Here is a 72089-nt window from a genome sequence, read left to right as displayed (position 1 = left end):
CGACAAAAGACTATTTAGAATAAATAATCTTAACCAAATTGTAGAATATGTCTCAAGGTTTCCGTACATATAAAGAACGCCGAAATCCGAGTTATAACGAAGAAGTTATGACCCGTCGAAGTTTTACGGCAAAACCGGCACGGCACCGGGAAGCGTAAATAGTGAATTTACGATAGAGCGACTTTTAGCCTTAGCGACCTAAACGAAAGTTGTAGAATACGTTAAACCGAGAGCGTCCATAAAAAGAACGCCCAAATCTGACTTCGTATGAGGAAGTTATGATTTTTCGAAGTTTCGGCTTAGCAGTGTACAACCCGAAGTTCGAATATTAGATCGAGCGGTTTTTAGCCGACACAACCTAAACGAGAATCGAATATCTTGTTAATAGTAGCATAACGATAAAAAGACAGACGAAAACGGACGTCGGAACTAGCCGACGGAGTCTAAACGAAAGTTGTAGAGTACGTTCTCGCCTACGCGTGGATATAAAGAGCGTCGAAAACGGAGCTCGTATGCGAAAGTTATGATTTTTAGAAGTCGGAAAGGAAAAATTGCGAAGTTGTTGCTAGATCGATGACGTGGCGCGATCCCAACCGTCCCTTGATGTTCACAGGCCTCGCTTCGGATGGAGACACCTGGCCTCGCTACGCAGCGCGTAGAAGGAACGCCCCGCGTTCGGATTGCTTGGTCTCGGAGCAGGCCACGTCGCACCATCAGGCTTCAGACACGTATCGTACGAACGCACCGCGTTGGAAATCTATGCCCTGCGTCCGAGGAACGCCCAACGTAGGTCCGAGGAGCGCCGCGCGTTCTCAGCAGCTCCGACCCTATACTGTACTAAATTCATAGCTACCAACGTACATCTATACTGTACTTTTATCTCTCATCCTTTATCTACCCATGTTTTACCCAACATATTTGAAGATAAAATATATATACATTTTAAATTATTTTAAACATGTATAAAACATCCATTCAACATCCATTTCAAATAAATAAACAACATATATACACATAACATGTATTTTATATAAAATACTTAATATCTATGTGTAAGATGAAAGTGACTACACACTCACCTGATTTAATGAAAATCGGGCAGCAATTCGTTTCCTAAAACGATCGTTTCTAATAAAACAAGGAATTTTATTGAGAAACCGGGCTCTGCGAGGGTCGGGCTTCGAAACCGAAAAGATAAATTTTCCGGGCCTCTCGGGCACTTCGTGGCGTATTCCGGGGCTTATAATCGATACCGGGGCTTTGGGGAATATTAAAATGAAGGAAATATGAAGAAAGGGGCTAAAAGTGGCAAATTTCGGAATTCTAACCGGGAGATCTCGCAGCCACCACTATATATAGCAGCGAGGGTTGGATCCGAAGCAAGGAGGGAGAGGCAGGTGTCTGCGAGGCTCGGACCAGCTGGCTGCTTCGGCGAGGCTCGGATGCGAGGAGGCTACGTGCCGGCTTCGGATTGGGCCAGCACCTCGGACACGGGGCAACAGCAGCGATGCACGTCGGAAGTCCATTGGACCGCACCCTCGGTCGAATCAGCATGCGACACGTGAGTCGGGCACGAGGCAAGCATGCGAGGATCATGTGGCCAGCACCATTCCTTGCAAATTTTCTCGAAAATTGTGCCCATTTTTGTAAAATCCATAACTTTCTCATACGGGCTCCGTTTTTGACGTTCTTTATATGCACGCGTAGGTAAAATTACGCTCTACAACTTTCGTTTAGACTTCATGGCTAATTTTGACTTTAATTTTTATATTATTATTTTTAACAGACCGGGACAGGAAATCCGTTAAAAATTCATAACTTCTTCATCCGACGTCCGTTTTCGTCTGTCTTTTTACCGTTGTACTACTATTTACGAGACCTTCGATTCTCATGTAGGTTGTGTCGGCTAAAAATCACTCGATCTAAAATTCGAGTTTTTAGCTATCTACTGCTAAGCTGAAACTTCGAAAAATCATAACTTCCTCATACGAAGTCAGATTTGGGCGTTCTTTTGATACCTACTCTCGGTTTAACGAACACTACGAGTTTCGTTTAGTTCACTAAGGATAAAAAGTAGTTTATCAAAAACTCACTTTTTACGACATTCGGCACCGTACCGGTTTTGTCGTGAATCTTTGACAGGTCATAACTTCTTCGTTATAACTCGGATTTCGGCATTCTTTATATATCCGTAATCCTTGTCACGACCACTACAACTTTATTAATAAATATCGGCTTTATCTAATATTTATTTTTGACGCTCATTTTTATTCTTAATTAATTAAATCCTAATAATTAAGCATAAAACACATAATTCACATAATAATCACATAATTACTCTTCATTTCTTCAAAATGAGTTGCAAAGGTTAACCTAGACTATCACATCAATATTATTGCTTAGCCTAGAAACACGGGCATTACAATTCTCTCCCCCTTAGGATGATTTCGTCCCCGGAATCACACCTCAGCAAACAAACGCGGGTAGCGACTCATCATGTCACTCTCCGTTTTCCCATGTGAGATTTTAGCCCATTCGTATGTTTCCAGCGCACAAGCACTAAATCGACCATCTTGCGTCGCAACTTCTTAGTCTTACAGTTAACGATTGCCTCCGGTTCTTCAATTAACCTCTTGTTTTCATCCAACCTTAATTCAGAAATTGGAATTATGTCGGGCACATCTCCCGTGAACTTCCTCAAATAACACACATGAAAGGTGTTATGAATACCCTCTAGTTCTTCTGGTAATTCTAGCTTGTAAGCTTGAATCCTGATCCTTTGAAGAACTTTAAACGGTCCAATAAACATTGGACTCAACTTTCCCGAACCACGTAACATACCTATCTTAGTCGGACTCAATTTGATATGACCTCTAGGGTCAGAATAACAATCATCTTCTTAATAATTACCGAAACGAAGGTAATGAAATACTCGAACAATAACGGAATCAATTACTAGCTTTTTGGTAACCTTGTGACTTTCCTTGATCCAAGTACGAGTCATGTGCTTCCGGTAGTATTGGCCTCTACTACCGGTAGTATAGGATGTATGATAGATCCAACGGTGGAAGCATATGGAACTCGACTCATTTCTACTATCTCTGCATCAGTACTCGGACTCTGAGTCTTACTCAGTTTGGTATTACTCTGGATAGGCAATTCTTCTTTCTTGGAATTCTCCATGCTAAAAGTTTTTAACACTTTATCCAAATACGTACTTTGAATAAGTCCAATTAGTCTTTTACTCCTGTTTCTCAAAATCCTTATCCCTAGAATATAGGCAGCTGTAACGCCCGTAGATCCGGGCTAATCAATTTAGAGATAGAAGGGGTCGAAAACGACTTTTCGACAAAATATTATTTAGAATAAATAATCTTAACCAAGTTGTAGAATATGTCTCAAGGTTTTCGTACATATAAAGAACGCCGAAATCCGAGTTATAACGAAGAAGTTATGACCCGTCGAAGTTTTACGGCAAAACCGGCACGGCACCGGGAAGCGTAAATAGTGAATTTATGATAGAGCGACTTTTAGCCTTAGCGACCTAAACGAAAGTCGTAGAATACGTTAAACCGAGAGCGTCCATAAAAAGAACGCCCAAATCTGACTTCGTATGAAGAAGTTATGATTTTTCGAAGTTTCGGCTTAGCATTGTACATCCCGAAGTTCGAATATTAGATCGAGCGGTTTTTAGCCGACACAACCTAAACGAGAATCGAAGATCTCGTTAATAGTAGCATCACGATAAAAAGACAGACGAAAACGGACGTCGGATAAAGAAGTTATGAATTTTTAACGGACCAATCCTGTCCCGGCCTGTTAAAAATATAAAATTTAAAATAAAGTCAAAATTAGCCAACGGAGTCTAAACGAAAGTTGTAGAGTACGTTCCCGCCTATGCGTGGATATAAAGAGCGTCGAAAATGGAGCTCGTATGTGAAAGTTATGATTTTTAGAAGTCGGAAAGGAAAAATTGTGAAGCTGTTGCTAGATCGATGACGTGGCGCGATCCCAACCGTCCCTTGATGTTCACAGGCCTCGCTTCGGATGGAGACACCTGGCCTCGCTACACAGCGCGTAGAAGGAACGCCCCGCGTTCGGATTGCTTGGTCTCGGAGTAGGCCACGACGCACCATCAGGCTTCGGACACGTATCGTACGAACGCACCGCGTTGGAAGTCTACGCCCTGCGTCCGAGGAACGCCCAACGTAGGTCCGAGGAGCGCAACGCGTTCCCAGCAGCTCCGGCCCTATATATACCATGCGATCCTTTCTGGATTTCTCACTCATTTCTTCATTCTCTCTCTAAGACCCCAAACCCCCCTAAAGTCTAGGTTAACCCCTAGCACCCGAAGGAAGCCCCGAGGCTCCCGGAGTCCCGAGAAAAAGGGTCTTTCGGTTCGGAAACGCTGCTCCGAGCAAAGCCCGATTTTCTTTAAAATCCGCTGTAAGTAAGCTACGCCTACACAATTTTTAATATAACTTTTAAATAATTATAGTAATGTTATTAGGTCCTTAAAATAATTATTTGGGCTATTATTATGAGTTATAGTGGGTGTTATTTAACGCTTATATAATAATAATAATAGCTAGACTATTAATTAGTCACGGTTATTGTTAAAACTAAACCCTAGTGGAATTGATACTAGGTTTTGGTCAAGGAAAAATTGTTTTGAGATAACGAAGCGCTGTTCAAGTACCGAGTCACCACCTAATCAAGTGAGTGCATAGTTACTTTCATCTTACACATAGATATGAAGTATTTTATATAAATTACGTGCTATGTGTGCATATTATCTGTATACTTGCTATCTATGATGGATGAACGATTTTATATAAGTTTTATATGATTTAAACTGTATATGTAATTATATCTACATAATATGTTGGGTAAAACATGGGTAGATGGAATATGAGTTGGATGATGAGTTGAGAGGTGTTATAGACCACGAGGTGAGTGTGAGAGGTGGACGATGTGAGAAGCCTTTCCCAAATGATGGCCCCGTCATCTAGCAGAGTATGGATGACAACCACAGACTATTCTAGACAGTCCAGTGGAACACTAGCAGGCTCGCAACCTGTAGGTGTTGTGAACGATGTGTTCGCCCGGTGTACTCTAAACCCTAGCGATCATGCAGACTTGGTGCCTAAACCTTGGCGATCATGCAGACTTGGTGCCAAAACCCTGGCGATTATGCGGACTTAGTGCCTGTTGTATAAACCCTGACGACTATGCAGACTTAGTGCCTAGAACCCTGGCGACTATGCGGACTTAGTGCCTGTTGTATAAATCCTGGCGACTATGCAGACTTAGTGCCTAAACTTCGGTGATGATGGACTTCGTGCCGATTCCTTAGGATGATCCTTAGGAATGAATGAACGAGAAATATTTGATTCTTAAGGTAGATCCTTAAGAGTAAAAGAAGATAATGGGGATGAGTAATTGGGTTGATTGTTTGATGATTAAACATAATAATTATATTATTGTGGGTTGAAAACCCTATGTACTCACCAGGTTTCCCAACCTGACCCGCTCAAGCTTATTTGTATCACATGTGTCGATATGAAGCTACTTTACACTGAGAGATTTAAAAGAGATGTAGATCACTAGTGTAAATGAATGTAAGTTCTGTTTATGCTTATGTTTATATATTGACGATGACATCCCAATGTTTTGAAAATGAATGAAATACATTTCTTTGGAAATGATTTGATAACGTATTTATCATGTTTTTATGGGAACAAATTCCGCAACATTTTTATTAAAAGAGGTACTCTGATTTTTATAAAGCATAAACAAAATCGGTCTTTTCTGGCCGTGAAAATGGGGATGTCACAGCAGCCTCTCCCAAATCCTTCATAGCGAAACACTTTCCAAGCCAAGACTTAACTTCTTGCAAAGTTGGAATGTTGTTTCCTATGAGAAGTATGTCATCAACATCCAATACTAGTAAGGTCATTATACTCCCACTAGCTTTGACATATACACAAGATTCATCTTCACTTCTAGAGAAGCCCAACTCTTTAAATTTCTCGTCAAAGCAAAGATTCCATCTGCGAGAAGCTTGTTTCAATCTATAGATTGATTTCTCAAGATTAAACACTCTATTGGGGTACTTTGCATCCACAAAACCCTCTGGATGACTCATGCAAACATCTTCATCCAACTTCCCATTAAGGAAAGCGGTTTTGACATCCATCTACCAAATTTCATAGTCATGAAACGCAGCTATGGCTAGCATTACCCTAATAGATTTAATCTTAGTTATTGGTGAGAAGGTCTCATCATAGTCAACCCATGGGGTTTGAGTAAAGCCCTTCGCAACCAGTTGAGCCTTGAAAGTGTGCACTTTTCCATCCATGTCGATCTTCTTCTTGAAGATCCATGTGCACCCAAATGTCTTACGACCCGACACATTGTCAACCAAATTCCAAACTTGGTTGTCATACATGGACTTGATCTCGCTGTCCATTGCCTCTTTCCACTTGGCAGACTCAGGGCCCGCCATAGATTCCTTGTAGTTAAAAGGTTCATCAAAATTTACCAGTGTATTATCACTGATAAACGTATCACCATATGTAGTAATATGGAAGCCATAAAACTCAGGTGGCATTCTAACTCTACTGGAACGTCTAAGAGGCAAGGACTCATCAATTGGTTCAACTGGAATTTCTTCCTTAAGTTGAGCCACAGCATTTCCAGAGGTTCCTTCATCTCTTGACTCTCGAATTTCTTCAAGATCAATTATACTCCTACTGTCCTCTTTGCATATGAGTTATCTCTCGCGAAAGACTACCCTTCATGCTACAAAGACCACGTTGTCACTAGGTTTGTAGAACAAATATCTAAAGGAATTTTGTAGGTAGCCGATGAAAATATATCTCTCACTTCGAGTTTCAAGCTTGTCGTGAGTTTCTCGTCTAACGAAAGCTTCACAACCCCAAACCTTGATATGTGTTAACGAGGGAATCTTCCCTGTCCACATCTCGTGAGGTGTTCTGACAACCTTCTTAGTTAGGACAATATTAAGAATGTGGGTGGCAATCTCTAAGGCATACCCCCAGAATGAGATTAGAAGTGAAACTCGACTCATCATGGAACGAACCATGTCTAACAAGGTCCGATTACGCCTCTCAGCCACACCATTAAGTTATGGTATCCTAGGAGGTGTGAATTGTGAAAGTATTCCACATTCCTTGAGGTAGTCGTGGAATTCGATACTAAGATACTCACCACCTCTATCGGATCAGAGCATCTTGATCTTCCTGCCTAATTGATTCTCGACTTCTTGTTTGAACTCTTTGAACTTTTCAAAGGTTTCTGACTTATGTTTGAGCAAGTAGATATAGCCATATCTACTATAATCATCCGTAAAAGTCACATAGAATCGATTTGTATCCCTTGTGGTGGATCTGAAGGGTCCACACACATCTGTCTATGAGATCCAACAATCCTTCACCGCTTTCATAAGAACCATTGAAAGATGATTTTGTCATCTTTCCAAGTAAACAAGATTCACACGTATCATCTGACCTTAAGTCAAACGATTCCAACACTCCATCCTTTTGGAGTTGGGCAGTGCGTTTCTTATTGACATGTCCAAGACGACAATTCCAGAAGCATGCTTTGTCTACGCCATTAGACGAATCAATTTGTAAACGTTATTACCTAAGTTGTCTACAACCATCATAGTTGAAGGGTTTTGAGCATTCTAACACTCCTTAGGTGTACATGCAACCCTAGAAACCTTGGATCTATGTTTTACTAAGATACATGCAAATTTGATTTTCCAAGGTTCTTAACCTAACTAGCATGGCATGGGGAACTTTGAAACATAAAAGCTAATAGAAAGAACATACCTTTTTGTTGCTTGGATTCCTTGAGAACTTTGTGAGCCTAGCACCTCAAGTGTGATGCCTCAAATGTTTCACACAACACCACAACACTTGGAATAACTTTGAGAGAAGTCCACACTCACTCAAAATCGGCTAGCCCTCTTGTTCTACACATAGTGCCGATTTTGGTAGCGGTCCTTTTATAGTTGTGTCACAAGTAGGGTTACACCATGTAAACCTAATTGACATGGCCTTTCATATTCCATGATCCATGGGTTTATAACCTCCATGGAGCATCCATGGAGCACCTTATGCATTTAGCCCAATCCAATAAACCATGGATCATTAGCCCACTATAAAAGAATGGATGATTTACACAATCAACCCCATATATTTAATTAGTCTCCTTTTTTATCACCAAATTAATTCTAAATTAATTCTTGATCAAAACTAATTAAATAATATTATTAATATATTAGAACTTATAATATATTAATAAACCATAAGTGTCATTTCTCTCATTTAGTCTATCCAAGTGTTGCAGTGCCATGCAACCCAAATGGACCATGCCAACCGGGCCAAGTACATCCCATAAATAGTTATGAACTTAGACACCTAATCCAACAGTCTCCCACTTGGATAAGTCTAATAACTATAACTGCAAGAATGACTTCAGTAAACCGATCAGCAATCGTAGCTCTTTCAAAGTCTCGCGGAACTGAGATGATGATGATACGCCATTTAAGATAAGTGATCATATAATCCTCTGTTGTAGATATCAGCCGGACAAATACATGGAACAATGTGTTACTTATTGTCCAGCAGTTTGTTTCCCGAATTCCGATTTGTTTGACATAGAACTTAATCGAACACATCAATTTAGTTCTGACCGGGCCCGATACATAGGTCACAACAAAATCATCAAGGGGCCCAGATATCGCTTCTCATCCAAGAAGGAACAGATAAACTTCGACTCATATGCTTGTTCTACTACTTGTTGAATTATACACAAAGGCACGTTTTATAACATCGAGTTACCAATGCGTTTTCGTACAATCAATGTATAACCAACTCATAGTCAACAACTTATATCTCTAGGTTTGAAGACTTATATGATATTACCGTCTCACGATCACTCGAGATAAATTCCATGAAGTGATACAAGTAAGCGTGGGTTGAATCCAATACTCAGAACTTATGAGCACTCATGAATGTTGTAGCAACTCTTGCTATGTCCAACACTTTACACATCTACAAGCCAGCTTCATGAAAGTCTTGATTCATATCTACTTCCAACATATAACCGACTGTGGAGAATTTGAATAATATGATATACCATAACATAATTATTCTGGAAGTCAAAACATGCAAAATGAAATGATAGTAAACGATTGACAGAAGATAGCAACACTTTACTTATAAGTAAACAACAACTTTTATTTATCATCAAATGTCAATTACACTTTACAAATTTCAAAGCTATCTAATTTCTAAAACTAATATCATCCTTTAGCCCTATGCGCCTCGCATGCTGAAGATGATTAACCCTACCCAGTCCCTTCGTGAGGGGATCTGCTGGGTTCTCATCCGATGATACCCTCTTTGCCACGAGGAGTCCTTCTTCTATTCGATGTCTGATGAAATGGTATTTTCTGTCGATGTGTCTGGATCTTCCGTGATCCCTTGGTTCCTTGGCTAAGGCAACTGCACTTTCACTATCACAGAAAATCTCCATAGGCTCCTTTATAGCTGGTACAACTCCAAGGTCACCAATGAAGTTCTTTAGCCATATAGCCTCCTTTGCTGCCTCGCTTGCCGCTATATACTCTGATTTGCAAGTTGAATCAGCCACTGTCTCCTGCTTGGAACTTTTACAAGTAATTGCTCCTCCGTATAAGGTAAAGACCCAGCCTGACTGAGAGCGGAAATTATCCCTATCAGTCTGAAAGCTAGCATCACTATACCCTACTACTCTCAAGTCATCACTCCCACCGAGGGTAAGGACCCAGTCCTTAGTCCTCCGCAGGTACTTGAGAATGTTCTTTACCGCAGTCCAGTGAGCCTTATCAGGGTTCCCCTGATATCTGCTGACCATGCTCAATGCAAATGCCACATCAAGACGAGTACAAGTCATAGCATACATGATCGAGCCTACAGCGGAAGCATACGGTACTCGACTCATCTCAACTATCTCAGCCTCTGTACTCGGGCTCTGGGTCTTACTCAGTATGGCGTTACTCTGGATCGGTAACTCTCATTTCTTGGAATTCTGCATGCTGAACGTATTTAGCACCTTATCCAAGTAGGTACTATGGCTAAGTCTAATTAGTCTCTTACTCATGTCTCTCAAAATCCTTATCCTTAGGATATAGGCAGCTTCTCCAAGGTCCTTCATAGCGAAACACTTCCCAATCCAGGACTTCACTTCCTGCAGAGTAGGGATGTCATTTCCTATGAGTAGTATGTCATCCACATACAATACCAAAAAGATAACTATACTCCCACTAGCCTTGACATATACACAAGATTCATCTTCGCTCCTCGCAAATCCAAACTCTTTGACTTTCTCATCGAAACAGAGATTCCATCTGCGAGGTGCTTGTTTCAATCCATAGATGGATTTCTCAAGCTTACACACTCTATTAGGGTACTCTGTACTGACAAAACGCTCTGGCTGACTCATGTAAACATCCTCAGCCAACTTTCCATTAAGAAAAGCGGTTTTGACATCCATTTTCCATATTTCATAATCATGAAATGCAGCAATGGCTAACATAACCCTAATAGACTTAATATTTGCTACTGGTGAAAAGGTCTCATCATAATCACCTCCCGGAGTTTGAGAAAAGCCCTTTGCAACCAGTCACACCTTATAAGTGTGTACATTACCATCCATGTATGTCTTCTTCTTGAAGATCCATTTGCACCCGACTGTCTTACGACCTGGTACATTGTCAACCAAGTTCCAAACTTGATTGTCATACATGGACTGTATCTCGCTGTCCATAGCCTCTTTCCATTTAGCAGCCTCAGGGCCTTCCATGGCTTCCGTGTAGCTGTTAGGTTCATCCATACTTACCAGTGTATTATCACTGATAAGTGTATCACCTTCCGTAGTAATATGGAAACCATAGTAATGCTCAGGTGCATTCCTAACTCTCGTGGAACGCCTCAGAGGTACGGACTCGTCAGTCGGATCAAAAGGAGTTTCCTCCTCAGGTTGATTGCTAGGGTTTGAGGTTCCTTCACCACTTGACTCTTGAATTTCTTCAAGGTCAATTTGCCTCCCACTGTTTCCTTGGCTTATGAACTCTCTCTCGCGAAAGACTCGTCTCCTTGCTAAAAAGACCACATTATCACCGGGTCTGTAGAAGAGGTAACCGAAGGATTTCTATGGGTAGCCGATGAAAATACACCTTTTACTTTGAGGTTCGAGCTTATCGTGAGTCTCGCGCCTCACAAAAGCCCCGCAAACCCAAATCTTGATGTGATCTAGATTGGGAACTTTTCCAGTCCACATCTCATGAGGTGTTTTGGCAACCTTTTTGGTAGGGACTAGATTAAGGATATAGACGGCAGTCTCTAAGGCATACCCCCAAAATGAGATTGGTAGCGAAGCTTGACTCATCATGGAACGAACCATATCCAACAAGGTTCGATTACGCCTCTCAGCCACACCATTAAGCTGTGGTGTTATGGAGGTGTCAATTGTGAGACAATCCCACATTCCTTAAGATAGCCAAGGGACTCTGTACTAAGATACTCACCACCTCGATCAGATCGAAGCATCTTAATGTTCCTGCCCAACTGATTCTCCACTTCCTGTTTAAACTCTTTGAACTTTTCAAAGGTTTCTAACTTATGCTTGATTAAGTAGACATATCCATATCTACTATAATCATCAGTAAAAGTCATATAGAAGCGGTTAGCATCCCTTGTGGCGGTTCTGAAGGGTCCACACACATCAGTATGTATGAGATCCAACAAACCCTCACCCCTAGCACACGTACCAGTGAAGAGTGACTTTGTCATTTTCCCAAGCAAACAAGATTCACAACTATCATCCGAATTTAGGTCAAATGACTCCAAGACTCCATCCTTTTGGAGTTGGCCTATGCGTTTCTTGCTTACATGTCCAAGACGACAATGCCATAAATATGATTTATCTAAGCTAGTAGAAGAATCAATACACAACACATTATTTCCTAGGTTATCTACAACCGACACAGTTTCATATACACCATCACAAGGTAATGCTTTAAAATAAAGAACATTATTAAAGAAAGCATTAATACCACCACATTCATTATCAAATGAAAAGGGACCCAACACAATATTTTATAACTTAGAAGAGGGATGTCGTAATCCAAGTTATAAAATATTTGAAGGTAGGTGAATGATGATTCACCAATTTCCACCATGAAAAACGAAATAAATTATTAGGTTTTAATTGGTTTTGAAACTCCTAGATTCTTTTGAGATTCATTGAACTTTTCAATGGCATGTTTCAATCTCGATTGTGCCCTTCAGGTTTTGTGACTGGGATGCCGAGGATCACAAAACAAGGTGTGAATTAACCATGCAAATTACTTGGTACTCTTAATGTTTATCACCTAACCGATGTGCCGGTTAACCACACACGCTCCATCGATCTATGATAAACCTTAAGCCACCCTTTGCCTACCTTGTTAAGTCTAGGTTAGTGTGCCGGTTAACCACACACGCTCCACTAACGACCTAAGCAAAGTGCAAAGTGTAATTTCATGGGTTAGCACCATATTCACATTTTCCTAAAGTAACTAAGATTGGGAATTTATAAAACATTTAGTTACTTTATAACCATCACACTTTTAATGAGGATTAAAGTCATTGTCCTACCCGTTCGGCTAACGACCCTCCACCAGTCAAGGAAGCGGTGGGTGAGAGTGGACACCCATTAAGCTGCCATTTTATAGGCAACAACCTTATACCCCCCTTATAGACCGACTTCGTGAATGAGGCCTACTAACGGTAAAACGACTTGATCTTATACATACATATATATATATATATATATATATATATATATATATATTATTAACTTATAATATTATAAAGTATAAGGGTTGAATTTTAACTTTTAAAATTCTAGGGGTTGGAACTAAAGTTTTTAAGGTGACTTTACATGTTCCAAAACTTGAGGGCAAGTTTTGTAACTTTCAAAACTTTTCAACTTTCATAACTTATGAGTTAATGTTTTATTAAAATGAGAGGCTCTTCAATTTATGTAACCTATGTGTTCATTAATGGACTTTAAAAGGAAGACTTTTGGTAATCCATAACTTGAGGAAAAATTATGGATTCCATTAAAACACATCAAGATCAAGAATTAAACTACCAAACTATTTGCAAATAATTCCTATGATCTTCTAAACTCATAAGTGTATGAACATTCATATCAACAATTTCAAGAATCATAAATAACATATACAAAGCTTGAAATTTTGATAATAGCCATTGTAAATGGATTATCATAACCATTACACCATCTAAAACAAGTTTTATAAGACCAAAACAGTTTAGGGTAATGTTTCTAGTCCATTTCCAGCAGCAAAACTCAAAAATCTGCATTCAGGGCCTCCTACTCGTCGAGTGCAAGAACCTACTCGACGAGTAGGATGAAATAACACACGGACTCGTCGAGTCCCCCATGGACTCGGCGAGTTCATGCCGCAGAATGCATAAAACTTGAGTTTTTTCAACAGTTTGCATCAAGTATCAAGAAAACAAGCCTAGGCTCTGATACCACTTAAGGGTTTTGAGCATTCTAACAATCCTAATGTGTACATGCAACCCTAGAAACCTTGGATCTATGCTTTACTAAGATACATGCAAATTTGATTTTCCAAGGTTCTTAACCTAACTAGCATGGCATGGGGAACTTTGAAACATAAAAGCTAGTAGAAAGAACATACATTTTTGTTGCTTGGATTCCTTGAGAACTTTGTGAGCCTAGCACCTCAAGTGTGATGCCTCAAATGTTTCACACAACACCACAACACTTGGAATAACTTTGAGAGAAGTTCACACTCACTTAAAATAGGCTAGCCCTCTTGTTCTACACATAGTGCCGATTTTGGTAGCGGTCCTTTTATAGTTGTGTCACAAGTAGGGTTACACCATGTAAACCCTAATTGACATGGCCTTTCATATTCCATGATCCATGGGTTTATAACCTCCATGGAGCATCCATGGAGCACCTTATGGATTTAGCCCAATCCAATAAACCATGGATCATTAGCCCACTATAAAAGAATGGATGATTTACACAATCAACCCCATATATTTAATTAGTCTCCTTTTTTATCACCAAATTAATTCTAAATTAATTCTTGATAAAAACTAATTAAATAATATTATTAATATATTAGAACTTATAATATATTAATAAACCATAAGTGTCGTTTCTCTCATTTAGTCTATCCAAGTGTTGCAATGCCATGCAAGCCAAATGGACCATGCCAACCGGGTCAAGTACATCCCAGAAATAGTTATGAACTTAGACACCTAATCCAACAATAGTTTCATACACGCCATCACAAGGTAAAGCTTCAAATTAAAATACACCATTTTTAAAAGCAGAAATAGATCCATTCTTATTATCAAAAGAATATCTAAAACCTTGTTTATATAAAGCATGAAATGAAATGATGTTTCATGTAATCTCTGACGCTTAGCAACAATTATTTAAATCTAAACACAACCCACTACTAAGCACTAAGTTATAAACTCCAATCTTGGTAACAGGTGACGATCTCCTATTTCCCATGATCAAGTTCATTCTCCTATGCTCCGCATCCTCACTTTTTCTTAACCCCTGCAAATCAGAACAAATGTGAAACCCATATCCTGTATTAAGGACCCAAGAATGAGAATATGATGAGTTTTTAGATAAGATAGTGTAAATACCTACCGAGGTTGGCTTCACCTTGCCATCCTTTATGTCTTGCAAGTACTTGGGGCAACTTCGTTTCCAATGCCCTTTCTCGTGGCAGTAAAAGCAAGTAGCCTTTTTAGGATCTGAGGCAGGGAGCATCATTACTCGCCTTTCCTTTGGGTCCATTTCTTGAGGACCCAACTTGGGACTTTCCCTTCCAATTATGTTTAGGATGACCTTTCCTCTTCTTCACTTTTCATTGCCCAATGGACAAGACAGGAGCAGCAGCAGGGGTGGAGGCAACACATTTTCCCTTCATTCATGCTTCAACAGTTCGCAGGAGGTTCTGAAGTTGAGCTAATATGGTATCTTAGTTGTTCAGATGATAAGTTAGGATTAACTGATCATAAAAATTGGGCAATGAGAGCAAGACTATATCAATATCTAATTCCTGATCAAAGTTCACATTTAGCTTTAGCAAGCGCTCCACGTAATGTTGCATTCTTTGCATGTGGCTACCGACAGACTCTTCATCTTTCATTTTGGTAGTGATGAGGGACTTTACTACCTCATACTTTTCTTGACGAGCTCGTTGGTGGTACTTTTCCACCAAGTCCTTGTTCATCTTGTATGGCCAGTAATCCTCGTAGAACCTTTGAAGCTCAGGATTCATAGTAGCCACCATGATGCATGCCACTTTGGTTGCATCATTGTAGTGCTTCCTATACTCAGCTAGTTCTACGACAATAGCTTTGGTTTCATCAATCTCGAGAAGTTCATTTTCGATCACATACTCTTTGTCCTCGAACCGTAGAGCCATTTTGATGTTACGCATCCAATCATTATAATTGGTGCCATCAAAAGTAACTCTCGAGAAGATGTTCAAGAGTGAGAAGTTGTTGTTGGTGGAGGAACCCGAAGCATCATTGGGAGTTGATATCTGAAAGAGAAGAAAGACAAGTTTTAGGTTAGATAGGAATAATCCTCAATATAACACCCAAATGAAATATTAAGGTTAGAATCCAACTAGATATTTCACAATTTAGAAAAGGGATGATGTAATCTAATTGTGAATTAACTAAAGGTAGGTAAATGACGATTTACCAATTTCACCATGAAAAAGAAATTTAATGAAATTCCTAGATCTTTTGAGATTCATTGAACTATTCAATGACATGTTTAATCTCGATTATGCTCTCCCATTTGTGACTGGGATATCGAGGATCACAAACAAGATGTGAATAACCATGCAAATTAGCTTGGTACTCTCGATGTCATTTATCATCTAATTAATGTGCCGGTTAGCCACATCACTCCATTAATCAATGATAATTTACGAGACATCCATTGTCACCCTTTATTAGTCCATATTAGTGTGCCGGTTAACCACACACGCTCCACTAACGACTTATAAAGTGCAATGTGCAATTTCATGGATTAACATCAACTTCATATTTTTCCTAAAGTAACTAAGATTGAGAATTTAATAAAAACATTTTAGTTACTTTATAATTCATTATACTTATTAATGAGAATTATTTGTCCTATCAAACCCGTTCGGCTAACGACCCTCCACCAATCAAGGGAGCGGTGGGTAAGAATGGATACCCAATGTCATTCATTTTATATGCCGCTTCCTTAAACTCCCCTTATAGACCGGCTTCGTGAATGTGGCGTAATAGTGGTTCGATTGACTTGTCTTATACATATAGAAAATATTAAATATTTAATTTTACATATAGTATAAGGTGTATTTTAAACATTTCAAAATACTAGGTTTAATTATTAAATTTCGAAAATTAAAAACTTAAATTTAAATTTAAAATTAAACCACATGATTTAATAATTTATCTTAATTAAACATTTTATTAATTTATTAAATCAGATATGGATTCGCTAATGAAATTAATCAAGATAATTTAATCTAATCCACTCCCCCTAAATTTCGAAAATCATGGGAGGGATTCTTCAAATCTTATAATTATCTAGTTAATCAAATAAGGAGATAATTACAAAAAATAAGAATCCTACCAAAAACCCTAATTTTCAAAATTAGCAAATCTTGGGGAGGAAGGCAAGGATTTCAATCATTGCCATATTTCGAAAATCTAGAGGGTTAGGAAACCCTAATTTTCGAAACTTGTAGGACAAGGGAAAGGGTTAAAACCCTTTTCCAAATTTTCGAAATCAAGGGTTAAGAAACCCTAATTTCGAAAAACCCTAAGTCCACAGGGTTTAATTTCCATAAACCCTAATTGATAAAATTCAAACAATTGCAATCAAATTAAATAGAAAACAAGCCAAGGCTCTGATACCACTGATGGGTTATGAGCATAACAAACAATTCCTATGTGTGCATGTAACCCTAAATCTTGGATCTATGTTTTATCTAATTGAACATACAACTATTAAACATCAAATGGAAAACCCTAAGAAATCTATATAATTTTCGAAATACATATCTAGGGTTAGTAAACATACCTTTAATTGTTATGTAGTAATAACAATGAAAATCCAAGTCTTGCTTGAACCTTGAGAGCAAGCGTCACAAATGTCACGCCTCTAGTAGATCACACCCAAACTAAGCAAGAGGATGAGAGAGGAGAGAGAGGAGGAGGCTTGAGATTTTCGGCTATCATTCTAGGGTTTAGAGTGGCCGAAAATGAGAAAGGGTAAGGCTCCTTATATAGTGAGGTAGCTTAGAGCCAAAGCTAGGGTTTTAGGAGGAAACCCTAATTCCTTAGCTTAAGGACCAAGCAACCCAAGAATCCCCATCCAGGAGCCCTTGGAAGAAAATTCTAGGGCCTTCCTAGAAGTTTTCGTCCAACCCTTTCTAGGGAGGTTCTAGAGCCTCTTTCCTTAACTATCAATAAATTGCCAAATAGCCCCTGCACTTTTAATTAATTCAATTAATCCCAAAATTAATTCCAATTAATTTCTTATTAATTATTAATTAAATCATATGATTTCTAACTAATATATTATTTTCATAATATATTAATAAATCATTTATTTCAATTTATTAATCAAATAATAAATTTAACCTCTCTCCAAAAGTCATCTTGTCTAGTTGCTAGTTATGAGGGCAACCCAAAAGGATTGTGCTACTATCAATTCAAGTATATACCAATTATAGTTATGGGCTTAGACACCTAATCCAACACAAATCCCCAATGAACCATGGAAGGAGCAGTGAAAAACTGGCAAACCACATGAACCGCATGAGCAATATTTGGCCCAATGACAGTAAGCTAGACCAAGATTCCCATAATGGTAGGATAAAGGCTCAAATGTGAAAAAGAAACACCGTCAGTTGGAGAATACTTGGAATTACTCTCTAGAGGGGTATCAACTGTTCTGTTATCCAAGAAATAATGTAGTAAGCCTAAGTCTTTCATAGCAAATCGGTTAGCTAAATCACTCTTCAAGGACTCTATACCACCGTGATCATCGCTAGTAATAGTCATATCATCATCATATAAGGAAAGAATGATTTGAACTGCACTTGTACATCTTACAAGCAAAGAAGAATCATAACAACTAGATTGAACACCAAGGGAAGTAATTACTGTAGAAAATATCTCAAACCAAGCACTTGGGCTTGTTTGAGACCATACAATGATTTTAGAACCGACAAACTTCACCTGTTTGGTGAGCAATACCTGGTGGAGGAGACATGTAAGCCTCCTCATGATGATCACCATTTAAGAATGCATTCTTGACACCCATCTAATAAATATTCCATCATCGAATAGAAGAAACAACAATCAGAGTGCGAACAGTTGTCATTTTTTCAACTGGAGCAAAAGTATCTTCATAATCTATACTGCATTCTTGCGAGTATCTTTTGTAACAAGTCTTGCTTTATAATGTTCAATAGACCCATCCGACTTGGTTTTGATCTTGTGTACCCAACGATAACCAATTATGTTTTTTCCAAGTGAGAGCAAAACCAAATCCCATGTATGAGCCTGAAAAAGAGCTGCAAGTTCCTCATCTATAACGTTTTTCCAAAAAAGCATCAGAGACGAACGTTTTACAGGATAATGGTTTAGAGATACAATATATATTCCCAATAAAGGAGGCATCAAATGGTGAGTAAGAGGAATATACAAATTATGGAAGCTTGATAGACTTTCGAGTACAAGTAGGTCTTGATGGTGGGGGATCTTGAGCATGTGGGGGTTCCTAAGAAACAACAGGTGTGGGATCAGAAATTGGAGTTTTATCTGAAGTAGTGGATGTTGGGTTTTGATCATCCTAACACTCCTAAGGTGTTCATGCAACCCTAAATACCTTGAATCTATGTTTTCTCTATTATACATGCAAACTTGAAGTTTCCAAGGTATTACCCTAACTAGCATATAATCATATGTATTTGCATAACAAAACTAGATAGAATACATACCTTTTCTTGTAGTTGAATCCTTAGAGATTTAAGAGCCTAGCACCAATAATGTGAATGCCTCAAGTGGAATCACAAATCACCATCAACAACTTGGAAGACTTGAGAGAGAGAGAGAGAGAGAGAGAGAGAGAGAGAGTTTCTACATAAAATCGGCCAAGCTTCTTACACACACTCTAGTGCCAATTTTATGAGCCAAAGACTCCTTTATATAGTATGCATGATTAGGGTAAACCCTAATACCCATGACTTTCCACATTACTTAGGATCCATGGGTTAAAAGCTCCATGGACTATCCATGGACTTCCATGTAGGCTTAACCCATCCTAAATAACATTAGCCCATACTATATGAGTCCATATTTAACTAGTCTCTTTTGATCACTAAATTAATTCCAAATTAATTCTTGATCAATACTAATTAAATAATATGATTTCAGATTAATATATTAGAACTTATAATATATTAATAAATCATAAATATCCTTTTCTTATAAGTCTATCCATACAAATTGTCCCGGTGAAGTGCAACCCAAATGGACCATGCCGGGTCGGGTCAAGTACATACCAATTATAGTTTTGGACTTAGACACTAATCCAACAGTCTCCCACTTGGATAAGTTTAATAACTATTATTGCAAGTACGACTTCACAACCCGACTAGCAATCATAGCTCTTAAAGCCGCTGTTGAACCCGACTAGCAATCATAGCTTTTAACGGATTTTCCTGTCCCAGTCTGTTAAAAATAATAATATTAAAAATAAAGTCAAAATTAGCCGACGAAGTCTAAACAAAATCGTAGAGCATAATTTTCCCCACGCGTGCATATAAAGAACGTCAAAAACGGAGCCCTTATGCGAAAGTTATGGATTTTAGAAGGATTGGGTGCAATTTTCGAGAAAATTCGCATGGATTGGAGCTGGTCACGTGATCCTCGCATGCTTACCTCGTGCCCGACTCCTGTGTCGCATGCTGATTCGACCGAGGGTGTGGTCTAATGATCTTCCGACGCGCATCGCTGCTGACTGCCCCGTGTCCGAAGTGTTGGACCAATCCGAAGCCGGCACGCAGCCTTCTCGCATCCGAGCCTCGCCCAAGAAGCCACCTGTTCCGAGCCTCGTAGCCACCTGTCCTCTCCCCCTCGCTTCGGATCCGAGGCTCGCAACTATATAAGGGGTGCGAGACCTCCCGGGTAAATGTTAGAAAATTGGCAAATTTCACCCCTAAACTTATATTTCTTCTACTTCCACTTCCCCCGAAGCCCCGATATTAATTCCAACGCCCGAAACACGCCCCGGAATTCCCGAGAAGCCCGGAAAATTTATCTTTTCGGTTTCGAAGCCCAACCCTCGCAGGGCCCGGTTTTCAAGAAAACTCCCGGTTTTCAACGAAGGAAGTCATATTTAAAGCCGAAGTGCTGCCCAAATTACTATTTTAACCCCCCGGTTATTTCACGATGAGTTTAATATATAGGAACAATTGTATGTTATGTGTTATATGTGCTATGTACTTTTCCATGTTATCATCTCGTGTTATTATTTCTGCTATTTTTATAGCAAGGCTATACCTCTGACCATGAAGTGTATGACATAGGCATCACTTTGGCTTCGGCAGTATGCTAAGATAAGGCTGAAAGCCTGAATATTCTAGCAAAATGATATTCCTAAGTATTTTTTGTGCCACTTGTGCTGAAACTTTATTGATTGTATATCAAGTATGGAAACTGTTATGTCTCATTGATTGATATGGAAAGCTTTTCGCATTATGCCTTTGTTGTTCCTTGTTCCTCTTTGCTTCTGCCATATTGAAGTATATATATGGCATAACGTTATATTGTATCTATTATTGAACTCACTAAGCGTCACCGCTTACCCTCTCAATGTTTAACTAATTTGCAGGAGATAAGCATCCAGTATAGTTATATACTCATAGAAGAGTTTTGAATAGTTTGAAACTATTGTATTGATAGAAGATTTTCGAATAGTTTGAAACTATTGTATTTTGCACTCCCATATGTATAAAAACTATAGAATCCTGGGAAGTTATGTAATATATAACACTTTGAAATAGTTGGTTTGTATCCAGTAGTTTGTAATCACTTTATCAATATAAAATATTGTTTTTATAAATATGCATGTAGCATGTTTCGGAGTAACAACTGTCAAGTATGAAAGTGTGGGTCTTTCACAAATAGCCTTATCGATCTTTGTGGTGGACCTGACCAGCGTACAACCAAGTGTACCCGATCCTATAGTCCTTCACTTGACTCACACGAACATGTGAATAAGGAATTAGACTTAATTTCCCAAAGATGAAAATTCTCATTCATCATACAATATAAGTTGCATGATTCCAAGTTTCTATCCAACTGAAACTTGGGTGATCAGAATCTTTCCTTATTTGGTAAATTATGACACTACCACAAACGAAAGAATCAAATCCATTTTCCAATATTGCTATCAATGGAATCATGTAAACAACAATTTTTCACAAATGCCATTGTAAGGATATTTAAAAATAAATAAAATTAAAACCTTTTCTTTTATTTTAAAACTTGCGGAAAAACTTATCCTTACAATGCAAATGCATATGAGAACAATGTTGTTATTTATTCCTAGGCAATCTATCCCAACTCTTAAGCAACAGCTCAAAATTCTGATCACCGAACCATGCGATCGAAATCCATCTTCGCAATCAGAATCAGCATATTCTTCTTTTAAGCTTCCTCTCTTTTATTTGATTCTTAAAACATCAAAATGCGACCTAGTCACATCATGTAATAAGAATCTCAAAATAGGAACTTAATAGAGTTAGATAGTGGACTTTACCCGAAGTAGAGTCAAACATTTTTGACTTTGCCATCCTTATGATCTTTCAGGTAAACAGGGCAGCTTCACAACCAATGCCCCTTTCTTTTGCAATAGAAACATATGGACTCTATGGGAATGGTACACGGGACTATCTCAGACTTAGCATTTCTCTTTACCATTTGGTCAACCGAGTTGACTATGGCCGATCCCTTTCCATTGGGAAGAGAAATCTTTTCTGGATTTCCAATGTTACCATTGTCAATGTCCATGGAAGTTTGGGAAGTCGATCTTCCAATCAAATTTACTTCACCAGTGCTCCAAATCATTGCTAATTCAGCAGCATCAAGCAAATAGGTAAGATCATTAAGGGTCATGTCATGGTCTGTCATATAGTAGTCCCAGAGGAACTCACTATGTGACTTAGGAAGTGATTGAAGAACCTAGTAACCAACCAACTTCCTCAAGATTTTGACACCCAACTCTCCCGGCCTGTCTATATATGACTTTATCTCCAAGATGTGAGCACATACAGACTTTGCTTGCCAATAGGGCTTGAGTGACCTTAAACTTGTGGGTTAGGGAGGATAATTGGAGGAGGTGGAGGAAGAGAAGTATTATTTCCATGATCCAATCGCGGGACATCATCTTCATTAAGAAAGCTTGTTCCAAGAGATTTGGGAAGATCATAGTTGTCTGAACCCGACATCTACAATGGGAGAAATTCAAGTCAGTTGATTTAAGTCCTTAATATAACACCCAATATGAAATATTAAGGCTAGGACCCAACACAATATTTTATAACTTGGAATAGGGATGCCGTAATCCAAGCTACAAAATATTTGAAGGTAGGTAACTGACGATTTACCAATTTCCACCATGAAAAACGAAAAAGAATTTTAGGTCTTAAATGGATTGAAACTCCTAGATCCTGTGAGATTCATTGAAATTTTCAATGTCATGTTTAAATCTCGATTGTGCCCTCTCAAGTTTGTAACTGGGATGCCGAGGATCACAGACAAGGTGTGAATAACCATGCAAATTAACTTGGTACCCTTAACTTTATCACCTAATCGATGTGTCGGTTAACCACACGCGCTCCACCGATCTATGATAAACATTAAGTTACCCTTTTCCACACTTACTTGTCCATGTTAGTGTGTCGGTTAACCACACACGCTCCACTAACGACTTGGTAAGGTACAAAGTGTAATTTCATGGGTTAGCACCAAATTCACATTTTCCTAAGTAACTAAGATTGAGAATTTATAAGTGTTTAGTTACTTAGTATTTATCATTACACTTTTAATGAAAGTTATAGTCCTTGTCCTACCCGTTCGGCTAACGACCCTCCACCAGTCAAGGAAGCGGTGGGTGAGAGTGGACACCCATTAAACTGCCATTTTATAGGCAGTAACCTTATACCCCCTTATAGACCAACTTCGTGAATGAGGCCTACTAACGGTAAGACTGACTTACTCTTATACATATATATAAATATTAAACCTATAATATTATAATAGTATAAGGGTTTAATTTTAACTTTTAAAATTCTAAGGGTTTAACTTGGAATTAAAGTATTCATCGGGGGAAACTTTACAAATTCCAAAACTTGAGGGCAAGCTTTGAACAATTCAAAAACTTTTGGAATCCATAACATATGAGTTTAATATAGGTTTTAAAGACTTTAATGAAGAGACTCTTGAACATCCATAACTTGAGGACAAGCTATCGAGTTCATAAAACTATTTATGAGAAAAATGACTATTCAAGTTGTGTAACCTATGGCTTTAATGAAGATTTAACACAAAAAACTTTTGGTTTTCCATAACTTGAGGACAAGTTATGGAATCCATTAAAGGTCATTTAGATCATCTAATAAACAAACAAACATGTCAATAAAAACTATGATCTGGATTAAACTCATATGAACAAGACAATTCAAATCAAACAATTTTCATGTAATTAGCCTAAAAATCAAACTAATACAAAACATGAAACTTTTGACAATTATCTTTTGAATTGGATTAGAATGATCATTACCACATCAAAAACAGGTTTATAAGTTCAAAAACAGCTTAGGGTAATGATTCTAGTCCAATTCCAGCCTTAAAAGTCGAAAATTTTCACTCAGGGCCTCCTACTCGTCGAGTGTATGAACCTACTCGACGAGTAGGATGAATTTCTTCAAGGACTCGGCGAGTCCATCAGTGGACTCGGCGAGTCCACAGTCCAGACAGCCAGAAAATCAGTTTTTTCAGCATTGCATCAAGTATAATTGAAAACCAAGCCTAAGCTCTGATACCACTGTTGGGTTTTGAGCATCCTAACACTCCTAAGGTGTTCATGCAACCCTAAATATCTTGGATCTATGTTTTCTCTATTATACATGCAAAATTGAAGTTTCCAAGGTATTACCCTAACTAGCATATAATCATATGTATTTGCATAACAAAACTAGATAGAATACATACCTTTTCTTGTAGTTGATTACTTGGAGCTTTAAGAGCCTAGCACCAATAATGTGAATGCCTCAAGTGGAATCACAAATCACCATCAACAACTTGGAAGACTTGAGAGAGAGTATATTGCTACACAAAATCGGCCAAGCTTGTTACACACACTCTAGTGCCAATTTTATGAGCCAAGGACTCCTTTATATAGTATCCATGATTAGGGTAAACCCTAATACCCATGACTTTCCACATTACTTAGGGTCCATGGGTTAAAAGCTCCATGGACTATCCATGGACTTCCATGTAGGCTTAACCCATTTTAAATAACATTAGCCCATACTATATGAGTCCATATTTAACTAGTCTCTTTTGATCACTAAATTAATTCTTGATCAATACTAATTAAATAATATGATTTCAGATTAATATATTAGAACTTATAATATATTAATAAATCATAAATATCCTTTTCTCATAAGTCTATCCATACAAATTGTCCCGGTGAAGTGCAACCCAAATGGACCATGCCGGATCGGGTCAAGTACATACCAATTATAGTTTTGGACTTAGACACTAATCCACCAGTGGAAGCATTATAAAAAACACAATCAATATCAATGCTAACTGGATTAATAGACCGAAGTTCCGACTGATTCACATTGTGTGACTGAACAGGAATGCTATAGAATGGAATATATTCCAAAAATGTGACATGTCGAGCAACACACAATTTCTGACACGTCGGGTCGTAGCACCGATATCCTTTTTAGTAGTACCATACCCCAAGAATACACATAGAACCAATTTTGGAGGCAACTTGTTCCGATCTACGTGAGGTCGTAAAACAAAACAGGCACACCTAAAGATCCGTAATGAAGAATAATCAGAAAGTTTTCCATACACTTTTTCATATGGAGACAACCCAGAATTATGTGAAGTGGGAATACGATTGATAACATAGATAGAGGTAAGAACAACTTCTCCCCCAAAAATAGTAGGGACTTGAGAGGATAGTAACAAACACCATGCAATTTCAACAATGTGACGATATTTTCTTTCTGCAATATCGTTTTGCTGAGGGGTGTCTGTACATGATGATTGATGTATAATGTCATCAGATGCAAGTAAATGAGTAAAATCAATAGATGTATATCCCCCCCAAATCACATCATAAGCATTTTATAACAGCAGAGTGTTGAGTCTTTCCTAGGGCTCTAAATTCGTTATATATGGTGAAAAAATCAGACTTGCGCTTCATAAGATAAACCCACATATAACAAGTGTAATCGTCTATAAAGGAAACATAATAAGTGGATCCTCCTTTAGAGGAAACTAGTGAGGGACCCCACATATCATAATGCACAAGATCAAATGGAGATACAGAGGGAGTGCCACTTTTATTAAACGGTAGAGTAGAAATTTTTTCTAGTTTGCAACCACAACAGTCAGAAATATCATGATTGTTCAAACGACCTAAAACACTAGTAGAGGCTAAAAATTGTAAACGTGAAGCTGACACATGTCCTAAACGTGAATGCCAAAGATAAAATTCAGAAGACGAATTACTCAAACGAAAAGAAGATAAATCAACACTATTAGAAATGACATCATATTCTTTGAGTTAATCCAAGACATATAGTTCTCCAAACTTATGGTCGGTCCCAATCACCCTCTGAGAGTGAGAATGGAGAACACAACAAAGAGAATAAGAAAAGAAAACCCAACAACCGGATTTACACAACTGATTAACTGAAGAAATATTTAAGGCAAGTATGGAAATATAATAGACATCATTAAGAGATATATGAGGAGTGACAATAGAATCAATACCCTTTATAGATATGTAGCACTAACAGACATGACAGAAACAAATGATCCATAAGACAAAGAAACAAAGAATGACAAGTACGGTGACATATGATGAGATGTAGCAGAGTCCAAGATTCATAAAGATGAAGGAATGCCTAAAGTACTGGATGAGGAAAGACCTGAATGAGATGTAGATGTATACATGGTTGCATAATTGAGAGAAAGGAACTGTCTAAATTGCTCAAGAACTTGAGGATCCAACGCAGAAGATGAAGTGGTGGTAGCACAAACATTAGTTTTAACTATAGGGTGAAACGATGGTGGTTGAGACAATCCATATGATCTATCTTGTTCTTGTTTTTTCTGTTTAATAACAATAGGCACTGAGACTTCCAATGTTTCATCTGTATGCAGTAAGTACATTCATCAAAATTAGATTTCCGAATTAGTCTATCCTTTGGAGCCATATTGAAAGTAAGCAATCAAACAATAATCTCAAACCAACAACAGTCGAATAAATTAAGCCCTTAAAACCAATAACGAACAACATCAATCAAACAGAACAGCAAGACCTCAAAATCGACAAATACCGGCAAAAACCAAACAAGCTAATCTTCGAACAATAACCAAGGCGAACAAAAAAATGCTTTCTAAACAAAAACCGTGGCACGATTGTAAAATTGCGATGAGATACCGCAAAAAATGTTATTTCTGCGGTGACGACACCCAAATCGCGGCGCGAAGCACGACGAAAAAACCCAAAATCAAACAAATAACAACAATAATCGAAACCCTCAAACAATCCAAACAAATCAAACTAAGCCAAGTACAAAAACAGATTAGGAAGAATACAAGCAATAACTGAAACCCTTGATCCATGGAATGCCATAGCTTTACGTACAACTCGCCTCCAACAATCATAAACGATAGACCAAGTACAACTTTGATACCATGTAAACCAATGCACAAAATATTTCTAGGGTTTCACTATTGAATTATAAAATATTACAATCACAATGAAAGAAAAAAACAATAAAACTAATTAGGTTAAAGAAAAAAACAATAAAGCTAATTAGGTTAAAGCTAGCTAAATGGCTAAAACGACTATGTTTAGCCCGAAACCAAAAAAGTGCCTAAGGCTTCACGGAGTGGGATGCGGTTTGGAACCGCGATGGTGACACGTGGCCAAGGAACACCGCCCCCAGGGTGCGGTTAGGTGCGGCCAAGACCGCAGTGCGGTCTTTGAAGACCGTGGTTTGTGATTGGTTGTTGGTGGGTGTGACCGTTGGGGGCATAAATGAATTGATTTATTTATTTATTTATTTTTTCTTTTTTTCCTTTTGAAAGTGTGGCACCACTCCCTTTGTGTGGCAAGAAACCACACTTGTGTGGTAAAAAATGACATGGAGCTGATGTGGCGGGGGAGGGAATGCGGTTTCGGTGGCACCACACCCTCCAGCTATTTTATAGGTTAACACATATTACAAAGCTCTATCGAGATTTACGGCACCACAAACGATGAAGTCGCTCTATTGAAAATCCCCTGACGAAACACCAATTCTATATTGTTCCGCCACCATCTGTCGATGAATATGTTCTATTCCTTCATAATTTTCTCGCCAATTTTTTAACACGAAGCATTTAAGCTTGTTTAAAAGGTTCCTACTCAATTTCGGTATAGTTTGTTGTTTCGTGTTCGTTTAATGTTTTTGATTCGTTGAAATTTTGTTGTAATCCACAATTTTCTTAAAATGTCGACTTGTTTGCAAATTACCCTGTTGTTTTTAATTACATATGGATCGATTAATCTCTAGCGAGTCTAGTAAAAAATTATGGTAAGAACTAACTATGTTTTGTTTGTGTGTATGATTTTGATCGATATTTTTGTTACATTCGATGCTAAATTGTGTTTTTATTCGATATTATTGTTTTAGAATGCAAGAGAAGCCTTGGATACTTGGGGTTGTGGCGAGTCTGTGCCTTCCGTTCTCTATAAGAATGAACAACATCGATTAAACTATTTCTAATTTACAGGTAAGTCAATTTGACGAATTATTTCATCTGTGAATATCTATTGTTTGAAATCGAAGGAGTTTCTATAATTATTTTGCACTGCTGATGGAAATAGTTATACGAATGTCCAATTTATGAAGCACAATTAGTTATACTTAAATGGAGGTTCTGATTCTATTAAATGAAACAAGCAAAATCTTGGATCTTAGCTGCAACTGTAATTTGATCAAGAGTTTGGGGTTCTTGGAGGTTTGCTGCAACATCAAAAGATAATCAAGGTGAATTTATCTTGATATTGTTGGGTGTGTAATTCTATTGATTTGGTGGAATGTTGGGGTTGGTCTTCTAAGATTACTTATCACCATAATTATCAACCACAACTATTTTATGGTTAATTTATTTGAATATTTCATTAATCTGCCTCCACCCATAAAGAAAAAATGTCAAATATATACATAATATGTATTTTCTATTATTATTAGGGCATATACATGTGGTATAGTAATTTTAGGATTTACAATGAGTTATAGTTGATAACATGGAGGTGTGTTCAATCCTCAAAGTATAATAGCAACAAAACGGTTGAACTTGAATGGTTATGTGAATATTTAAACAATTACAACTTTTCTACTTTTAGTATGTAATTATGAAATTGATATTCAAGTTCTTGAGATCACATATCACCATAGTTAGGTTGAAATGAAATAATCTCATGTAAATGAATCTGTCTAGTGGTTCTAATTTAATTTTGTTTTTTCTAATTCTCCACGATACTTTGTCTTCATTAACTAAGAAATCTTGATGACATATTTCATGCCCACATGAGTTTTATGTGCTTCTACACTGTTAAGTTCTATATATTGTCTCCTTTTAATCCTTACTAGAATACTATTCATTCTACTCCTTATGTCAAGTTAAGGGTCAGTTTTGCAGGAATACATTCATAAAGATGTCTTGCACTTTCCCTTTAAAAGATGCACCATGGATTATCAAAATGTTATTGAGGATGAGAAAGATCTTAGATTTGTGGGGTTGATACGATTTATGTGCCAGAAGATCTATCCCCATTAACCTAACAAGTCTTTTTAAGCTTCTTTTTTTATGGTTCTGTTTATTGTTATTTTTGATACATTAATGACAATGATTATTTTTCCCTTTAATGACAATTTTCACATAGGGATGAATGTACTCAACTATGTGATAGCCTTATTGCTAGACTCCTAACTCATGGTATTTATAACAATGTACTTTTGTTGATTTATTTATATTTCCTAATATAGCATTTTACTTTGACAAATCATTTTTAACTTTTTTTACATAGGAGATGGACGCATTAAGGTTTATAAAGCTCGATGTTTTGGAGAACTATCTAGCAAATGTCACATGGAGTTTTCTGCATGTTAAGCAAATAATAACAATGTGCTTTTGTTGGTTTTTTATTGCTTTTTCTCTTTTTACCCTGTTAATGTAATGGATGCCTTTAACAATATACTTGCATGGTTTCATTAGTTTGTTTATTGTTGTTGCATTGCAATATTAGTAGGTGTTGCCGATACATGTAAAATAAGTTAAAAAAATCGAAAAACCAAAAAAATTTCCACTGCGGCCAGAAAAGTTAAGGGTTGCCGGTGCCACACCGGGAACCCCTTAAAACCGTCCCTGCTGTGGAGTAGAGTATAACTATAATGTGGAATAGAGTACTGTTAAAATGTATATGGTAGTTAGTTTTTTGTATTCTATTTTGAAACACAACCGTATTCTATTATGTTTTTCTGTTAGTGTTCGTTTCTAAGATGGTGTGAATTAAATTGTTGTTTGAGATGGTGACATATATGATATATCCATTTTAAGACAATAACATTAAGAGGTTGTTTGGTAAACAACCCTTAAGGCTCAACCAAAGTTAGATTTTGGAAGAGGATTTCAGTTCCTTGGGTGGTAGGATGTGGTATAAGACATCATAAGCTCTACAATGGAGCTTCAACAATTTGGAACCTGATGTATATCGTCCCTTTCTGTCACAAGAATGATGAGAACGAAGTTTTTGATGTTAGAGTCCATTAGTGTCGTATGGAAGATGGGTAGTCATGAGTTTATAGAGATAGGTATAGTGGTGGTGGAATCTGTAGTGTTGGTCAATATGGTCAGGGTCTTGATTTGAGATGGTGTTCAAGAAAAGGGTTTCTTGTATATATGAAAGGGAGAGGATGAGAGTAGTAGAAAAAGAGCATTGGGGCTGTTTGGTAGCCTCTTAATTGTAAAATTAAAAGACAACCTCTTACTTTTCAGATTTAATGTGTTTGATTACCTATGAATAAAAGTCTCTTAATCTTTTACAAAAGCTTCTTAAACTTTGAGACTTGAATGAGCATGTGAATAAAAAGAAAAAGACGCACATTCCCTCTTTTGCCCTCATACGCATGCTTCTTTCAAAAACACGCCCACCTTTCACTGGATCATCCTTCTGGTCTCCTCTCACCTCCGACCAACTTCAGCGCCTCCCATCGTCGACCTCGCGCAGCACCGCCACCCCCATCGTCGCCTCACCAAGTTACGACCTCTGATGCCAAGCTCTGACAGCGCTGGTAGGACCCAACTACCAGCTGAAACCAAAAAAAACCCATTCAACTTTTTCTATAACGTGCACCTCTTTTCATTTAAATTTCAAAATTTTAAGTATCTGGTCGGTTTAAGTAAAGATTTTGTAACAAAACCCTGGCCTTGATCTACTTTATTACTTCTGGTTTGTTTTCTTCTCTGTTATTCGTCTTTTTGATAGTCATGGGAGAGTCGACATGTCTCATGCATTCTCTACCTGAACCCAACAACCATGTAAGTCTCGACAAATTCATAAATTGATTATACTTCATTATGATTTTTAGTTATCAACTACCAATTTGTACCAAGTGTTTGTCAAAGTGTTCCAGTGAGTTGAATTTTACTGAAAATATGTTTTTGTAACTTTTCTTGGTACTCAACTAATTTCTTATTGTAGAATGTTGGGAGTCAGTTATTGACTACAAAGTGTTTGTAGAAATGCTCCAATGAGTTGAACTTCACTAAAAGCATACTCTTAGCAGTTTTCTTGCACTCAATTGCAGTGTTTCTTTGATCGAAAATGATAAATCTGGCAAAATTACTTGTTTACGGGGGGAACCATGTACATGTTCTTGGAGATTCAGTCTCTTTTGGGAGGTTCACATCAGAGTAGGGATGAGAATTTGGCCCGAAAACCCGAACTGAACCGAACCGAATTAGGCTCGAATAAGCAATTCGATTCGGGTTTCGGGTATCTATATTATGCTTATTCGGTTCTCGTGTTATCCGGTCCGAGTTACCCAAATAAGAGCTTATTCGGTTCTAAATACCCGACCCGGATAATCATTCCTCCTCTCCTTTCTCTAATCGATAGAAATCAAAATCATGATTCATACTTTTGTCCTCATCATTCATAACAGAAAAAAAACCCTATGCTCGTTTTCTTCGTTTCAAAATCGACCAATCATCTTATCTATTTCCAAACTCAAAATCACTTCTGTCGATCCTTCCTCTTGTTTCAAACTTTCAAAAATCAACCATTCCTATTGTCTTTAAGGATTCACGAATTCTTATTTTGTCTAGTCATGGAAAATTAGGTTCCAACTCAAGAAACTCAAGTAAGAAATTAATTTTCATTATGTTAATCTACTATGTAAATGTTATTCTTTCAATGTGTTATTGTGTTATGTTAGTCTTTGACTGTTTTATGTTGATGTATAAAAGTAGATTGCTATTCTATTATTCGGGTTATAGAATCCTAATACGGTTTATTCAGATTTTTTCGGTTATATTAGGTCTTTAATCATCTTGTACATGTTATTCGGGTTATTCAGGTAATAACCGAACCGAACCGATTAATACCCGAATCGAACCGAACCCGTATTGGTTAATCGATTCGGTTTTCGGTTCATGCAATTAACATTATTCGATTTTCGGGTTATTCAGGTTCGGGTCGGTTCGGTCCGGTTCCGACCCAAATAACATCCCTACATCATAGTCATTAGCTTGGGAAAAATGGTCAACATTTTCTCAAAAACGCTATGTTGATGAAGCCAAGAGTTATGCCCAACCTGTATATTAAGGTTATGAACATATAGAGTAGTTTAAATGTTGGTAAAATGTTTATATGTAAATGTGGATTTCTCAAAATTTTGATAGTTTTATTGGGTATTTATTATTATTTTTAACCAGAAGAGTAAAATAATCATTTTTATCATTCATCATATTAATTTAGAAATTTCAACCAAACAATATGTTAAAAGTTCAGATCTTAAAAATTCAGACCCTCTTAGAAATTGAGACATTTTAAAAATTCAGATACTACCAAACAACCCCCAAGTCGGGACAACCAGTGTGGATCAATGATGATTGTGATGGTGGAGAAGAGTGTTTTCGTTTGGATTTTCGAGACCTTTACCTAGTAGGTTTTATTAAACTTTTGATTTTTTTTTCTTTGTTTTTTTCACTTTTCAATGTTTTATACATTACTATCTAAACCATTTTTTGAATTTTTAGTGAATTTGACTAAAATCATAACTCTTTATGAATTTATGGTGGCCATACTCATATATATATATATATATATATATATATATATATATATATATATATATATATATATATATATATATATAAATCATCATTTTTCATCTCCTATAGAAATAGAAGTGTAATCACATATATGATACTCTAGCCCATCTTGGGCGAGAGGCCTTTGTTACAACCTTATTAAATACTTGGCCTTTTAAAAAAACAATATATTTTTTTTTAACTATCATCAATAACATATCGAGGTAATTGGCCAAAACTAAATTTATTTCACGTACATTAATATCTTCTTTATGTTAATATCCATAAAAATAATACTTATCTTTAATATTCAAAAAGTTAATATGAGTCAAACTTGAAATAATCAAATCAATATAAAGTTTTTTGACTCAACTTTGATCATGACCTCCCTTTCATAAACATAATGAAAGAGGTTGTCAAAAATATTTATTAGACTACGTATGAAATCAAACATCACCTTTGCTTCTTAAAACAGATTGTATACTATTTAAGGAATCATCTTTTTCATACATTATTTGAAAATAAGCTATGGCTTAGTTTTTCAATGTACCACAGGTCCAAAAGCAGAATGCACAATTCTTATTCAAAGTGTGGTCATGGACTCATGGGGCTCATTTATATCAATTTCAAGCTTGTTATGTTGATTTTTTTGTTAACCTTGCATAAATTGATAAAAATACATTATAAGAACTTCAAAAGGTAATCAAGAAAAACTATCTTTCCAAAACAAATCCATTTTTTTATGCCACACCAATAGCTAATAGTTTGAGGTTACCCACAAGTTCATAAAATTTTTCAAAAACAGAAACCACGATACCGATACCAATGACAGAAACAAATCCATTTTGAGGTTTATTAATTAAAAAGCAAGCAAGACCAACTCTCTCATTTTCTTGCACATTTTCGATCATTTGGATCCTCAAGAGCTATTTGTGCAAAACCTCAGAGAGGGAAGCTTCCAGTGAGGCGAATATGATCCAGTGTTCTTCGTAAGCCATATGTATTAACAGCTGCATTTGCAGCTCTAAACCCTCCTCCATATGCTGGTGATGCATCATGAGCTATTTGATGCATGAAAAATTCACCTAATTTGTTCTCATTTCTTGATTTCCCACCTTTCTTTGATGTTGATGATGATGATGGCATGTTGGGCATGATCTCTGATTCGAGCCACATATATGAAAGCACTTGACAGATACCTTCTTCTACCTCAGGATTTAGGTTCCTGTAACCTGTCAAATTTCAAAATCTTTTAACACAACTTTACTAGTACCAAAAAAACTTAAATCTTAAAAAGATTAAATTTAAGATTCGAGAAACTATGTTAGTTGTTACCTTTAAGACGTAACCAGGCATGCATCAACTGGTGAGCAAGAATGGCTCCAGTTAGTAATCTGCAACGTTTTGTTACCAAAATTGAATAATTTGATCTCAAGAAATAGAAAAAACCGTCAATCCAGGTCATTTTTTAGCGTAAATTACAAAAATGGTCCATGTGCTTTCTGATTTTTACCATGTTTAGTCCAAATTAAAACATTTTTCAAGTTTAGTCCTTAGTTTCAATTTTAGACTAAATCTGGTAAAAACAAAATAGCACATGACCATTTTTCTAATTTACCATATATTTCCAAGATAGATTAACCGAAAGATGAAAAGGAATGAATTGATTAAAAGTGTACTGGAGTGTTTTATTAAAAGAAAATGATAAAAATGTCACCTTGGAAGACCATACAAAACAAGAATGGCAGTAACTTCACATCTACGAGTCAGCTTATGAGGTTTAGTTCTCATTCCCACTAACTGCTGACCACCAATTCTTGGCTTTTTTAAAATCTGCAACAAGAATTCAAGAAACATGATGATGAATAATCAATATATAAACAAAATAAAATTTAACAATTTACTCAAAAGGCATACATACACTTGTAACAGTCTGCTCTTCAGAAAGGCATAGACCCCTTGTATCTGGCGAATAATGGAACCCCTGAAAGATAAGATTGTAAATCACAAGAATTCAACTACCAATAAATAGATAAATAAAATAAAAATGATTAGTCAATTACGTTTTTCTCCCCTACTGTAGCATATTGAAGGGCGTCTCTTTCAACAAGAAGCATGGGAATTTGTTGATCAATTCTCATGTTCATTCCTTCATAATAGTCTCTAATGGAATGATAAAGTGGTTGACAGTCTCCTGTATCCATTATTGCAGATTCTATGCACTCTAAACATAAACTCCTTCCATCTCCCAATGAGATGTATCTTACATTCACACACTTCAATATTTCCAAATTAACATCATAATTATGAAAATATTATAAAAATGGTATACAAATGGTAACTTTACCTCAAGTCGTTCACAACTACAACATCGGGCTGTATTATCATAATCATGTGCGGGACAATATTTTTGGGACGAAAATGGGTGGCATCGATAGTCGATTAATCCAGCTCCATTTGTGGGAATCTAAAAAGCAAAGATAATATCACATTTGATGTGATTGTCTTTTTATAAAGAATATCAACCTTTATGCAATGTTTATTTTTTAGTTTTAAGAATCAAGTTAGCCAACGTCTTGTTTGTTTTTTACATAGTGGACCTCATGGTTTCAGCTCTTATGTGGACATATATATAATGGACATATATATAAGGTTGTTTTTTTTTACTTAATACATTCAAATCCCCCAAATCGTTACAAAAAATTTGGATTTGATTAAGGCTCTTAATTTCGAGTCGATCTGAGTGTAAGGGTAAAATGATGGTTTACTTGCATTTAGACAGTTTACTGAGTTAAAAAAGAAACAAACTTTTTTTTGTATACATTTCGGTATCCATACAAACTAATTTTACTCCTTCAGTCACTTTATCCAGATATGACTTAATGTGATGTTGAACACGACTCTTTGTGTGGGAAACAACAATACTTTTATTAAGACACTTAATAAGAACTTACACTTTGTGAGACTACTACACACTTTGCTTTCTTTGAGGTTTTCTTGGATGGTTTGGAGCAAATGAGCTCCATACCTATTTATAGGCTTCTTATGAAGGTTCTAGATACTAGTATACACTTATTACTTACTAGATAACTCTAGAACTATCTAACATACTCTATAAGCTTCCTTATGTTTCTAGAATGTTCTACCATGTTCTGGAGAGGTCTAGGATGCTCCAGTGTATTCTAGAATGATCCATAACCTTCCAGGGTCTTCCATGTCGTTCTAGAGTATTCTAGACTCTTCCGGTATATTCTGGAGTCTTCCATAGTCTTCCATAATGTTCTAGAATCTTCTAGAGCATTCTAGAACAAGCTAAAGTCTTCTAGATAATATTTATTCTATTGGGCTAGTGATGATCTTTAACACTCCCCCTCAGCACTAGCCCCCATTCTTCGTACCATGTTAAGCTGACAGCGAAAACCTTCACATTTTCCAGTACTCAGCCCTTTGGTGAACAAGTCTGCTATTTGGTCATCGGTCTTGATCTGTCGCATCTCAATTTCCTCCATCAAGACTTTTTCTCTGATAAAGTGATAATGCACTTCCACATGCTTTGTTCTAGCATGAAATACTGGATTTTCTGCCATCCGAATTGCAGATTGGTTATCGCAGTGAAGTGGTACCTCATAGTCAACTTTTTGATGTAAGTCCTCCATTATGAGTACCAACCATGTACTTTCTTGAGCTTCTACGGCCGCTGCTTTGTACTCCGCTTCTGTGGTTGACAATGATACAGTTGGTTGTCTTTTACTACACCATGATATTAGCCCCGACCCGAGTTTGAATATATACCCAATGGTTGATCTTCGGGTATCATGGTCTCCTGCATAGTCAACATCACAATATCCAACCAACTTGCAGTCTTCTCCTCTTTTATACAAGAGACCATAGTAAATTGTACCTTTGACATATCTCAAGATCCGTCGGGCAGCATCCAAATGAGGTTTCTTCGGACTTTGCATGTATCGACTCATAATTCCAACTGCATAAGCAATGTCAGGCCGAGATAAAGTTAGGTAGATAAGACTACCTACTAGTTGTCGATACATCGTTCCATCGTCTAACTCTTTTCCTTCATGAGCACATATCTTGGCATTTTGCTCTATTGGTGTTGATACTGGCTTACACTCCAACATGCCAAACTTTTGAAGTATATCTCTTGTATACTTTTGTTGGCAGAGGAACAACCCTTCCTTTGTATGATCAACTTCTAGCCCCAAGAAGTGTTTAAGCTCCCCCAGCTCTTTCATTTGGAATCGCACCGATATATTTTCTCTTGTTTGATGGATTTCTCTTTCGTCATCCCCGGTGATGATCAAGTCATCCACATAAACCAACACAATTGCCAACTTCCCTTCTTTTTCTTTGACGAACAGGCTTGAGTCTGCATGTGCAACTGAATAACCACTTCGGGTAAGAAATTCAGCAATCTTACCATACCAGGCTCTTGGTGCCTGCTTCAATCCGTAAAGAGATTTTCTCAGCTTGTACACATGATTGGGATTAACTTCATCCTCAAATCCCTTTGGTTGGTTCATGTAGATCTCCTGGTCTAATTCTCCATGCAAGACAGCATTCTTCACATCCATCTGCCATAATTTCCAGTCTTTACTAGTTGCAAGAGCTAGCAGCACCCATACAGTAGTTATCTTCGCCACTGGACTAAATGTTTCATCATAGTCCAGTCCATATTGTTGTGAGAACCCTCGAGCCACCAAACGAGCCTTGTATCTTTCAATTGATCCATCTGGGCGTCGCTTTAATTTATAAACGCACTTGCAGGAAATGGGTTTTATATCTCTTGGTCTTGGTACCAGTTCCCACGTTTGATTCTGTTTTAAGGTTGTAACTTCTTCTTCCATTGCCTTCTGCCAAGCTTTATTCTTAATTGCTTCTTCATATATCTCCGTCTCTTTAACACCGTCTTCTAAAATGGCCGCATTAGCATATTTGGGATTAGGCTTTCGGATTCTTTCCAGCCTTCGAAGCTGTGGAGGTGACGTCTCCCTTTCATCAGCGTTACTTGTTTGAGTTACTTCTTGCTCAGTGACATCAGTGTCACTTGGATCTTCAGGTGTGTCAACACTTGACCAAATGTGTGCAGTTTGCTCCCCCATCTTTTGTTTTTGAATTTCTTCAATATTTTCCGAGTCTGGTAATACTTTCTTCTCTGATGACCACCATGAAGATGCTTCATCGAACACTACATCTCTTGAAGTGTAGCATCTTCCACTTGTTGGATCACAACACCTCCATCCTTTTCTTTGATTGTCATATCCAACAAATATACACCTGACTGCTTTCTTGTCAAACTTTCTACGTAAATGACTAGGTACAAATACGTAGCAGACGCAACTAAATACTCGGAAGTAGCTAACAGTAGGTTTCATGTTCCATAGTGTCTCAAATGGTGAGATGAAACCTAACCTTGGTTGGGGAAGTTTATTGATCACATGAGCAGCAGTTCGCATTGCTTCAGCCCAAAATCTTCCTGGGACATTCTTCGCGTGTAGCATGCTTCGACAAATTTCTGCAAGATGTCGATTCTTTCTCTCGGCTACACCATTTTGTTGAGGTGTGTTGGCACATGTGAATTGATGATGTATACCATATTCTTGCAGACAGTGATTGAATTCTTCTGAGGTGTATTCTCCTCCATTGTCTGAGCGTAGACACCGAATCTTCTTTTTCACTTCTCCGTCGACCGTTGTCATGAATTCTAGAAACTTTGAGAATGTTTCAGATTTTTCTTTCATGAAGAAAACCCACACATATCTCGAATAATCATCAATGAACGTCACCATGTACCGCATCCCGCTAACTGATGTCTGCTTGACTGGACCGAACACATCCGAGTGAATTAACTCTAGTGGCTTCTTTGCTCTAAAATTTGACTCCTTGTATGGTAATTGATGAGCTTTACCATACTGGCATCCAGCACAAACAATATCTGTTTTGACTTCAAGTTGAGGTAAGCCTTTAAGCATGGATTTCTCCATTATTACCTTCAACTTGTGATAGCCAACATGTCCCAATCGTGCATGCCATAGATCAGCTGTCTCGTTCTTTCGAGTCTTGTCTACATAGGCAGACTCCGCGGAGAGCACATAGACGGACTCCACTCTTCGTCCTTCTAGTGTTGGCTATTCTGAGATTTTAAGATCTCGATATACCTTCACATCTTGTGGTCCAAACAAGACGTAGTTGCCTGATGATGTTAGTTGTGATACCAACAACAAGTTCTTCTTCATACCTGGCACGTGATAGACATTATGTAGTGACACCATGTCAGATTTATTACCAGGCATGATCGTCGTTTTTCCAATCTGAGCAATTGGAAGTCGTGCATTGTTGGCTATAAGTACCATGCGACTCCCTTTGTACTCCTTCACATCTTGTAGTTTGTTCTGATCGTCAGTCATGTGATTGGAGCATCCTGAATCAATGATCCAGTCATTCTCATAGTTGATACGCTCTCCCATCATTGCCATGAGTGCCAACTCGTTTTCTTCTATGACACATAATGCCTCAGCATCCCATTCATCCTTTATTTCCTTTTTGGAAGTTACGACATTGCTTTCCACATGACTTTTTCTTTGACCAACAATCCTTGGACATGTGGCCCCACTTTCCACAATTGTTGCAGTTGCCTTCGAACCTCCTCCCCCGAGAACTCTTATTGTCGGTCTTTTGAGATCTCCATGGTTGTGAGGTTCCTTGCTGACTCTTCCCTTTTTCAGCATTTTTGTATCCTTCTTTAGAAGGTGGCTTGAAATTCCTCTGACTTTTGCTTGTGTAGAGTGCTTCCTCTTCACTCTTTAGCGTGATGCCTCCCATTTGCTTAGCCATAGCTTCTTGGCTGGCCAACAAATTCTCAAACTCTACAAGTGATGGTTGAACGGGCCATCCTTGTACAGCAGTAACGAAGCTTCTATATTCCGGCCTCAGTCCATAGATGATGATCCTCTTCATTCGAGCTTTTGCAATGACAGATTGCGGATCTAGTTCAGTAATCTCTCGACATATCGACTTGACCTTGTGGAAATATTGAGCAATCGTCATGTCACGTTGTGAGATTGATAATAGCTCATTCTCCAAAAGTTGTAGTCTCGTATCATTCTTCTTTGAGAAAAGCGTCACAAATGTGTCCCAAGCTTCTTTTGGTGTGTTCTCGTCCCGAATATGCTCCAACATCTCTTCTTCGATTGTGGTCTTCAAGGCAAACATTGCTTTGCCTACTTTGATTTGCCATTTGCGTAGAGCGCCATTAACATCTTCTTCTGGCGGCGTAGTTTCGCTTCTGCCAACGTCCTCCCATAGATCTTGTCCTTGTAAGTAGGACTTCATGCATGTTTCCCACGTTTTGTAGTTGTTGTTGTTGAGTTTCTTGATTCCTCCTACAACTTGGAGATCACTCATCGTGTTGGCAGTACCTCGGTAATACCAAACAAGCTAGTTTCAACACCAAACTTGCAGAGTCACAGACTACTCACGATACAAAGAGAATCACTCGTTCTCACTATCAAGAAACATTGCTCTGATACCAGATTGTTGAACACGACTCTTTGTGTGGGAAACAACAATACTTTTATTAAGACACTTAAGAAGAACTTACACTTTGTGAGACTACTACACACTTTGCTTTCTTTGAGGCTTTCTTGGATGGTTTGGAGCAAATGAGCTCCATACCTATTTATAGGCTTCTTATGAAGGTTCTAGATACTAGTATACACTTATTACTTACTAGATAACTCTAGAACTATCTAACATACTCTATAAGCTTCCTTATGTTTCTAGAATGTTCTACCATGTTCTGGAGAGGTCTAGGATGCTCCAGTGTATTCTAGAATGATCCATAACCTTCCAGGGTCTTCCATGTCGTTCTAGAGTATTCTAGACTCTTCCGGTATATTCCGGAGTCTTCCATAGTCTTCCATAATGTTCTAGAATCTTCTAGAGCATTCTAGAACAAGCTAAAGTCTTCTAAATAATATTTATTTTATTAGGCTAGTGATGATCTTTAACATGTGAAACACAAAACATGGCCTAAAAGTTAGTTAATAGTACCACATTTAAGCTAAAGTTTCCCTTACAAATTGAAAGCAGACTTCACACTTGGGATGAGTCAACTCTTTGAAGCATGACTTATGATATGCAGCTTTCCCTGATAAAGAGAACTTGAATCAACAGAGAAAAAGAACAAATAAGAACTTGAAGAAATACATTTGAATGCATGATTAAAGAAAACAAATTACCTCATTTTCGGTGATTGGGTAACGACAAGCACTACAACAAAAGCACTCTGGATGAAAATATGTCCCCATGCAACTCAAGTAGTTGCCATAACCAATGTCACGATTGCACCCACCACATATCCTGAAATTAAGATATGCATACAAAGATTAAATCAAATTTATATCATGTTTTTAGTAACAAAAAGATAATAAGTACCTATATCCCTTGGGTGCATATCGAGGGTTTGATGGATAAAAGTCATCTTGATGTGATTTAGCAAGATCATTATTATTGCTTGGTTGCCACCCATATCCTAAAGTAATTCAAACACACAAAATGTTTATCTGTTATATAGATAAAGATTTAAAATGAGGGTTACAAAAGAAGGTGATGATGTTTGATTTAGTTAAAGTTTACCATTTGGTTTCCTTAAACCTTCGGCCAAAGAAAGTGCAATTGCTCGATCTAATTCTTCCTTTTGTTTATCACTTCTTGTGCGGTTGTCCTATATGAATTTCTTGTATTAATAGCTATAATAAAATGCATATATATGGCATGTAAAATGAAAAAAAGAAAAAAAAGAAAGAAAGAAAGAAAGATGGAATTTACCACGGATCTAACAGGAGCACGCACTACCATACTTTCATTATTATTGTCTGGTTTCCACCGATATCATAAAGTAATTCAAACACACAAAATGTTTATATGTGATCCATATGAAGATTAAAAATGAAATGGATGAGGGTGTCGATGTTCAAATTAGTAATGGCTTACCAATCGGTTTCTTTAAACCTTCAGCTAAAGAAAGTGCAGTTGCTCGCTCTAATTCTTCTTTTTGTTTATCACTCCTTGTACGGTTGTCCTAATTACTAATAGTTACGATTAATAATAAATAAGTTATAAAAAAGGAGATTGTATTTACCAAGGATCTAGAAGGGGCATGCAATACCGAAGAAAGTTCAACTGGACCATCTAATTTTTCCTTGTGTTTATTGCTCCTTGTACGGTTGTCCTAAATGAATTTCTTTCATTAATTATTAATAGTTTTCATTAATAATATATATGTTATAAAAAAGGAAGATTGTATTTACAAATGATCCAGAAGGGGCACGCAGTACTAAAGAAAGTGCAAATGCTCGATCTAATTCTTCATTGTTTTTATCACTCCTTGTGCGGTTGTTCTGAATCAAAATTTTGCATTATTTATTAATAATTTTGATTAATAATATACATGTTATAAAAAAGGAATATGATAATTACCAAGGATCTTGAAGGGGCCCGTGATACTAAAGAAAATGCAGATGCTCGATCTAATTCTTCATTGTGTTTATCATCCCTTATGCGGTTGTCCTAAATGAATTTTTTGCATTAATTATTAATAGTTTTGATTATATATATATATATATATATATATATATATATATATATATATGTTCTAATAAAAGATGGTATTTACCAAGGATCTAGAAGGGGCGCGCGATACTAAAGAAAGTGCAAATGCTCGATCTAATTCTTCATTGTGTTTATCACTCCTTGTGCGCTTGTCCTAAATGACTTTATTTCATTAATTAATAATAGTTATGATTAACAATATATATGTTATAAAATAATAAAAAAAAGGAGGTATTTACGAAGGATCTAGAAGGGGCGCGCAGTACTAAAGAAAGTGCAGTTGCTCCATCTAATTCTTCTTCATGATTATCACTCCTTATGCGGTTGTCCTAAATGAATTTATTGCACTAATTAATGATAGTTATGAGTAATAAATATATATATATGTTATAAAATATATAAATAGGAAGATTATATTTACCAAAGATATAGAAGGGGGGCGTGATACTTTACTTTCGTCTCCAATAAACTGAGGATTTCCTCTCCAATAAATTAATGATTTCTCTGAAGAAGACATGATTAGTAGGTTGTGAGACGTATGTATAGTTTGGTCACCATGATCTCAAGAAGTTGAAAAAGACGAATGGTGAAATGGAAAAGAGAGAGATGGGGAGAAGAACAATGGCATCATTTTAGATAAAAAAAAAAGCTAACAGTTTTGAAGAAGAAAAGAAAGGGGAATCTCTAAAAGGGTAACGAAAGGTATAATTTTCTAATATAAAAGTAGATAGATTTTTATGTAGAGAAAACAAGAGAAAGTGGGAAAGAGGAGAGAAATAAAGATAAGTTGAGAATCTTTGACAAAGATAAAATAAACTGTTTCTAGACAACCCATAAAAGAAGATAAAAAATTCACACAAATAAATCTATGGTAAGATTGGCACCTAGTAGAATCAAGTTTGATCAGATTTTGTATAAGGAAACCGACTTTTGAAAGATAAATTTTCCGGAAAAAGACGAACGGCATACAGATGACGGTATTGGTAAGATCGATACCTGAACCTGAACAGACACCGAAACAAAAATTCTGAATTTGTGGGCACCAAGTATGAAGATGGATGCTATATGTTATCGGTTCGGTTCCGGTACATGTATTTTAGTACCAATCTCATTTTAGTATTGTTTTTCTATATACAAGATACCATGCTTGAGGTTATAGAACTCGAGCTTAAATACAAAAACATGTGGTTCTTGAGTCTAACATGTATCCAAGACAACAAAGAACATATAAGAAAAAGAATTTGCCCAATCTAATTTCATATGAGAAAATTACGAGTGTTGAAATTTGTAGAATTTTTTTTGCACATATTCTTGTGAGAAAAAAAAGACTATGCCTGGAAAATCTAAGTTTTCAAGTACCCATGTTTAGGGATATGTAACTCATGCTATACTTATCAAAACTAGTTGATTCTTGATCCTAACATGTAGCCAAGACATAGAAGAAAATGCAGGAAAAACAATCAGCCTAATTCGAGTTCACATGAGAGATTTATGAGAGTTGAAAACATTCGGTTCAATTCTGTGAAATTCTTGAACCCGAAGTACCAATTATTGAAAGTCTTGAGGATTGATTTGCTTGATTTTGAGGAACCGAGTACCGGAACGTATGTGTCTATACAATATCGGTTTGGTTTGGTACCATCGGACTTTTACTCACCCCTAGATCAGTAGATCATAGTAGCCCCCTCATATTTTCCATATGTTTAGTTTGAAATCCGTTTCTCCATTAGAAACAAAAACTAAGCAAATGTATCCAAGCGAGGTGTCTTTTGCGGCAATTAAAACAGGCGGGTCAAATGGACTTAACATTTTTTTTGTGTTAATATATATAAAGTCTTAGTGGGCGTTTGGTTCACAAGTTGTTTATATGGATTTGAATTTTTCATAGCAATCGAATCCAATGGATTTTGAATTTTAATGAATTTAAAACCTTCTAGGTGTTTGGTTAAACATTTGAGATGTAGTTTAATTCAAGAAAATTTGTAGATGCATACTAAATAACAAATATACCCTCGACTTCATTATGCCCAATCGGTTATCTTTTTATATTCCTAAGATGTATGATCATTGTTAGGTTTACTCAATGGTCTTCACCGCCAGTAACTTTATCTATGGATTCCAGCAACCAGTAAACTGGTTGCATCAACCACAACTCCCGCCGAAAAAATCCCCATATTTATTGTTCATTTCTGGATTAGAGATCATAGATAATAACCGATCTAGACATATTTTAGATGTATGTTTGTGTCGCCGGTAGGTAGCATTTGTGTCAATGATGGATGAGTTATGATGGTCGCTTATAGGTTTCATTTTGATTGTATACGTGCTTGCTAATTTGGGAACTAATGGTTATATGTCTACTAACTTGGATGGAATTATGTCATAAATAGTTCTATGTCAGCTAACTTAGAGAATAAAGGTCAGGTGTATGCTAAGTTAGATGCAATCTAATCATAAATGGTTGTGTATACAAATTAATTTGGAGACTGAAGGTTACGCATCTACTAATTTAAAGACCCAAGGTTACTCAACTTTGATCATGACCTCCCTTTCATAAACATAATGAAAGAGGTTGTCAAAAATATTTATTAGATTACTTATGAAATCAAACATTACCTTTTGCAGAAACAAATCAAGAAAAACTATCTTTACAGAAACAAATCCATTTTTTATGCCACGCCATAGCTAATAGTTTGAGGTTTCCCACAAGTTCATAAAATTTTTCAAAAACAGAAAACCACGATAACAATGGCGGAAACAAATCTCTTTTCAGGTTTATTAATTAAAAAGCAATCAAGACCAACTCTCTCATTTTCATGTTCTTGCACATTATCGATCATTTAGATCGTTTAGAAACAAAACCTCAGAGAGGGAAGCTTCCAGTGAGGCGAATATGATCCAGTGTTCTTCGTAAGCCATATGTATTAACAGCTGCATTTGCAGCTCTAAACCCTCCTCCATATATTGGTGATGCATCATGAGCTATTTGATACATGAAAAATTCGCCTAATTTGTTCTCACTTCTTGATTTCCCACCTTTCTTTGATGATGATGATGATGATGTTGTCGATGATGATGATGTCAAGTTGGGCATGATCTCTGATTCGAGCCACATATATGAAAGCACTTGACAGATACCTGCTTCTACCTCAGGATTTAGGTTCCTGTAACCTATCAAAATAAAAAAACTTTTAAGCCAACTTGACTAGTACAGAAAATTTAATCTTAAAAAGAGTAAATTCATTCGAGAAACTATGTTAGTTGTTACCTTTAAGACATAACCATGCATTCATCAAGTGGTAAGCAAGAACGGCTCCAGTTAGTAATCTGCAACGTTTAGTTACCAAAATTAAATAATTGAACTCGTGAAATAGAAAAGGGGGAAGTTTTTATACATTTAATTAAAAAAAAGTTCAATTCAGGTCGTATTTTATAGTAAGTTTCAAAATTGATCCATATGCTTTCTGATTTTTACCATGTTTAGTCCAAAGTATAAACACTTTTCAACTTTGGTCTTTAGTTTCATATTGATTTTGGTCATTGGAAGTTGGAACCTTAATATAAGAACCATAATCTCCATATGAAACCTTGAAATAAGGATCAAAATCAAAAAATCTATGGGACTAAAATTGAATAAGTTTCAATTTTAGACTAAATCTGGTAAACCGGACCATTTTTTTAATTTACCATCTATTTTTGAAATAGATTACATAAAAGATGAAATTGAATAAATGAATTAAAAGTTCTCAAAAGTGTACCAAGTGTTTTATTAATTTTTTATTTTTTTGATGCAAATGTCACCTTGGAAGACCGTACAAAACAAGAATGGCAGTAACTTCATATCTGCGAGTCAGCTTCTGAGGTTGAGTTCTCATTCCCACCAAACGATGACCACTAACGCTCGGCCTTCTTAGAATCTGCAACAATAATTCAAGAAACATGATGATGAATAATCAATATATAAAATATATTAATCATTAATTTGTTGCAAAATAAAATTTATCAATTTACTCAAAGGCAAACATACACTTGCAACAGTCTGCTCTTCAGAAAGGCAAATACCCCTTGTCTCAGGCAAACGATGGAACCCCTGAAAGATAAGATTGTAAATCACAAGAATTTAACAACCAATAAATAAAATAAAAATGATTTAGTTAATTACATTTTTCTCCCTTGCGGTAGCATCATTAAGGGCGTGTCTTTCAACAAGAAGCATGGGAATTTGTTGATCAATTCTCATGTTCATTCCTTCATAGTAGTCTCTAATGGAGTGATAAAGTGGTTGACACTCACCCGTATCCATTATTGCAGATTCTAGGCACTCTAAACATAAACTCCTTCCATCTCCCAAAGATATGTATCTTACATTCACCGGCTTCAAATATTTCCAAACATCATAATTATTTAATTATGAAAATGTTATAAAAATGGTGTAAAAATGAAATGGGAACTTTACCTCAAGTCGTTCGCAACTACAACATCGAGCTGTATTATCAAGCTCATGTGCGGGGCAATATTTTTGGGACCAAAATGGGTGGCATCGATACTCGATTAATCCATCTCCATTTAAGGGAATCTAATTAAAAGGCAAAAGATAACGTTACACTTGATGTAATTGTCTCTTTTAAAAGAATATCAACGTTTATGCAATTCGTTTTTATTTTTTATTTTTTAAGAATTAAGATAGCTAACGTGTTGTTTCCTTTTTACTTAATGGACCTCACGGGTTCAACTCTTATGTTGACGTGTGTGTGTGTGTGTGTGTATATATATATATATATATATATATATATATATATATATATATATATATATATAAGGTTTTATTTTATTTTATTTTACTTAATACATTCAGACCCAAATCATTGCAAAATTGTTGGATTTGATTAAGGTTTTTTATTTCAAATCGATACGAGTCTAAGGATAAAATGATCATCTAGTTACATTTAGACAATTTACTCAGTTAAAAAAGAAACAAAACAAACCCATTATGTTATCCATATAGACATAATCCTACCCATTTGGCCACTTTATCCGACAAGGACTTAATGGGAAACAAGAAACATGGCCTAAAATTTAGTTAATACCACATTTAAGCTAAAAGTTTCCCTTACATATTGAAAGCACACTTCACATTTGGGATGAGTCAACTCTTTAAAGCAAGTCTTATGGTATGTATCTTTCCCTGATAAAGAGAACTTGAATAATAAAAAAAAACACTAATAAGTATTTGAAGAAATGCATTTGAATGCACCTTTTTTTTTAAAAAGAAAAAAGAAAAAAAAAAGCAAATTACCTCGCCTTCGGTGATTGGGTAACTACAAGCACGACAACGTAAGCACTCTGGATGAAAATACTTCCCCATGCAACCTAAGTAATCGCCGTAATTAATGTCACGGTTGCATCCACCACATACCCTTGAATTAAGATATGCATACAAAGATTAAATCAAGGTTATATCATGTTTTTAGTAACAAAAAGATAATAAATACCTATATCCCTTGGGTACATATGGAGGGTTTGATGGATGAAAGTCATTTTGATGTGATTTTGCAAGATCATTGTCATTACCTGATTGCCACTTATATGCTAAAGTAATTCAAACACACAAAATATTTATCAATGATATTGATAAAGATTAAAAATGAAATGGATGAGGTTGTAGATGTTCAAATTAGTAGCAGCTTACCATCTGGTTTCCTTAAAGGTTCAGCTAAAGAAACTGCAATTGCTTCATCTAGTTCTTCCTTTTGTTTATCACTCTTTTTGTGATTGTCCTAAAGGAATTTCTTGCATTAATTATTAATCGTAAAAGTGGATAGATGGCATTAAGTCGGTCGACTAGTGACTAGATATTAGTTGGCCTAGTTAGGGATTAGTCAGCGACTAGTCGGAGACCCAAAATTGTAAATTCATTAAATTTTTAAGAAAATAAATATAACTAAGATCATAACAAAGTAGGCAAATATCACTAATGTCATAACAAAATATTAATACAACATTAATCATTTCAAAAATGATTTATATTGAGATACAACTGTTTCAAAGTGTTTCAAAATTACCGGCTTCTACAATTTCATTCACTATTTAGGTTGAGATTAATGGCTAGACACATTCTATTTGGCCACGTAACACCCAAGGACTAATTGTAGATTAATGCCGCTAGTTTGGATTTTTACTAACATTATATATGTTTAAAAAAATGAAAAAGGAAAATTATTTACCAAGGATCTAAAAGGGGCCACTGATTAGGATTGCTCCATCTAAATTTTTTTGTATTTATCACTCCTTATACGGTTGTACTAAATGAATTTCTTGCATGAATTAATAATATTTATGATCAATAAATATATATGTTATAAAAAAAATAAAAAAATGAAAGATGATATTTACCAAGGACATACAAGGGGCACGTGATAATAAAGAAATTGCAATTATTCGACCTAATTCTTCCTTGTGTTTAATCACTTCTTGCCCGATTGTCTTAAAAGAATTTCTTGCATTAATTGTTCATATATATATATATATATATATATATATATATATATATATATATATATATATATATATATATATATATATATATATATATATATATATATATATATATATATAGAGAGAGAGAGAAGTAGGTTCATGCGAAAACATAAATATCCTGCGAAAACGCGAAAACAGATTTTATCTTATAAAAATTAAACACAAGTACTATAAAAATTAAATTTATTAGCAATAAATTAATGATAATAAGTTTATATTGCATTGTGTTATGATAATATAGATTTAAAGACGATTTTATCAACTATTTTTATTTTCACGTTCTTGACCACTTTTAAATTTATGTTTTCATAATAAAAATGCCAAAACTCATATTTTGCTAATATGAAATAATTTCTCATGTGTAATCGATTATCATCATGTAGTTCAAAGTTTGGATGAATTATTGTCCAAAATATAAGGTTGAGGTGACAAAATCTCATAGTTTTTTCTTGTTTTCGCGTTTTCGCAAATTATTTGCATTTTCGCATTAACCCTCCCCTATATATATATATATATATATATATATATATATATATATATATATATATATATATATATATAGAGAGAGAGAGAGAGAGAGAGAGAGAGAAAAGTTTAATAGATAACCATTATTAATCAAGGAACCAATGAACCAATCCAAAGCGTCGAAATTTAAAGCGATCAACGGCAAAAGGAAGGGTTGTAGACTTTTACAATGGACGCACATGCACCAGATTATAACAAAACTCACTTCCTTTTTTCGTTTAAATTTTTTTAGGCCATATTTTTATAAAAAAAAAAACGAATATACCGTTGTTCACGATTTTTCGTTCTCTTTTTTCCATAGAGATCTATGATGATATATAAAAAACGAACTTTTTTTTTCGAAAAAAACTCACTTCATTTTCTTTGATGAAAAGTTAAGATCTATCTTTTTATAGAAAAAAAAATAATAAATATATCAAAATTCATACTTTTTGGTACTTTTTAAACATAGATTAATATTCATGTTAAAAAAAACGATATTTCAGTTCAGATTCACATTGTGAACCTGTTCAGATTCATATTGTGAACCTGTTAAGATTCACATTGTGAACCTTCTCAGATTCACAGTGTGCATAATAGTAAGTCAGATTCACAATGTGAATCTGAACTGATCGAGCTTTTTCACATTGTGAATGTTAAAAATTGAAATTTTTACAATTTAGATTTACAGTGTGAATCTACACTGATCGAGTTTTTTTTTTTTAGTCGGTGTTGATGTTTATTAATAGAGTACAAAATATTAATTTTTTTGGTATAATTAGTTTTTTTTTGATAAAAATAAACTTAAATATTGAAAAAACAAACAAAATGAAGTGGGTTTTTTCGGAAAAAAATTCGTTTTTTATATATCAACATGGATCTCTATGGAAAGATGACGAAAAATCGAGAACAACAGTATATTCGGGTTTTTTTCGATAAAAAATGTGAAAAAAAAATTAAAACGAAAAAAAATGGTGGATTTTTTGGTATAATCAGGTGTGTGTGCGTCCAATGTACAAGTGTACATCTACTTCCTTAGCCGTTGATCATTATGATTTCTGACGTTCACGATTGGTTCATTGGTTCCTTGTTAATTATGGTTCTCTATTGAACCTCACCCTATATATATATATATATATATATATATATATATATATATATATATATATATATATATATATATATAAGACTAGGTTATAATGTGGATGAACAATTATTGTGCGGACGTATGAACAGTGTTATTTTATTAGAATTACTAAAAGAATATGTTGTTTAGTAATGTGAATACGTTCAACCTCACATAACTATTGTCATTTTCATGCATTCTCACTAATTTTTATTCATTTTTGTTCTCACGCATCGTTTTTCACTCATTTTCATTCTTACAAAATACGACCCAATAAACATTGTGACAACATTCTGACAGAATGAAAATAAAAATAAAAAAAAGTATATAATAACCTTAAAGACGATTAAATTAGTGAGAATGCAGAATAATGACAATAGATATATAAGATTGAACGTATTCACATTATCAAACAACATATTTCCTTTGTTATTCTCACAAAATTTCCTTGTCCACACGTACACACAATAGATGTCAATCAACATTTGAACCTAGCTCTCTCTATCTCTCTCTCTCTCTATATATATATATATATATATATATATATATATATATATATATATATATATATATACACACACACACACAAAGTAAGAGGGTTGATCAATGAGAAAGAAAAGAACCCTAAGAACTTAAGAATTTTCTTCCTAAACAACATTTATTAAAAAAGAAAAAAAAATACACATCATTCCACTCCACTCCTAGCAATTAAGAGATTCGTTGAATTTTATTTTATTTTACAAAAAAAAAATGTTTTTTTTTCATATTCATATAACAAATGTGCATATGCATATCCATCTATGCACACATATAGATCATATGTACCAAAAACTCAACATCAAACATACAAATAAGTTTCGTTTAATTTTTTTTTTGGAAAATTTTTTATACGTATTTAATGTATGTGAATATACACATACGTTATACGTATATAAAAAACGTTTTTTACCAAAAAAAACAAAAAAAGTGCAGTTGATTTCTTAATCGCTAGGAGAGGAGTGGAATAGTGTGTATTTATTTACATGCTGTGTAGAAACAAAAAATCTCATTGTAAGTTGGGTTCTAAGTGTTTTTAAGTTCTTATTTGATTTCTTATATATATATATATATATATATATATATATATATATATATATATATATATATATATATATATATATAGAGAAAGAGAGAGAGAGAGAGAGAGAAGAGAGAGTAAAAAAAATTAAGAACCAATATTTGTGTGAGAACTTGAGAATCAATTTTTCAGAATATAATGTCTCTCAAAACACCTCCATCGGCACCTAAACACCTCGTCTACGCCAATTGTAGTTCCAAAATCACGAAAAAAAAACAAAAACAAACAAACAAACAAACTTTCTTTTTTTTTTTAAATGTGCATATATACATATTTTGTGTTTTTCAAATATGCATATATGTATAAGTACGTTCGGATAGTTTTACAAAAACTTATAGGAACCACGATGACTAATCTTATCTATGTGATTGAAGAAATTAGAGCTCGAGATTCAATTTTATTTATTGTCAAAATCTCATTAGATAATATGACATTTTAGTAACTATTTGCGATATTTTAAAAATTGCTAAGAAATGTTGAATGTTTAAAAGATAAAAGTAGGTAGAAAAAAAAAAGGAAAAACCACCTAAAAAGGCTCTTCCAGCCTTCTACATATGGCCTTCTTTGGTTGCACCAAGTGTCATTAGTTTATTGGCTGTCTTTTTTCCATTAATTTTAATTTTTGACCATATTTTTTTTTCTTTTTAAATTTTTTTTTAAAAAAAATGCAATGTTTTTAAAGTTTAATTTTCTAAAAAATGAGCATTTTCTAAAAAATGAGCATAGTGATGAGAAAAATAAATAAATATGTTTTTTTAATTTTTTATTATTGTAAAAACCAAAAAATCATGAAAATTTGAGGGATGCTTCTCTAAATCAAAAATTCTTTTATAATGTTGTCATATATCATATATTATGAACTTTTTAAAAAGAAATTTTTAAAAAATAAGGTTGTTTAGCTATCACATTTTACTTTACAATGTTACAAGTTTTTTTTAAATAATATTAAAAATTATATGATTCAAAATGAGTTGAGTCAAAATATTTATGATCCTTAAAAATTATGATTCAATATGTTTATGATGCTTAATTTGTTATAATCCAAAACATAAACGATCCGAACCAAATTAGGATCGAATAAGTTATATGGGTCGGTTCTCGGATATTTATATTAGGCTTATTCGACTCTCGGGTTATTCGGTTCGGGTTACTTGAATAACCTTTTAAGCGGGCCAAAAGGACCGACCTGGAAATTGAATCGTCACTTGATCAACCACCTATTGGCTCTTGCTAACATTAGTTGCATATTATCGTACCCACCTAATACCGATTAGAGTTTCAAAATAAAAACTACTAAAATCGAACTTCATTGTTACCCTAACGGTCCATAATTGACCTCATGGATACCTAATCAGATTGATTGATTCATCGTCAACCTTACTTGATAGATTCACAAAAAAAAAACCCTTCTCCTCCTCCTCGCTTCCTACTATGATCGAACACAAAAAAAAACATCTATTGTGAAATCGAATTCCATTCTAGTTTCAAGAATCAAACTTCATTCTTCATCTCCAAGGAATCATTCAAGTCATGAAAAATTGGGCTCCAAGTTAAGAAACTCAAGTAAGCATCGTATCTTAATCTATTACTCGAATATTATTCTTTCAATGTGTTATTATGTGATGTTACTCATTGAAATTTGAATGTTTTATGTTGATGTATAAAATTTCATTGCTATTATATCATATTAAATACAATATGTTATGTTAAAACTGTTAATCTATTTCAATGTATTATGTGATTGTAAATGTTGTTTTATTGTATAATTTAGATTAAAAAATATATTTCAATGTTAAAGAACATATATTGATATTTTATTATATTAAAATCATTGTGTTATTGTGTTTTAGATTGTTGATGAAGATGTCTTTGTTGATGGCAATCAAAATGACAACAAAGACGGAACAAGTCAAACAAAAAACATGAAGAAATGGAAATATGCCAAAAGGGTAGCTTTGAGCCGATTATGATGAAGTTAATGTTGACAACTTTAAACATAGCAAATGCAAATGGTGTTTCACTTTGCTTAAAATTGACTCCAATGAAAACGGTACTTTTAGTATAATTAGACATTCGAACAGATGTAAAAAGAACCCAAAAAATTTAGAAAAAAAAATTAGAAAAGCAAACCACTTTAAATTAAAAAAAAACGGGGAGAGTAGTATTGACACGTGGAAGCATGATGAGAAAAGAATAAAAAAAGTTTTGTTAAACTTATTTGTAGTTGGATAATTATTGTTCAAGTTTGTAGAGAATGAATCATTTATTGAGTATACTAATGCATTAAACGGGAAAATGGTTTTGCCATGTAGAACCACAATTTCAAAATGAGTCGTCGATTACTTTGTTAAAGAAAAACCTAAATTGAATAAGTTCTTTAGTAATCCCCTAACTAAGTGCATTTGTCCACCGATTTTTAGACAAGTTCATGTTAACGATTGAGCTATATGGCGGTCACGAACCACTTTATTGATGAAGATCGGGTCATGCACAAAAGAATTATCAACTTTAAATCTTTAGATAGTCATACGGGAGAATACATTGGGTGCACGTTGTTGACTTTTCTTGAAGAGTGGGGTATCAATAATGTAATGACCATAACCATAGACAGTGCTAGTTTAAATGAGAAAGCAATCGAATTTCTAATGAAAAAACTATCAAACTTGTACGATGGGGGAAACAATTACATGAAAGGTGTATGGCCCACATCCTACACCTTATTGTTAAGCATGGGTTTGATGTACACCAATATAGTATTAAGTGCATGCAAAGGGCCATTAGATATATTATGAACTCCATTCAACAGATTCAAGTGTTTAAAAAAAAGCATGAAAGAACTAAATGTGGAATGGAAGAAGTTTTTGTGCAATGATAGCCAAACCTGATGGAACTCCACATACGAGTTATTGAAGATTGCGGTGGATTTGGAGAAGGTTTTTGGAAAGTTTGAAGTTAAAGGTAATTCCATATTCCATTCCATTGTTTTTTTTTAAATTTCAACATGTTTGCATATTTTTATGCCAACTTTGAACTGTCATAGCTTCTTCATTATTTGCCCGATTTGCCTGATTTTTTTCCAGCATGTAGTTCACCATTTAACCTACTATTTACACTATTTATATGTTGTTTTTGGTTGTATATTCAATGAGATACATGCACCTAAACATGGGGTATTGAAGCTATGTTTTCTGATTCAACATGTTTGCGGATTTTTATGTCAATTTTGAACTATCATAGTTTCTTCATTATTTGTCCAATTTGCTTGATTTTTTTTCTAGCAGGTAGTTAACAACTTACCCTACTGTTTACACTATTTATATTCTATTTTTGGTTGTATATTCAACGAGATACAGACCCCTAAACAGGGGGTACTAAAGTTGTGTTTTCTGATTCAGTGTGTTTGTAGATTTTTATGTTTGATTTACCTGATTTTTATCAATAATGTAATGACCATAACCGTAGACAATGCTAGTTTAAATGATAAAACAATCGAATTTCTAATTAAAAAACTATCAAGCTTGTACGATGTGGGGAAATAATTACACGTAAGGTGTATAGCCCATATCTTAAACCTTATTGTTAAAGATGGGTTTGATGTACACCAATCTAGTATTAAGTGCATGCAAATGGCCATTAGATATAGACAAAACAGCACAGATGGTCCCTGTGGTTTGCTCAAAATTGCCACTTTGGTCCAAAAAAGTTTTGACTAGCACCACAGGTCCAAAGTTTTCATTTTGTTGCGAATTTGGTCGAGTTTTCTATAAACCTTTTCATAATGACTATTTTGCCCTTATATTTTTCTTTTTCAGTTTTTTATTATTTAAATATTTATTTTGATTAAAAGAAAAAATAAAAAAGAAAATTTTCATTTTCTATTTTCTTTTTATAATTTTTATAACAAAATAAAAAAATAAAAATGAAATCTCTCTCTCTCTCTCTATCTCTCTCAACACCACACACTACCCTTATACCTCCCTCACTGGATCGAAAACCACTCCACCAACATACCTCATACCTTCTTCACTCCCTTCCACCCTTTTTCTCGTCCATTTTCTTCCAAGAAACACAAAGGAAAACGTGGCAGCCACCACTCGTCACCCCACTGCCACCTTCTGCCATCGTGTACCACCATTTCACAACCCATTATCCATCCTTCTTCCGGTGACACAACAACCCCCAAGCAACCCTCCAACCTGCTGCCTTACCTCTTCCCTCTTCCCCTCCGACGATCACTGCCGACATAAGCAAAAAAGAAGCAGTCGATAGACTGTCGGGCAGCCTCCTGCCACCGTAGAGCTGCTCTTGGTCGCCACCATCGACCACCTCTGTTATGCTTCTGTTGCTACTACGTAAGAATGAAAATGAGAGGTTGAAGTCGCCGACAATATTAGGCTTAGGAGGAGAGGTACGCTACTCATGTCATCTGAATTTCGAGTTGCAGATATGCTATCATTGTTGCTCCAATTGAGGGTTTTCGAGCCCTAATCACACCTAAATCAAAATTGTCGGGGCAAGCTTCAATATCTGGTAAAATTACACCGCAAAGAGAGGGTAATTCGAACCCTAGATGGATGAAGCAGGAAATGACGAGGGAGCTGTTTGGGAATCGAAACAGGAGGCAAAGCGGAAGATGCTCGACTACCTTTCTTCTCCGGTGAATAAAGAAACATAGTTGCTTGTGATCGGGACTGTTTCAGCGGAGATCGGCCCTGATCAGAGGGTGTTTGGGTTCGCCAGTCGACACACGAGGGAGAGGCTGGATAGCTTGATCGGAGGCAGTAGCCTCCGGTCTCTGTTTTGGGTTTCTCGACGAGTGAAAGAAAAAAAGAAAAAAAGAAAATAACAAGGGTCATTTTAAATATTTTTAAATCAAATTGGACCAAACTCGCAACAAAATGAAAACTTTGGACCTGTGGTGCTAGTCAAAACTTTTTTGGACCAAAGTGGAAATTTTGAGCAAACCACAGGGACCATTTGTGCAGCTTAGTCTTAGATATATTATGAACTCCACTCAACAGTCAACAAATTCAAGTGTTTAAAAAAATGCATAAAAGAAGTAAATGTGGAATCCAAGAAGTTTTTGTGCAATGATAGCCGAACCCGATGGAACTCCACATATGAGTTATTGAAGATTACGTTGGAGTTGGAGAAGGTTTTTGGAAAGTTTGAAGTTAAAGGTAATTCCATATTCCATTCCATTGTTTTTTTTAATTTCAACATTTTTGCATATTTTTATGCTAACTTTAAACTGTCATAGCTTCTTCGTTATTTGCCCGATTTGCCTGATTTTTTTTCCATAATGTAGTTCACCATTTAGCCTACTATTTAAAATATTTATATGCTATTTTTTGTTATATATTCAATGAGATATATGCACCTAAACATGGGGTATTGAATCTATGTTTTCTGATTCAAGATGTTTGTGGATTTTTATGTCAACTTTGAACTGTCATAGCTTCTTCATTATTTGTCCAATTTGTCTGATTTTTTTTTTCGGCATGTAGTTAACAATTTACCTTACTGTTTACACTATTTATATGCTATTTTTGGTTGTATATTCAATGAGATACAGGCCCCTAAACAGGGGGTACTAAAGCTGTGTTTTCTTATTCAGCGTGTTTGCAAATTTTTATGTCCACTTTGAACTATCATAGCTTCTTCATTATATGTCTGATTTGCCTGATTTTTTCCAGCATGTATTTCACAATTTAACCTACTATTTACACTATTTATATGATATTTTTGGTTGTATATTGAATGAGATACAGACTCCTAAACATGAGGTATTGAGGCTGTGTTTTTTTTTTGAACTAACACTTATTGTAATAGATCCTACATATGTTCGAGATGTTGTGTCCCCCATAGAAGAAGATTTCAAAATTTGTAGAGTTATGTTTGGATTTCTCGAGAAATTCAAGGTGAAAACTGACATAATATCGACGTCAGCAAAACCTATGGCGCATCGTTTTTTATAGAAATATGTGATGTGTACAAACACATAAGGAATTGGGCAGAAGTACCCAATTTTGCTTGACCGGGAAGGATATGATTGAGAATTACGATAAGCATTGGGTGACCTTGAAAAAATAAACGACTTTTTGTACTTTGCGGTCGTATTAGATCCACAGTTGAAGTTTGAGTTTCTTTAATAAGCCTTTAAGAAGTTGATTAAGTTGAAGAATACCGAAAAAAACTCTCATGTTCAACTCGGAAGTCACTTTGAAGGCTAAGGCCTTAACACGGGATATTGAAAAAAGATTTGAGAAAATTTTTAATTCTACAAAGCAAAGTTCGACAATACCGATTCTTCTCAAAGTCAAACTCGTGCTCATGAAGATGTTGTTATGATTGATGACGAGAATGAATTCATAGGTGATTTAATAGTACAAACGGATTACCCGTCGACATCAACAGAAAACAAAGTTGACATGATACCTAAACAAGCGGTCACTTAAATACAATAAAGATTTTGATATCCTACTTTGGTGGAAACAAAATGCACCTCTTTACCCTATTTTATCTCGTATGACGAAAGGTATAACTTTATTTATTTGTATAATTTTTATAATTATATTTTGACACTTTGTTTGTTTATGTTGATAGATATTTTGGGACTACAAATTTCTACTATGGCGTCCAAGGCAGCTTTTAGTACAAGCGGGTGGATATTAGACCCATACCAAACAAATTTGTCCGCGAAAATAGTAGAGGCTTTGGTTTGCACCCAAGATTAGGTAAGAAGATCAAGAAAAACAATTGTGGACAACATTGATGGAGTTTTGAAAGATGATGAGGTCGCAAAAGAGTCGGAAAACGCGATAAACAATGGAGGTGGAAAGGGAAAACAACCAATCAGTATTCCAAAATAGTTAATTTGTATTTGGTCATTGTTATTTTGGAAAAAAAACTTAAGATTCATATTTAAATTTGGATATTTAATGTTGTCACACCCCCGGCCTAGCGGCGTGACGTTAGGATTTTGGATCACAGAGAAGAATTTTACCTGCCATTCATGACATAAATATCACTTCCATTTAACAATCGATAACTTACATGAAGAATTTTGTTTTATTACATTGAGTTTTATCTTGTTAACTATACTTTTTGGTAGACTGCGATTCGCTTCATAATCTTTTGCTGAAAAATCTTTTGTCTCTAGTGGTGACCAAGGAATACATGTGAGTTTTGAAAGGTCAACATAATGTTGGTGATTTCATAGGTTTTTTATTAAAAAAATACTTTGTCGAGTTTTTTACGTTAGCACTTGTTGTATTCTAAAATTATGTCAGTATGTATTAAACGGTTTCATAAATATTCTGGTAGTTGGATTCAGATAATTTAGTAACTAGATCTGACGATCCTGTCTTTTTGGATAGAAAGATGTATCATATTAATTTCTTTAATCTTTATTAAAATCTCTAAAATCCTTAGTCTTTACGAGAGAAGTATTATTCTAGTATACTTTTATCGTGTTTTGTGTACTACTACTCTTCTCGAGGCGTCCCTTAAAGAATAGTGGATTAAGTTTAACAAGGATAAATATGAACTCGTTTCCTCGAGTTTGAGTTTACTATCAGTACTTGTTTAAATAGCAGTCTTTGGTAGTCAGATTTAGTTTAACAATGTTACGATGAGTTCTTATAATCGAGCTATGACTGTTGAGTGTTCCCTGAAAAACCACGACACTTCATCGGACGTTTCAAATGTATTTCGAAAGTTATGCCTGCTTCGACTTGTCGTCTGGTTGTAGCTAGTAACCACATGGTGGGAGTGTCAATCTCCCGCTCACTTAAGATTTAATGATTATAGGCTAGTGTTGTGATATCTGCTTTAAGCTTAATGTCGTTTGTTGTAGTTTCGTATGAGTTAAGCCTGAGAATCACAACAAAGAAAGAACCAACATTAGTTGTCGTCCGGGAGGGGGTCACGGAACGAGACTCCGACAGTCTAGTTAGTAATTGGATGAGAGAATTAGGGTTTAGCTTAAGAGAGAGAATGATGTGATCCTTTCTTTTGGAGAAGAAAGGCTCCCTTTATACCTGTCGTCGGAAGAACATGTCCCCGACAGTACTTTTTGTCTTGTCTGGACCGTCAGGATGTGGAGGCGTCCCATTGGCGGGTCGTGCACCACTAGCGGTTATCTGTTATTGGTGCAGAACTACCGAAGAGCAGCACTCTGAGCGCTACACTTATCGCTCTGGGGAGCGGTTGGTGCTGTCTTGGTCGTCCTTTAGATAATCGTCTCGTTATCTTTGACGTATTACTAGAGGGATACGTTAACAGTCGGGGGCTAGCTAAAAATCTTTCAATGTGTTAATGAATCGTGTCTTATCTAACTCTTGTTATGGGGAACTCCCATGGTCGGTCATGTTGTTTTTCTTTATTGTATTTATGCGAGTTACTTATTATTATTATTATTATTATTATATATATATATATATATATATATATATATATATATATATATATATTATTCGTCTTATACATATATATATATAATCAAGTTAGCGTGATTTGCGTAGCTGAGTATTTAGGCAGAGTACCCACTAGGTACTGAACTTATCCAAAGGGTGGCTAAAATAACGACCGGAGTATCGGCGTTTCCTGGCAACTGGCCAACGTAACAACTAGATTTGATATTTTCTATCAGTGCGGATCAGTATAACAACTAGGCATAATATTAACTTTAAGAGTTTGGCAGAGTATCTAGCGGCATAATATCATCCTAATGTTATGAGTATAACTATCTAACTGATATTGTACAATTAGTAATAATTATGTAATAGTTTCATTTTAACATGTATCCCCTCCCCCCCGGGAAAAGGTTTAGAAAATGGGGTCGTGAACTCACCTGTGAAGAGTGAAACCATTGATGTAGGGTGGAATTGGGGAGTCCGAGATCCAAGAGGCGTTTCAGGAGTCAGTGGCACGGAAATTGAGAAAGAGTGGGGTGTGTGTTGAGGTGGGAGAAAGGATCATCCTGAGCTTGCTATTTATAGGAAATTTTGAGGTGCGCGCCGCACCACTTGTGCGTGAACCACCCAGGTGTTGACAAGTGTTCTCTTCTCATGGTGTCATGTCATCCGTATCCAAACGAATCGGGGTGTCAGAGTGCACGCCGCAAACAGATGCGCGCGAGGTTATTTTATAAACTTTGAAAATTCGTAACTCTCACATACGAACTTCGTTTTTAACGACTCTTATATATCTACGTAGGTCTCGACGTACACTACAACTTTCCTTTTGGTCGTTTTGGCTAATTTTGACTTTCGTTTTTAGCATGTATTATATAACCTTTATGATTTTATAAAAATCGTAACTCTCTCATACAGGTTCCGTTTTAAGCGTTCTTTGTGTCTTAAATCCTACTTTGAGTAGTACTATGTTTCGTCTTTTGGTGATTTCTGAAAAAGATCAACCATTCTCTTAGTAGTTTTCCGACATTGTAAAGTTTAGTATGCGGTAGATTTTTATTTCCAATAAAAATTATATCTTTTCCATACCGAGTTTTTTGTTTGCGGTAACATGTGTGTTCTAAAAATGTTAATCTACTCGTTAGATGACATTTTTTTCGTGAACTAAATTTTGAGTCGTAACTAAGATCAAAATTGGATATGTTTATTTATACATTGTGTGATTTCAGAGTTGTTAAATTAAGTGTTGTTGGTAGCGTTAGATTTTTAATGGCGGTTGAGGACGTATTTTCTGGGTTGGCACAAATGTTTATTGTTTAAATATGAATTATAGATTTTTGGAATATGAATTATCAATGTTCAATAAATGGTTTTCGGCATATTTGAAAACGTTGATGCTTCAAACAAACAATATAATATATATATATATATATATATATATATATATATATATATATATATATATATATATATATATATCTTGAACTAGATATAGTATGTCCTTATAGTTTATGACCGATTTTTTCGGTTTCATGGTTTATTTAGGTTATTCGGGTCATTTCGGTTCAATAGATTACCAAACTATCTGTGTTTTTCAGTTTATTTGGATTATTCGGGTCATTTCGGTTCAAAAGCATAGTGCACATGTTTTTCGGTCCTTTCGGGTTATTAACCGAACCGAAACATGTATTACCCAAACCGAACCGGTCCCGTATTAGTATAATCGGTACGGGTTTCTGTTCCAACTTTTCTTCCAATTCGGGTTTCGGGTTATTCAGGTATGGTCTGGTTCAGGTCGGTTCCAGCCCGAATAACATCCCTACATTCCATGGACATGTGTCGCACATGATCCCATCACATCCAAGACGACGTTTGGCATTCTTGCCCTTAACAAAATGGTGGTTGAGGATTGTCATCGTGGTTCCTACCGTTTTTTGGGTTTCTACCAGATCTGAACCATATATATATATATATATATATATATATATATATATATATATATATATATATGTGTGTGTGTGTGTGTGTGTGTGTGTGTGTTGGAAAATTTAGTATAAATATTTATATTTTTACTAACTTTGGACATATATAAATATATACATATGTTGTATATATAACTAACTCTAAGTGGGTTTGTGTTCTCCTCCACGAGGACTTCGAAACGATATATCATATGTCCAAAATGGGGTATATGTGAATGAGATATCGATACTCAAAGAAGGGTATTTGAGAACAAATTTAGCAAAAAGGGATGAATGTGGGAATGAGTCCCACATTGGTAGAAAGAACAAACTCAACAAGGTTTATAAGCTTTAATGCATGAAAGGCTTACAAGCTTGTGTCTATGGTCTAACTACAATTCCTACCCGCGAGCAGGGGGGTGCAAATCTTGAATTTCGTAGACCAAAAACACCGAACTTGTGCATGGGCGCGACCTGCAGACACGACATGCAGCTCCGAAAACTCGGGCACACGCTACCCTCGTTTTTGCTAAACTTGACAGTTTTGGTCCCTATTTTTGTGCATTAATTACGTAATTAATGACATTTATTGGCATTAAACGCTCAATCAATTATTGATTTGTTTCCATTACACCTCAGTTTTGCTAAACTTGACAGTTTTGGCCCCTATTTTTGAATTCTGTAACGGATGCATTAATTACGTAATTAATGACATTTATTGGCATTAAAAGCTCAATCAATTATTGATTTGTTTCCATTACACGATTCAACTATAAAAGAGACCTTTACTGTCTCATTCAACATACGAATGATACTCTTCTTTCTCCTGCTTTCGGCGACTCTTTCAGGCAAGTGAAATATCTGGCAGTACACCACTGTTAAGGTTGTTGTACCCTGGGAACAGACGACGAATCTGTTTAAGGGAATCGAGTCCAACTCGAGCCTCAGCCACCACGTGTGCTACTACTTTTTTTCTATACATATAGTTATATGTATATATATATATATATATATATACAACTATATATACATATAGTTATATGTATACATACAACTATATATATATATATATATATATATATATATATATATATATATATATATATATAGAGAGAGAGAGAGAGAGAGAGGAGGGGGGGGTAAGATCATTTGAGAACTCATAGTTTCCTGATAATCCAATAACTAAAAGTGGAGTGTTAGATTGAAAAAATAGATGACTTGGATCAAATGTGACATTTTTGTAATTATTGAGAATTTTAGTCGTATCTTAGGGTTTAAAAACAACCTAAGGGTAAATAAGACATAAGAAATATCATCTACAAATTTTCCAAATTACTTTAATCAGTGTTTATTTATCTTTGGTTCTCTATCTCATGTACGACTTCAGCGATGCCACATTCTCACTCCTCCATCCTCATGAATGACCAATATCTCGTTGTTGTTGATTTTCCTTAAAACGTCAGAGATATCTCCTTCCTTAGCTACCGTTATAGACCGTGAATAGAAGTGGTCGTCTACAATCGCCTCCTCATTCTCACTGTCGTCTTGAGTCACCAGTCTTGTTGTTGTCAATATGACCTAACACATCGTCAATGTCTCTCCTTCCTTGGCCATTATTTTAGATCTGGAATAAAACATCAATCAAACTGGCCTCGTCGATTTACTCGTCTACGATCATCAGGTATCATTTATCACTATTTGTTCGTATTATCCGATATTATACCAATATGAAATTTATTTATATGTGGATCATTGTGACATAATTTTTCTAATTGATGGAATTTTCTAGTTGTGCTGGATTCCTAAGATCCAAATCACAATCGTCGTCTCCATTCTTCCTAAAATCCAAATCACTAGTTATCGATCTCTATTGTGGCATCGATTGTTTACTATAAAGTTGGAGATTGGTTCTAGTATATCAATATATCTGTCTTCTAATGTAGAACTTGATTATTTGCTTAGGATGTTGTTGATTGGGGATTCAACAACACTAGACTTGAATGAAGGATGCCCTACTCAGGGTCGTTCCAAACATATTTTGGGCCCAGGGCGAAAGAAAAAAATGGGCCCTTAAAATACACAAATGTCATCAATTTTTTTATAATAACTCAATAATTGAAAAAAAATCACTTGTACTATCTTCTAAATATAACAATTTCCATAAAAAAAAATTGGACCCCTTCAAAATATGGGCCATGGACGGTCGCCCCTATCGCCCATCCTCTAGGACGAACCTGGCCCAACTTTAGGTATGTATTAATTGATTGTACCTCCTGATACATTGTTATTGCATATAGATTGTTTAATACTAGGTAGGTCATTTTACATATACTTATTAATATTTTTTCCTTCTTTTCTTTATTATTCTAATTTTTGTTTCAATCTTAATTATTCTATTTTTGGGTTTAGTTGCTTCCAACAGGCCGAGAAAATGAGTTGTAACTTTGGTCAAATATAACAGGTTTGGATATAAGCGTTTGAAAGTTCGTTATGATTTGGTCAATTATTCATATGTGAATGTTACTTGGTATAGTTACATCTGAATATTATATAATATATTCTCATTTGAATATTACATGATATATCCATATATGAATATTACATGGCATATTCACATGTGAATATGCTTTTATTTGTTATTTTCATAGTAATATTATATATGTATTGCGTTTATATGGTATAATTACATTTCAATCTTTAATGATATAATCACATGTGAATCTTATATAATATCACCACATGTGAATCTTATGTGTTATTCAAGGTATATTCATATGTGAATCTTTCACTATATATATATATATATATATATATATATATATATATATATATATATATATATATGTTGATATGCACATGATACAACAAAATGTGAATCTTTCATGATATAATCAAATGTGAATATCACATGGTATATTCACATGTGAACTTTTCATAATATAATCACATGTGAATATCACATGATATAATCACATGTGAATCTTACATTATATAATCAAACGTGAATCTCGCATTTGAATATTACATTATATAACCATAAGTGAATCTTAAATGATATAACGCATGTGAATTTCACATTCATAATAAAATCACATGTGAATATCACATCATATAATCAAATGTGAATCTTATATGATATAATCACATGTGAATCTCACAAATGAATCTTTTATTATATAATCACAGGTAAATCTTTAATGATATAATCACATATGAATTGTATATTTGAATCTTCATGCTAAAATCACATGTTAATGTCATATTATATAATCACATGTGAATCTTACATGATATATACATATGCATTTTGTAAGTGTTCTTGCATTAATCTTTTTTTTAAATCTTCTTATAGATTTGAAAGAATTTGTGGAAAAATGAAGAGGAGAAAAGTAATAAATTGAAGAAAATCAGACAATCTTGACAAAGAAATGAAAACACTTTGAGATTTTGTAGCATTTTTTATTTTGTATATTTTATCTTGTACTGAATAAAATGTTTGTACTACTATGTTTATAGATTATTAAATAAAAATGTATTTTTTATGATTTACTTGCATTTGAAAAAATATGCATATATATATATATATATATATATATATATATATATATATATATGAAATGTTGATTTTGTTGTTAAATTTTTTTTAGCTTTTTTAAATGATCCAGTTTTTTAAATAATTTTTTTTTTGAAATTACAACTTTTTTAAAAAAAATTCAAAATTATACAATTTTTAAAAAATTCACATTTTTAAAAATATTTAAAAATTTGTATTTAAAAAAAATTAAAATATTATTAATTTTACAAAAAAAAAATCCCAAAATTAGATTTATTACGTTGCTTTTTAGACAATTTTATTAATATTTCCAATAAAACAAAAAAATAAACATTAAATGATATGCATAAGATGACGATCATGCCCTTAATGAATTAATTTTAATCTATCGTTCCACTTTTAGTTATCGGGTTTTTCATGAATATATGAGTCATCAACGGACTTCAACAAATATATATATATATATATATATATATATATATATATATATATATATATATATATATATATATATATATATATATATAATGAAAAAGAGATGGTATTTACCAAGGATTTTGAAGGCACCCGCGATACTAAAGAAAGTGCGATTGCTCCATCTAACTTTTCATTGTGTCTATCACTCCTTGTGCGGTTGACCTGAATGAATTTATTGTATTGTTTATTAATAGTTATTATTAATAAATATATATTGTATAAAATATGTTTCTTGCATAAATACATGTCATAAAAAAAAGGAAGATGATATTTACAAAGGATCTAGAAGGGGCGCGTGATATAATTTCTCCGTATATTTCTTCCTTTTGGTTATCACTCCTTGTGCGGTTGAACTAAATGAATTTATTATATTAGTAATTAATAGTTATAATATATATATATATATATATATATATATATATATATATATATATATATATATATATATTAAAAAGGGATATGGTATTTACCAGGGATCTAGAAGGGGGGCGCGATAGCTTACTTTCATATCCAATAAATTGAGTATTTCGTCTCCAATAGAATGAGGGTTTCTTTGAAGAAGACATGACTAGTAGGTTGTGGAAAGTATGTATACTTTGGGCACCGTGATCTCAAGAATGTGAAAAGACGAACTCTGAAATGGGAAATGAGAGATGGGGAGAAGAACAATGACAATGGCATCATTGTAGATAATATGCTAATTGTTTTGAGGAAGAAAAGAACGGGAGAATATTAGAAAGGGTAACATAAGGTATATTTTTCACAACGAAAAATAGATAGATTCTTGTGTAAAGCAACAAAGAGATAGTGGGAGAGATCAAAGAAAGAAAGATAATAAAAGAATCTTTGACGAAGATAAAATAAACGGTTTATGTGGACAACTTATAAAAGAAGATCAATAATTCAAATAGAGAAATCTATGGTTGAAGATCAACCTCTAAAAGAACCAAGTTTAATCGGACTTTGAATAAGGAAGGTAAATTTTGAAAAAAGAAATTTTCCACCAGAAAGGAACGATATACATACCAGAGCAACCCCTTCATATTTGGAAGGGAAAATGTTACAAAACCCACAAGTTTTCCACATTTGACTTTTTTTTTCTAATTTTACCTTATTTCTTTCATTAAATTTTCTACTTTTCTCCTTTTTACCTATTATCATACATAACAGAATTTTAGGTTACCTTAAAGTTCAACTCACAAGAAATATGTTTGTAGTTTTGTATTGTTTTATTTTAAAGATTTTTTTTTCAATTTACCCTTAGTTCGTGTTGGTTGAACATTTTTTGTTGACATTACACATCGCATCAAACCTTAATCGATTGTGGAGGCTTCTAGAAGCTTCAACAAGTACAAAGTGCACCTACATCGCATCATTTCGTGAACATTGAGTTTGACATCGTGGCTAGGAGCGCATGTGGTTAGCTGTATGGACTTTTTGAAGGCTATTAACATGTGATAGTTACTTATATTTCTGGTTTTTACAAATTGAATATTACCTAGCATATTTTTGATAATATAAAATACTTTAAAAGTATTGGGACCTTATTTTTCCGTAAATGTGAGATTTTAAACATTGGAGTTGTTTTCTTTAAATGATTTTCAACTAGCTCGTGTAAATGGTGTTTCAAGTGTTCGTTATTTTTGTTCCTTTAAATAAAATGGTCATTGACTATGTGAATAAAACAGAATTCCACAATTGGATCATTTTGATTTAACTACATGGTTTTTATATATTCAAATTTTGGATTGCATTGTAACAAAACCGAATTATTAGTTTTGATTTCAAATTGGTTATGTTTAGTAAAACAGATCATATTAGTCTAAATAAACTAATAAACAGTTATGTCATTATTAGCCAACGAATTATTTGGGCTGGTTTTAAATGACCCCTAAAAAAAATTTGTTCATCGTAAGTTTTTTTTTTTGGAAACGGCCAAGAATTTTTATAAATATACCCCCGCTAGTAAGAAACTAGACGAGGGACAAGGAGTTACAGACAATTACATATCAAGAAATAGAAAAGGGGGATACATTCCAACTCTCCCAACTACAAATTCCTTTTTTACCCCTACATTTGAGCCATAGATAAACTAATAACTTAGTATTCTCGACCGCTTGAGAAGGGAAACAAACAAACCTTTGAAATAGTCTGTTGTTCCTTGATTTCCAGAGAACCCATAACATTCCATAACAAATTGCAGTGAGTCTTTTTCTTCGTTTTACACAGTTTCCTCATTTAGAAGTAAAGTCAATGAACTCACTTACTGTGTTAACTGCCATATCATCAATCCCGCACCAACTGAGAATTTTTCTCCGAACCATACTCGCGTACGGACAGTTGATGAGTATATGATCAGCATCTTCCTGCTGATTTACACACAGACCACAGAAAACGAAATCAATAGGAATGTTTCTTCTAATAAGTGCCATAGCACAAGGTATACGCCCTTGCACTGCTCTCCACACGAAGCCCAATACCTTTATGGGAATTAACTTACACCAGCTGATCAAATTATGAGAAGGATTATTGGCATTTTTGAGTTCAATTGAATGCCTGAGGATAGGAACACTATAAATTTCATCAGGGGCAATAGAGCAATATGTAAAATCCGATCCAGGATGCAGCTGAACTGATCCAACATTCTGAACAAGGCTCGATAGACAATTGTATAACCCACAATTTGATGGGTTAGACTTCCAACACCAACTGGTACCTCCAGTTACATTTATTCTATCCTTCACCAAACATCTCTTTTGAGCCTTTAGATCATAAAGAGCAGGATATACCTTTTTTAATTCTAATGATCCAATCCAAATATCGTTCCAGAACTGGGTGTTGTTCCCAGATTTGACATGTTGTCTAAATATGTCATCAATACTTATACCCATAGATTCCAAGTCATTTTTTACACGTGCTATGTTGTTCCACACACCAGTGAGAGATTTCTTGGAGAGATAGTCTTTCGGTTTGTTGGACAGGTTATGAACTCCGCATATAATCTTACTCCACAAAGCTGATGTATTATTCCTTAGTCTCCACCACCATTTAACCAGTAGAGCAATGTTCATCGCCCTAATGGAACCAACACCTAAACCACCCAGATGTTTAGGGCAAATGACTTTGTTCCACGACACCCAGTGTATTTTATTTTTCTCATCACTTCCCCCCCCCCCCCCCCATAGGAAAGATCTTCTTATCTTTTCAAGTCTCTCAATTACACTTAGGGGAGCTTTAAAAAGCGAGAGATAGTACGTGGGAAGATTACCCAATACAGAAGTGATAAGGGTTAGTCTTCTCCCAAAAGATAATGTTTTTGCCTTCCATCTCGTGAGCTTGGATTGAAACTTGTTGATGATTGGCTGCCAGTTCCTCACCAAGTTCATGTTTGCCCCAACGGGTACACCAAGGTAGGTAAAAGGTAGACAACTAGCCTCACAGCCAAGTATCCTAGCAGCAGATGCGGTTTCACAACTCGATGCCCCAACGCCATATACCTTTGATTTACCGAAATTTACCTTGAGACCAGAGGCCATATGGAAGCAATGTAAGATACGGGCTAAGTTTTTCATATTCGATCTGCACCAATCACCCACAAATAACGCGTCATCTGCGTAAAACAGATGCGATATTTTTTCTTCGATTCCTGAAATTTTTATCCCTTTGAATATGTTTTTCTCACCAGCAGTCTTCATAGATACATTTAGTCCCTCCATTGTTATAATGAATAGAAACGGAGATAGAGGGTCTCCTTGCCTCACCCCTTTCGAGAGCTTGAATTCTTTAGTTGGGCTACCATTGATAATAACCGAGGCACGGGCAGATGACGGACATCCACGAATCCACTTTCTCCACCTATTCCCAAATCCCATTTGATTGAGAATTGAGTCAAGATACTCCCAGTTGACAGAGTCAAACGCTTTATCGAAGTCCACTTTAAAGAGTAGCACTTTCCTTTTTGTTTTTGTGACCCAAGAACATATTTCATTGACAATAAGTGGTCCGTCAAGTATGCTCCTGCCCTCCACGTAGGCTGACTGAACTTCATCTATTACACTACCAATTACTGTTCATCGTAAGTGTGTAGCTTTTAAATTTTATGCAAATAAGACCATTTTCTTGAAGTTAAATGGGTCATTTAGTCATAAGGATGAGGTGGCAGTACACATGTATTAATGGACCTTTTTTATGATTTGATATGTGATCTTTACATATTTATTCATATATTTTGTGTATTATCTTAATATTTTTAGCTATAATTATGCTCATTTTTGTAACATCCCAAAAATTATTATGTAAAAAATTAATTTTTAATTCAACCAAAATATTAATTATCTTTAAGTCAACATTCATTATCCTTTTTCTAAATATTAAAAAGTACTTTATAAGAAAACGGTTATCAGAGTACAATCTCAAAATCATCACATTGCGGAAACATGGGTGGATGTAGTGCATTCACGTCGGGCCTTCACTTTTGAACCGGAAGTACCTGAAACCATAAACAATAAGTCGTAAGCACAAAGCTTAGTGAGTTCCCCAAATACCACATACCATGCATACAATAGAGAATGCTATGTGCCAACCATAGCCTTGCCATTATGCCACGAGCCGTATCATGGTCTTTCCTTGCTAGGTCGGGGGCCAAAAACCCTGGGTCTTATAGACAAGTGCCAGGAGCCACCTCCTGGTCTTCCATGCAAGCATCACAAAGGCAACTAGCATACTATCTATATACATAAACTATCTATCTATTTGCCAAGGTCCGATCCCTGGTCTTGCATACAATTTGCCAGGAGCCACTTCTGGGTATTTCATACAAATGTCAAGGGCCACCCCCTGCTATTCCTGTATCTCTTAAGCCAATGGTATGACATTGGTGCCTTCGACCCATAGTATAGTGAGGAGAATCACCTCAAGCTCCTGAATATCACAGACAAAAGCTCGAACTGCCGATCCAGAAAGTCACACGCTAACAACATCAAATAACACCAAATAAATGATTGGTACTCAACCCATAGTTGGACACCTAGTCTGGCTGCTCAATACCCAGGTTAAAAGTCCATTTTACCCTTACCTCACTTGGCCCAAAATCCAAAGCCCAAACCAAAAGCAACAAAGGCCCAATATGGCCTAATATCCAAATTGGGCCCAAAACCCATCATGCCTAATCAAAGAAGGCCCAATTTCCTAAAAGGCCCAAAATATCCATTGGTTAACCCAAGTCAAACTTCTGGTTAATGGTCGAAGGTCAAGGAGTCAACAAATCAAAGAAGACCAAACAGACTGAGTACACCCTGCGTATTCAGTTGGTACGCCCAACGTACTCCAGATCTTGACTAACCCACGGGGGTGTTGACCCAGTACGCATTGTGTACCAAGGGGTATGCCCCGCGTACGCTGCCAGCTCTTAACCCGTCTAGAAAATGTCTTAAACCTTTAAGCCAAAACGTCCAATGCTCAAAACTAGATCCAAATCATGCCTTAACCCATAAAGTCGATAACTTTGAGCTTTTGCATGGCACAATCGGTCCTAAATCCAAGCCCTAACTTTACAACTTTAACAAGGAGCTAATACTCATGCATGGGTAGATATCAAGCATCAAGATTACATTTTTATGCATTTGGGACACCTAAAATGTTCTGTTTTAGTGACCAAACTCTTGGGGCAAACACATCCTCAAAAATACAAACCAAAGAGACCAAAATGTGCCATAAACTACCCCAAACTAGATCTACCCAAAGAGATGTCAATATTAGATGTTCTTACCTTCAATAGGTTGCAAAAGATGAGTAATTTCAAGATCTCCAAGCTCCACTCCAAGTGATGATTCTTCAACAACCTTCAATCCCTTCAAAATGCTCAAGAACACACCAAGATTCCTCACAAGAGCTTAAGAACTCAAAGATGGTGGCTAAGGGTC

The 72089-nt window shown here is 35.3% G+C and overlaps 2 protein-coding genes and 1 long non-coding RNA gene across 3 annotated transcripts; 1 reads left to right on the top strand and 2 right to left on the bottom strand.

The window, feature by feature from the left end:
* The first annotated feature begins 27747 nt into the window (after positions 1-27747).
* Positions 27748-29714, top strand: LOC145133986 (uncharacterized). Its single transcript, XR_013718855.1, has 3 exons — positions 27748-27886; positions 28163-29471; positions 29563-29714. It is a non-coding gene; the product is annotated as an uncharacterized LOC145133986 (long non-coding RNA).
* A 3853-nt stretch (positions 29715-33567) lies between these two features.
* Positions 33568-43112, bottom strand: LOC145132060 (protein DA1-related 2-like). Its single transcript, XM_079066703.1, has 18 exons — positions 42898-43112; positions 42716-42805; positions 42541-42630; positions 42345-42434; positions 42176-42265; positions 42034-42096; positions 41859-41946; positions 41694-41740; positions 41502-41589; positions 41301-41397; positions 41105-41225; positions 40943-41026; positions 35197-35316; positions 34913-35125; positions 34771-34833; positions 34567-34682; positions 34185-34243; positions 33568-34081 (listed from the first exon to the last, which is right to left on the bottom strand). Exons 1-18 carry the CDS (start codon positions 42991-42993, stop codon positions 33792-33794), a joined length of 1905 nt encoding a protein of 634 aa, XP_078922829.1. The 5' UTR covers positions 42994-43112; the 3' UTR covers positions 33568-33791.
* Positions 43113-45123: 2011 nt separating this feature from the next.
* LOC145134019 (protein DA1-related 2-like) lies at positions 45124-66858 on the bottom strand. Its single transcript, XM_079068950.1, has 13 exons — positions 66639-66858; positions 66444-66521; positions 66241-66330; positions 48166-48253; positions 47969-48065; positions 47773-47893; positions 47591-47674; positions 46933-47052; positions 46639-46851; positions 46504-46566; positions 46278-46393; positions 45745-45803; positions 45124-45647 (listed from the first exon to the last, which is right to left on the bottom strand). The coding sequence occupies exons 1-13, from the start codon at positions 66732-66734 to the stop codon at positions 45340-45342; spliced, it is 1533 nt and encodes a 510-aa protein (XP_078925076.1). The 5' UTR covers positions 66735-66858; the 3' UTR covers positions 45124-45339.
* Between the last annotated feature and the right edge of the window lie 5231 nt (positions 66859-72089).

Source organism: Lactuca virosa, chromosome 8, assembly GCF_052849685.1.
Source record: "Lactuca virosa cultivar CGN04683 chromosome 8, Lactuca_virosa_CGN04683_v6, whole genome shotgun sequence".
NCBI classification, from domain to species: domain Eukaryota; kingdom Viridiplantae; phylum Streptophyta; class Magnoliopsida; order Asterales; family Asteraceae; genus Lactuca; species Lactuca virosa.
The sequence above is the reverse complement of the archived record's forward strand: the minus strand, read 5'-3'. Positions and strand labels throughout refer to the sequence as shown.

Bases quoted from the DNA above. Each gene is read 5' to 3' on its own strand.
- LOC145132060 (XM_079066703.1), bottom strand. From the start codon at position 42,993: ATGTCTTCTTCAGAGAAATCATTAATTTATTGGAGAGGAAATCCTCAG. The intron at 41,398-41,501 runs GTAAACTTTAAC...GAATTACTTTAG, and splicing joins AGGTTTAAGGAAACCAAATG to GATATGGGTGGCAACCAAGC. The intron at 34,683-34,770 runs GTATGTATGCCT...TTCTTGTTGCAG, and splicing joins AAGAGCAGACTGTTACAAGT to ATTTTAAAAAAGCCAAGAAT.
- LOC145134019 (XM_079068950.1), bottom strand. From the start codon at position 66,734: ATGTCTTCTTCAAAGAAACCCTCATTCTATTGGAGACGAAATACTCAA. The intron at 66,522-66,638 runs GTAAATACCATA...AAATTCATTTAG, and splicing joins GCCCCCCTTCTAGATCCCTG to TTCAACCGCACAAGGAGTGA. The intron at 46,394-46,503 runs GTATGTTTGCCT...TTATTGTTGCAG, and splicing joins AAGAGCAGACTGTTGCAAGT to ATTCTAAGAAGGCCGAGCGT.